The sequence below is a fragment of the Uloborus diversus genome, chromosome 6 (assembly GCF_026930045.1).
Source record: "Uloborus diversus isolate 005 chromosome 6, Udiv.v.3.1, whole genome shotgun sequence".
NCBI classification, from domain to species: domain Eukaryota; kingdom Metazoa; phylum Arthropoda; class Arachnida; order Araneae; family Uloboridae; genus Uloborus; species Uloborus diversus.
In genome coordinates, this window is record NC_072736.1 from 57,615,133 (window position 1) to 57,687,221 (window position 72,089).

The 72,089-nt window shown below is 31.6% G+C and overlaps 3 protein-coding genes across 3 annotated transcripts; 1 reads left to right on the forward strand and 2 right to left on the reverse strand.

Moving 5' to 3' along the window:
- Positions 1-3,407: 3,407 nt before the first annotated feature.
- LOC129224578 (tubulin-specific chaperone A-like) lies at positions 3,408-30,558 on the reverse strand. The gene is made up of 4 exons (XM_054859061.1): positions 30,343-30,558; positions 15,012-15,117; positions 13,784-13,870; positions 3,408-3,605 (listed from the first exon to the last, which is right to left on the reverse strand). The coding sequence occupies exons 1-4, from the start codon at positions 30,393-30,395 to the stop codon at positions 3,513-3,515; spliced, it is 339 nt and encodes a 112-aa protein (XP_054715036.1). The 5' UTR covers positions 30,396-30,558; the 3' UTR covers positions 3,408-3,512.
- Positions 30,559-31,270: 712 nt separating this feature from the next.
- On the forward strand, positions 31,271-55,465 carry LOC129224406 (histone acetyltransferase KAT7-like). Its single transcript, XM_054858855.1, has 2 exons — positions 31,271-31,421; positions 53,677-55,465. The coding sequence occupies exon 2, from the start codon at positions 53,696-53,698 to the stop codon at positions 55,463-55,465; it is 1,770 nt and encodes a 589-aa protein (XP_054714830.1). The 5' UTR covers positions 31,271-31,421; positions 53,677-53,695.
- Positions 55,466-65,342: 9,877 nt separating this feature from the next.
- On the reverse strand, positions 65,343-66,206 carry LOC129224769 (major antigen-like). Its single transcript, XM_054859317.1, has one exon. It carries the CDS (start codon positions 66,204-66,206, stop codon positions 65,343-65,345), a length of 864 nt encoding a protein of 287 aa, XP_054715292.1.
- Positions 66,207-72,089: the final 5,883 nt, after the last annotated feature.

Genomic DNA, 72,089 nt, shown 5'->3' on the forward strand with positions numbered 1-72,089 from the left:
AAAATTGGGAAAAGAAAAATTTTGGGGACACATTTGGAAAATTCCCTGACATTTTTTACTATGTCATTTTCCATGATAATTCCAAGTTTTCCCGGAGCGTACGAACCCTGAACCGAATAGAATGTTGTGGCAACCCATCTAAAACTTAAGGCAGTAGAAAGAAATGCGTTCCCCTCACTGACTCCATGCAAGAAAAACTTCGCTCTTTTGGCGCATTTTTCGTTGGGAAAAAAAAAAACGTTCATTTCTCGATCGCAGTTTTTAAGTGCCAGCGTCGGTTTAGATAAAAATTTACAATTTTTTTCGTGAAATCACAATAAAAACGAAGACTAGATCTCATGGTACTTAATTCCTTGAGAAAAAAAATGGAAAAAAATTTTTGGAGGACAAAATTTGAAAACTCCCTGACTTTTCCCTGACATTTTTGACAGTGTCATTTTCCCTGACAATTCCCGGTTTTCCCGGAATTCCCGGAGCGTACGAACCCTGTATTATCAATATTTTATTTTAAGTGAATTGAATACAGTTGGAATTTAACTTATACATGTATAAAATACATTTTTTAACTTACACAAGGGTTTTAAAATATCGGCTGATTGTTGTTTGAGAAACACAATTTGAAAGTAAAGATTTGACATCATTTGAGGTTTACAAAAGTTCTTGTAACTTTCAGTATTACCTCCTCTTTGCTCTTAAGTGCACCCACCACTTTGATTTTATAAAGTGGCTGATTTTATAAACCAGTGACTTTATTAGTGACGTGCACTGTAATAGTGACAAAAAATATCTTTTCTGTAAAATTTTAATAGAAAACATAATCTTAAAATACAATTTAGGAACATCCATGATTCTCTTTCACTAAGATTATCTAAGTATGGGCTGGGGAAATGTAAGCTTCAAACATTTTTTAACGCAAAAAAAAGAGTATTCAGTACACTATTCACTAGGCTACAGAGTGAGTATGTCTGCCTAGTTGGAAACTATGGGCCCGGCTGAAATTACAGTATTGTGCATAGGGTAAAATTAGAATAATGGGAGGGAGGACCAGCGACAAAGCTAACATGGTGCACGCCTTGCCTCTCGGCGGCCCTGGTTATACAAAACCATGCTTCATGGTTCTTCAGTTAAAAAAAAAAAAATAAACAAATAGGATGGCTTTATAGGGGCCGCCGAAACATTCCCACATGTAATTTTTTTGATGAGAAATATTGTCCTGAAAATCATTGCTAAGTGGAGAAAAATGCATGGGTCGGCAAAATATATTTGAAATAGATAGGGAAAAAAACAGTTTAATGCAAATAGAGATTCAAAGTATTCTGATGAATACTCACACCAGAAGTTCTAAATATTTGAAGGTAAAAATCGCAAGTAAATTAAAGCTTGATCAAGATATGCAAGAGGCACATTTGAAATAAAATGAAGAGGAATAAATAAGACCTAATGTACCACAGAAAATTATCATATCTGTTCAAAATGTTAAATGTTCTTTTCTGAGGCCGCAGACGCTTGTATTTCAAGAAAACAAAAATATTAGGCTGGAAATTGAAAATTTTACTATGGAAAATACAAGCAAATAATCACGTTTGACAAAAGCAAATTAGAACACAGTATTACCACAATATGTTTATCAACAATTAAAATTTAAAATGAAGATAGAGACGTAGCCATTAATGGTCGAATAAATTCTGTCTATCGGATGTTAATTTAAAAAAAACCCCATGAGTCATCCTGAAGTTCACCTCCTAATATTACCGAAGAACCTTAAAAATTTCATTGTGAAGGCTTCAACTCAGAAAAATTTTCGCAAGAGATCTCCCAAACTCCCTACCTCTCTAACACTATTGAAAAGCGCCTACGATTGCTTTAATCTCTCCACCAATAAACCTAACCAAAAATCTTCTAAAACTGCGTTTTCTGCAGATCAAAATTTTTTCGAGAGAATGCACCCCGCCCCCCCCAACATCCTCGAAAAGCGTCTTAAATCTCGCTTTTAGTGCTTCAATTACGAAACATTTCTGTGCTCGAGCCCCTTCAAAAATCCCTTCCTTTTCATCAAAGGTAGGTTTAAATTACGTTTTTGCAGCTTTAATTTCAAGGAACTGGCAGTGCACTCGATTTTAACAAAAAAGCCTATGATTGCGTTTTTAAGGCTTCAATTTCAAAAAAATTGCGGGGGGGAGGGGTTCCCGCATCTCTCTTCCCCTTAATATCACCAGAAATTGTCTAAAACTCTATTTTCGATGATTTTCCGGGCAAAATTTGAAAATAGTTAATACTATTTTCAAATTTTGCCCACGCAAAGAGAGCCCCGGCCCCGCCTTTCTTTACCTGTCACAATCAGAAATAATTCACAATTGCATGCTTGGAGTTTGAAATTTGAAAAATAATTGGGGATGACCTTGAGTCGCTTCCTTCCTTAACATCACCATGGATCATCTAAAACAGTTTTTCAAACAACAATCCTGAAAAATTCCCGGGGGAGAGACCCCCAAACCCCCTCTCTTGAACATACACTCCCTATTTCTGACTGAATATTATCTTTACAATTAAATTTATATTGCTAGTACAGTAAAATCCCTCTAATGCGGACACTAACGGGACAAATTTTTTTCTTCGCAATAGAGAGGTGTTCGCAAGACAGGGGTTTAATAATGTTAATTGCATTGGAACTGGGGAGTTAAAAATTGTCCGCATAAGAGGGGTGTCCATTAGGAGTGGTTTTACTGTACTAAGATCTAGTAATATGACTATTCCTGCTAAACCAGAAGCTAAATCTCTCTCTCTGCATATTGGAACATGTGTTTGAAACAATTAAGGGGCCGCCAAATGCGTACCCCCCCCCCCCCCCAGTTTTTTGACCTAGCAACGGCCCTGTGTGGCATCAGCTTATTTTAGCTATTTTGGATCGGAGCGATTGAATGAGTGGGTGTCTTTTCTGGCAAGTTATTGCGTTTGGAGATTTTTCACTGCAAGTAATTAATAGCAGCACATGAATTGTTCATTAAATAAATTATTTTTAGTCAGTTTGGCAAAATCTGAAACTCTGCTCTGGTAAACCTAGCTCCGCAACATTGAAAAATCTGATCCAAAATGGCTGAACTTAAGCTGAAGCACCAGCCTGTATATATAGCGGCTCTAGACAGTGATGGTGAAAGAAAACTTAAACTGATTGCATTGTAATGCTGTGATTAGGATCCACGTAGCCTTCACAATGCTGCCAGGTTAGGTTTGCTTCAACTACAGAATTAGCAAAGCAATTAAAATAATTTAATAGTTATGTAAGAAAAAATGGATTTTTGGAAAATTGATCTTTGCCAAACGAAAAATTTCAGTGCTAATTATTTTTAAATAATGCACGTAAAAAGAAACTCAAATAAAAGGAAAAGCTACACTTTAAACACAAAAAATGGCAACAGTAATTAATATATAATTACTTCAAAATAATGTACAAAAAATATTGGTAATCACAATATACAAGTAACATACATGAAATACAAAATACTAATGATGCTTCAATTAGATGCTTCAATAGTTTTAAATGTCTCTTTCAAAACTTCAGCAGCGGCTATATATTCTTCACTTTCAGCAAGTTCTAATTCATTATCCTAAAAAGGAATCATAAAATATATCGGTATGAAGAAGCACATATTTTTAGAAAAAATTACAAAATGATATTGAATAAAAATCAAGTCAGTAACTTGGAAGGTTTAAAACAACTGCTATTTTTTAGAATGTATTATGAATAAGGTAACATATAAGTCATTATTAGGGTTTCAAAGGTAAAAAAAAAGTCTCAACTAGAAAGGTTAATTTTTCCCGTTTAAATGTGCTAGTAGAGTGAAATTCCGTTACAGTAAATATCAATACAACAAAAAATTGGTTTCGATGAAATAAATTTTTAGTCCCAATTTAATTTCCATTACACTGCTTGAATTCCATTACAACAAAATTTCTGTTGCAATGAACAAAATTTGCAGTCCGTTGAAGTTCATTGCAATGGGATGTTACGGTATTTAAAATAATCTAAATAAATAAAACAGACTATATGAGTGTGTGTATGTTCCCCATACAAAACAAGTATACGTCGGATCTTGACCAAATTTGGATGGAGGTGCTTGAGCACCCGAGAAGGAACGTAGGGGGGGGGGGGGGGGGGGGGGGTCAAACGCCAAAAAAGAACCAAACCATTCAAATTTTAATTTTAGGACCTGAAAATTTCATTAAATGTCTCTTTCTACCCGAAATATTTATCCGATCAGTTCAATTTTAACATCATTCGAAAGCCTGTGAAAAATACCCAAAAAGTTCATCCACTTCCTTCAAATTAAAAAAAGGCTGTAAAAACACTGGGGGGGGGGGGGGATTTAGAAGTATAATTAAGCTTAATGGAACCCTATTTTCAGATCAGAAAATTGTCCTTTACGATAGAGATGAAACCGGAGAGCCCGAGCCTGGGTCTGAAATGGGCTTGCGCTCTAGAACTTGTAATATGTTTCGGGCTCGGGCTCATGGTAAAATATTTAATCTTCAATCTCCATACAAGTACTTTTGCTATTACAAATGGATTCTTTTTAAGCACTTTTATTATACTTGGCCTGATTGTCACGGAGAAATTCTGAGGCCTGGTTTTGCTTACATCTCTGCAACTAGACCGCTTAGAGACTTCGGGATTTCACTAAATGATTTGCTTAATCCAAAGGTACAACTTAGCGCTGAAAAATTCAAATTCTAAAATAAAATTTTAATTTCAGTTAGGATGGAAAATAGCAAATTTCAAGTGATTTCCCTATTAAATATAAAACCCACTGTTACAAATTTTGTTGCCTTGCAACAGTAATGTTAAAAGCGATCATAATGAAAATTTTGAATCAAGGCTTCTCTGAAGCAAGCATGAAATTAGCAAGCATAAATCCTAGAGAGGAACAAGGATTAAATTTTAGTGCCAACTGCTTGAAGTTTTAGACACATATATAGGTTTTTTCCCTTTTAGTACCAAGCATTTATATGAAAAAATAAGGTGAAGTTTCATAAGGGTAAAATTATTCTATTTCTGAAATACATATACACTAAAAAGAATAGAATAACAGAATTTTTTAAACAATACCAAGTACTTTTCATAATGCACTCAAAAGGACAAAATAACTTTTCTGGGTCAGAAAGGACATTTGAAGAATTCCTGTAGTTTTCGAAAATTCCAAGAAAATGACACCACAAACAAAGAAAAGTGCAGTTCTAGAAAATTTTAAATCAAACTTTCCCAATAAGAAAAATATGTGTTTCAGCACTTAATGTTATGATTGAAAGCTAGATAATGAAAATAAATTCGCTTCATGACTTAAACTGCACTTTTCTTCGTTTGCAGTGTCATTTCTTTGGAATGGGGCATGCTTGGGACAAACTTGGTCACTAGGTGGCGCAACATGTGCAATTGGTATTCTTTACTTTCGGTCATTCCATTAACGTGCTTGAGCGTATGCGAGGAAGAAATCTATTTTTTTCCAGTGCTAAATACGTGATTTTCCTTACGCGAGGAAGCAAAATCAATTTTGAATTTAATGTATAACAAATAAAGAGATTACTATTTCAACTTTGAGAGAAAAACTAAAAGTTATGGAGGTTAAAACAGAGGTCTAAATCTGAATGAAGTACCAGGAAAAATGGATAGTATTCAAATGATGGTTAAAACTATCAATTAAAAAAGTTGTGGTATTTCAATAATTCTGCGGCTAACATAAAATGTTCTCACATTTTAGTTAAATATTTTCCCATTGTAAAGAACAACCATTTAGTAATTATTTATTATTAAAAATATTTATATTTTTATTTCGATGTTCGAAACTGCAATATTTGACACTAGAATAAATTTTTATATGCTGCAGCTTAATTCTTTTGCAGAATGAACATTTCTCTAGTTGATGGTCAAAATGTAACGTGTAAGAAAACCTAAAATGTTACCGCTCTCATATTTTTCAAAAATTTCATCTTCTTTTTCTTTCTTTTTTTTTACATTCACACATCAAACTGTACAAAATTTCTTATTAATCGTTTTTATCTAAATTATAATTTTATTCTCCCATAAAGTGTGCAAAATTTGACAATGGAAGATAGAATGACAATTTTATTTTTATATCAGATTGAAAAAGAATTAGATATGAAAGCTATGTTAGATTTTTATACCTTATCAAAGACTCTTGTTTTTACTTTTAAAATTGGAAAAAAAAAAATATATATATATTCAAAGCAGTTATGCTAAAGAGTATCAAGCAAAGGGGTCACTCAACCGAAGCACATTCAAATTAAATACAAAGGTCACATGTTTAAAAAAAAAAAAGTATTAATAACGGTAGCTAAGTATAATAACATTGCAACCATTTTATAAGGATGAATTTCATATATTTTAGTTGAAACACAAAATATATTTAAAGGTTATGCAAACACTTATACAGATGTGAAATATGTACCAGTAGTACACTAACAATATAATACAAAAATACTTTTATGCACTGTAGCAGATATAAATTACTTTCGGGGGAAGGGGGGGGGGAGGTCTAACAGGCCTCATATGCACAGGAACAGGAAAAAAACTACCGTACTGGTATTGGCCATGTATGTTAAGATGAAACGCCCTGTGGGTTTGTCACCCCTCGGTGTGCAACTAATATTATGTACTTAAATACATTAAATTTTTTTTAAGTTTGGTGGAAAAGGATTTTTAGCACCCGCTCCCCAAGATGGCCAATTTATTCATTAATTTATAACTAAGACTATAAACTAAAGACGGATAAAAAGTAATTTCAACAGCTAAAAATCTATTGGTATTATTATGCATAAGATTTTGATTTCAGTTGATTAAGAAAAAGAACTTAATATGTACGTAACTAAAATTAACTTAATATGTACGTAACATTTTCAAATACTAATATAAGTGATAAATACATTCTTTAAAATTTAAATTTGAAATTAAGTAATACAAATATTCAGGTATTAATTCAAAATATTGATAAAAACAACTAGGCAAGACACCTTTATCTCCAAACTAAGTGATGTAAATGAAAAAAAAAAATTAAAATAGGCTACTAAGATTTCAAACATATGTACACTTCTGTTAGTGAGGTGCAGTATAAGTGGTATTGCTGTTCATTTCATCTGCATGTTGTAGACAGGGCTGCGGAGTCGGAAGGAAAATGGCCGACTCCGACTCCTGGATTTTGAAACGCCCGACTCCGACTCCAACTCCGACTCCGACTCCGGATTTTTTTTAATTTTTTTAATTGCATTTTTTCAACTCCCTCTCTCCATTCAAGGGAAGGGGGAAAACCTCTTAACAGAGATTGAAATATTAATTCCTTTTTATGAAAATTTCGCATTTTGTTTTTTATTGTAAACCCAAGACGTCATACAACGTTATAAATTCAATTTAAAAATCAAACTTTCCAATAGTTACGAGTTAAAAGTGAGATGACTAAAAAACCCCTTTTAAAAATTTTGAAAATGATTATCTGTAATTTGCCCCCCTTTAATGTTTAACAAATATATATTGATCAAATCGTGTGCTTTCAATTTTTGAAAGCTGTAGCTTGAGAGAGAAAAAAACTTTTTTTCTAAATACAAGTTCTTGAGAGGGAGTGGTTTGCCCCGGGTGATATCCATCTTGTAGATGACACCCAAAGTTAATTTCAGAGTTTATAAAAAATATAAATCCTTTAATTCTGAAAATTTTCGCGAATATATTTTAAATTATATTTCATCAATAAAATTTCAACGAAAATATAGGGCACATATACGTTAGGAGCTAGTTTAACACAAAACGCGGCGGTATACAAATTTGTACGAATAGCTTTTACTATACCTATATTTCTTCTTCGCTCAATTTTTAATTTAAATTTTATTGGCTGCTTTAGAATTAACCTAAGTATGAAGATTTTAAGATTAACTGCAATTCTTGAGTGTTGTAATCAAGAAATCATTTACACTTATTTTGTTCCATACTTTTTAGTGAGAACCAAGCTTACAGAAATAGTCTTAATAAAGAAAAAAAACATTAGATTATTTCATCGAATCTTTTGGATTCGTGCTTTCTAGCCAGAACTTCTTTGAATTTGCCGATTACACTTAAACGTTTCAACCTTAGCTACGGGCGTCGACTTACTAAATTGTTACGTTTCTTTTACTATTTTAAACTGAGATAGAACAAAACACTATATTTCTATTTTTATTTGAAAGTGATTACTTGAAAATGTTATTCAACAAAACCGTTTGCTGACAGTTGCTATTAGTTAAGTTAAAAAGCAAGCAAACTGGGGGACGGTTACAGAAAGTTCGGTAAGCATTCAAGCTAGCTGATTGCCATAATGGCAGTTATTTTCTCATTAGTATCTTTTTATACATGTAATCGAACCAATCGGTAATCAATTTTTTAAAAATGCAAGGAGAGTCAGTGAAAAGGAAAGAAAAAAAGAAGCCCGGAGTCGGAGTCGGCATGTTTTCTAACGACTCCGACTCCTTTATTCCAAAATCAGTCCGACTAAGACTCCACAGCCCTGGTTGTAGAAAACAATAATAACTCCCTTTAATGCTAACAATTTCGATTTACACTGAATAGAAAACTACAAAACAGAATGGACCTTGTAAGCAGTATGCCCTTACTATCATCATAATTATTAATAATCAGTTTTTACAGGGTTCATACTCTATTTGGATGAAAAAATTTCATGACTTTTCCAAGACTTTTTCATGACTTCAATGAAAATTTTCATGACCTCGCTACACGAAGAGAATAGCACTATTTAATCTCAAGCTTGGTTATATTTGGAAATGAGCATTAGCAAAATGTCCATATGAATGCCACAGCCTCATTGAAGCACTTACTCGTTATGGAAAAAATATAAGTGCACACTTAAAAAACTAAACTATTCTTATTTGTCTTCATCATATAAATTTAAGTAAAGTAAAAATGCAGTGAAGCAAATATGATGATGCTTAAATGTCTGATATTTTTCTTTAAAAACAGGCACAATGACATTGAATGGAACAAAGCTTGAATGAGTCATCACTAAGTTTCAATAAATTTGCCTTTTAGTGTCCAACAGTGCCTTTAATCATCCACGTAACTTGACAGTATTTTGATTCTTTAAAGTAAAGTCACATAGTTTAGTTCTTTATGTTTCTAAATCAGATCGTTTTTGAAAAAAAACCATTCAGTAATGAATCAATCTTCTGATTCAAAAGTATATTTGTTTTGTTAACAAATTTGCATATTTTCAAATGCATATAAATTAATAGGTTCAGAAATTCCAGAACACGTTTAATTCCCGACATTGAACCTAAAAGCAGTGGGCCGCATGGATTAGTTTTGCGTGCTGTATGTTGGGCACTACTGTTTTAGAGCATTAGAATTCTTCGTTTTCTGTATTCTATCGCCTGACGTAAGATCTTTATTTTCTAAAACATTCAACAAAATTAAGATAAACTCTGATAAATTTAATAATAAAGTCCTTACGAGTGATGGAATCGAACTTGCATGCAACTGAATTGCTTTTTTTTTTTTCAGTAGGCGTGGCAAAACTCAGAACGTGAAATTTTGCTACTACAGAATATGAAACATAAGAAGTGTTGAAAATAACAGAAAATTCAAAATAAGTTATGTCCAGGCAGTAAAATCACATCGCAAAAAATGGCAAGCGGCTGCAACAGAAGTGGATGCAATGAGATTTCAAAATTCAGATTTGATTCCTGGCTCGTTCAATTTTCCGCTTTTAATAACTTTTATGTGCTATGTATACTGTTAAATCACTCAAGATTTCTAATGCTCCTTTAGCTACTGTTCCTTTCTCTTTGTCCAGGACATTTTTCCATGACTTGAAATAAATTTCCATGACTTTCAATGAAAATTTCAATTTTCCATGACTTTTCCAGGTCTGAAATTCTGTTATTTTTTTTCCATGACTTTCCAGGATTTCCATGACCCGTACGAACCCTGTTTTTATTTTTGTTCGATGCATTTTTTTTCCTTAAAATGCTAAACATCGATGTTAATCTTTTTTAACCTGAATTTTTAACTTATTTCACCTCTAACAGCAAAAAACAACAGTGGGTATAAAATAAATAAGTTTCCTAATATGTATACATACTTATCTATACATAGAAAAATGCACATTTCTTCCAAAGTAGAAATCCTTATGCTATTCCTTATTTGTTTGGTAATAAGCAATTCACGCTCAAAGTTTATTGTACTTAGTGACACTTTCAACTATTTCAATCGGAATTGCGACAGGAAGGGTATTAAAAATTACGTCTATGGTAAAAATATATTGATGGTTTGAGAAAATATTCACATAAATCTTTCAGCGGAAAAACAAATCTCGTCGAAAATAATAATAATAAAAAAAAGAGCATAGTATCATTGAAGACGCATCGGAACTCCTCAGTTTCTACGGCAAGACGAATGTGGCGGGATAGCCGGAAGTAATTCATACCAACATCCGCCTGGGCGAGCTAGGAACTATGGGAGTTTTAGCATGCCCCATTTTCGAAAAGTACAGGAATTCTTAAATTGTCCTTTCTGATCCAGAAAAGTTATTTTGAGTCCTTTTGAGTGCATTATGAAAAGTGCTTGGTATTTTTAAAAAAAAATCTGTTATTTTAAATTTTACTTCGCTCTAGTGTAAAAGTGCATGAAACTTAAACCATTGGACAAAGTATTTCGTTTTAACATTTTTTTTTTCTTTTGCGAAATTATTTGATTTTTCACAAAATTAATTCAGTTTTCACAAAATTATTTGATTTTTCACAAAAAACCAACCCTGTGAAAGAACTTGGACAGACCCTTGCTAACTCCAGTGGATGAATCTTAAACTCCAGTAAACTCTTTTCGTTCCTTCATTCCTCTGAAATGATGCAGTCTTACCGGTAAAACAGTTAAGTTACCCGATCCAGTTCAGCTTTGTCACAATAAATCCTTTCCCTGCATGTTAAACATTACCAACACACATTATCAAATGATCATGCCGTTACCTGAGTTTCATTGTTGAAACATATGTTACTCAATCATCGGCTATTATTCATATCAGGATATTTTTACCCAGACAACAATACCTTTAAGCACCATTTTAATCATTTTTTCTAGTATTTTGGAAGTGATTGCAGGACAGACATAAGATTTTAATGGTTAGAGTAGAACATGAGGGTTGTTTTCTGGACCTCGATTAAAATTTTCAAAAGTATCTGGACACAAAGCAAAATTACTTGCTGACCTTTGTAGTTAGCCTTTCCAGTTATATATTCTAGTCCCATAGCAATATCACAAGTAAAAATCTATATGAAAAACAAAAAATGCATGAATGCTAAAATTGAAAACTATTTTTAACAGCACACTTTGCACAAAAAGATTTACCAGCTGCTGGGGCAATCAATCCTACTCTCTTTCAGCACAGGGATGAGGGTGTTTTTGTTCTTAGAGAATATTTCTGATCTGAAAGCTTTCTCCACAAGATAATACAAACATTTTCAATGAGTTTAAAGTCTGAAGAACATGCTGGTAATAGGGCAATTCCACCGTTACGGACGTAACAATCAGACTTTAAACACGCATAATTTCAATTTGGTTTCATAAAAAGCTGCAATTTTTTTTTTCTGTTGTATAGTTTGGTGTTATTAATGCTATCGAAAATTTGGGTGCAGATTGCTTTATCACAAAAAGTAACAAAAATTAAAAACTGCCTGTTACGGACGTAACTCAGAAAACAGCAAAATGTATATTGTCATACAATTGCCAATGTTCCTGTGAATTATTCATAGATTTGTAAAATTTTCTTTGAAAAGCTTGTTCTAGAGATTTCAAGCTTTCTAAAACCATAAAGTTTTCATGGATATGGTTTGTAAAATTTATGATAGAAATTTATATATTTGTTACGGACGTAACAAAAAAGTGTTACGGACGTAACATGTCTGATATGCTAATTGCCCAAAGCAAATAAAAGCTTATGTATACTAATAATTTTTGTTAAGAGAGTGCAATGGTCTAGATTAACACATTATTTTGACGCTTTAAGTTATACTTGAATAGTTTTTAAAGATTTGGGGAGGTAGGGAGCAGCCCCCGTGCATATACTGCCATGTAAATAAATATAAAATATAAATAGGTGCGTCAAAAACAGTAAAATTATCCAAGGGGAAATTAAGCAAAACAAAAGATGAATTATTCAGTTACAAACAAATTTTTCAAATTTTTATCATGAACATGGAGGGAGGCTGGGGGGGGGGGGCTTCTCCAAGGGAGTACTTGTACAGTTTGAGAATTTTCGATAATTTTCTCTATCTCTCAACAAACATATTAACTGCCAAATTTCTTTTAAAGTTTAACAGTTGCCTGTGATTTCGATCGCTTTTTAATAGAATTGGCACGTTTTTGCCAAAAGTGGAAAAAAACGGTCAAAACTGACATCAGAAAAATGCATTTTGACCAACATTTGCCTAAGTAATCTAAATCTTGCTTTAAAACTAAATGTCCTTTATCTGAGGATCAGATGTAGCTACTTTAATATTTAGTACTTTTAACTCGAATCTAACTATGCTTTTTAATTTAAGTTTTAAAACTATAAAATATTCAACGCATCAATGAAACAGTAATCTACATATTTTTTTGTGAAGGGTAAATAACGATAAAAAGTAACTCGGTAACTTTGGTTTAAACTATTAAACAGGACAAATTCTTATCTCTCTAAGTTAGTTTTTAAATAAGAAGTAATATCAATTTGGCTATGCTTTCAGAATTATAGAAGTTTAAAGAGAAAAACTATAATTAATATCTGTAATATAATTTTTTTTTGAAAAAAAATACTTTAATAATGAAAATTACGCACAAAATGCTTTGGATTTCATCTGGTTAAATGATCAAGTAATTTTCACAAAATTATTCATGGAATTGCCCAAACTTTGAAACATCTTCACTGTTAAAACAGTTTTGTTTGCTGACATGTTGAGTTTTCGTCTATGAAAACAAATTTGTCACCGACAGCACCAAAGAAAAGGCAAACATGAGGTAAGAGAACTTTATTAATGTAACATTAGCCGTATCATAGTTTGTTTCAAGCACATATAGTTGCATGGGGCTGTTGATCAATCTGCTGAGTCATACCATAATGCTTATTAAAAATTAAAACTTTCAAGTGGAGAAATTCATCTTCATGGTTTATATGTGAAGAATAAGTTGTGGTACATTGCAAATTGAAAAATGAGCAATGTAATTTTGATAACATAAACCTCTAGCACATCTCAAAAATCTAAAAGCATTTATTGGCTTCTTCTAACTTTGCCACTTTTACAACCACTGAAAAATTAATAATGTTATTTGATAACTTAAACCTCTAGCTAGTCTCAAAATTCTAAAAACCTTTTATGGTTTCTTCTCCCTTCCCACTTTTACAACCACTGAAAAATTAATAATGTTATTTGATAACTTAAACCTCTAGCTAGTCTCAAAATTCTAAAAACCTTTATTGGCTTGTTCTCCCTTCCCACTTTTACAACCACAGAAAAAGTAGCAATGTTATTTGATAACTTAAACCTCTAGCGCATCTCAAAATTATAAAAGCATTTATCGGCTTATTCTCCTTCCCCCACTTTTACAACCTATAAAATACATATTTTCCAAAATTTGAAACACATTTCAAACCCTAATCAAATGTGAATCTGATGATATATTAAGCTTTGATCTAAAATACACAACATGATTATGATGACAATAAAATAACAATAAACTGGTAACATAACAATGTATACATACAAGAATTTCCTTTAGTTCAGTATAAGCAATGTTGTAGCGTTTCACTGTATCAGGGATCATCATGATAGATTCTTTGACGACTTCTTCCTACAAGTACATAAAAAATATTTCAGTTTAAAGAACAATTAACAGGCTTTTTAAAGAGAAGAACATAATACATGTTTCAGATTCTTAAAACTAATAAAACAAATTTGAAAAAAAAAAAAAAGAAAAAAAAGAAAAAAATAGAACCAACTTCAAAATTGCTCTAAAAAGTGAAAAATAATTTTATTCTTTAAACAACATTGATAATATTTTTACACATAATTTTTGAAGTTGGCACAAAACCAAAAAGTAAAATCCAGTGTAACCATGTTTCGTTCATATTTTTTTCAGAAAATAATCCGAAGGGGGAAGGAACGTTATATCATTACTCAAATATGCATAAAGTATGTGGCAGTGAAGAAACTGGGCCTGGTTAAATTTAGTTGTAGTTGAGTTATGGCTGTGAATGATAATCATTTTTGCGTCAACTTCAAAAATTATGTTTAAAAGTATTATTGATAGTGCTTAAAGAATAAAATTATTTTTCACCTTTTAGAGCAATTTTGAAGTTGGTTCTATTTTTTTTTTCAAAATTTTTTTGTTTCATTCTTTTTAGTGTAAATGTATTTCAGAAATATTAAGAAGTCCATCACGGAACTTCACTTTATTTTTTTCATAAAAAGGCTCCATACTAAAAAAAAAAAAAACAAAACAATCAAGCCTAAAACTTTAAGCGATAGGCACTAAAAATTGATCTTCGTTCCTCTCTGGAACTCATTCGTGTGTTAATTTAATTATAACCATTTAAATATTACATTTTCTCTAACTAACTTACATTTCACAGCATACAAGTTGCTTGTGATGCAATCCTGTATCTGCTTACTTACAACTTTCTTGAGTTTTTAAAAACAAAATGTTAATTTATTTCATTCTTGGTGTAAGCTGTGGCAGAATCGGCAAATTTCCGTTTTTGAAGCAGAATGTAGCAGGATTTCAAAATGGGAGCAGTTTGGAGCAATTGAAGCAAATTTCCTACCCTTGTGCATTTAATCAAAAATTATAAAAAAAAATGAATCAGTCCTGAATAATTTAAAAAAAACAATAAAAATTTAAAGCAAATGTTTTGTGAAGAAACTCAAACAGAAAGAAAAAAAAAAGGTAAATAAATGTTACATTAAATCACTAAAAATACATCACACATTACCTGCTTTCTCACCAAATAACTATCTTCTCCTGTAGCTTGCATTTTTTCAAGCTTTGCTTTTTCTTTTTGGACTTCCTTTTCATACATTAATTTCTCTTTTGCAAGCCTAGACAAAAAATTGAAGGGAAATTTTAAAAAAGACCATCTAAGATGTTTTCAACATAGAGTTGAATGAATTAAATAACATGTCAGACATTGTTACTTTTTACTTCCTCTTACATAGCAAAGGACGTATTGTATTCGTGAAAATTTTTTTCACTCAAATATCAGCTTAAATTTCCATTTTACTCACCCCCGAATGAATGTTGAGTTATTTTCTAGGCCTGACTGCATGTGCATATGTACCTAAGAACGTATGGATGGCCAAAATATCCATTTGACTACCACGAGTTAACTACCACAAGTCTTCTCGGGATGTCTGTATGTACATATCTCAAATAACTCAAAAATGGCATGCCACAGAAAGTTGAAAATCAGTACATAGACTCGTGGTGGGGTCTAATTGTGCACCACCGTTTTGGTTGTATTTGGATATTCCTACATGGGTCTTTTACACCTTTTTGGGGAAAATCAGTGTTAAATTCAATGCAAACTCAAGTGATGTTATAATTTGGCAAACACTTGGTGATATATCCCCAAGCACTTGGTCGCCAAATTTGTGATATACAGTCAAGGTGCAGACACATTTGAGGGAAAAGAAAATTGTTACCAATCTGATTTCAATTTGGCGTTATTTAGAGAATTATCCATTACATCAAGTTAAAATTGTTGATTTTATAAAAAATAATCTTTGTAAAACGCTTTTTTCCATTTACAAACAAGGAATGAAAATATTTGAAGTGTTTCTTTGCGTACTCCAAGGCACTGTTAGGAAAAAGTAGCCATATTTTGTCTTTTCTCTTTCCTGTAATGAGTGCGCACAGTAGTGCATGAATCCATTTTTTTAAGTTGTTAAAAAACATGGATTATGTAATAGACGTTAAAAGAAGTAGTGTGGTGTCCACATCAGATTTTTATATTGCAGGGGTTGATTCAATGCCAAATTGGGGCCGCTTTGCGGCCCCTTCACAAAATTCCGCATGGCAAATGCGGCCCCATTCACAAAATTCCACATTGCAAAAGCGGCCCCATTCACAAAATTCCCCATCGCAAAAGCGGCACCATTCACAAAATTCCACATTGCAAAAGCGGCCCCATTCACAAAATTCCCCATCGCAAAAGCGGCACCATTCACAAAATTCTGCATCGTAAAAGCAGCTCCTTCACAAAAATGTATAAAAAGGCAGTCTTTTCACAATATATTTTAACCGCAAATGTGTACGCATCTATGCGAAAGCCTATCCCTCTTCCACCTTCCCCCATCTTATCTTTTTGCTTGCTGCGTGAGGTGTTTTTGCTTGAGAGCGTCAGAGGGGGGACGGGAGAGGAACGCTTGTGATTGGTGGCTTGTTTTCAGGAAAACCCTAAATTTTACTTTGATTACGAAATACATATTTAGTATTAATTTGTGTTGAGTTTCAAAATCCAATTCTAAAATAACTTTACCTAAAATAAAATTCTTTTATATGCTGTTTTTATATTTTTATTTCTTTTGAAGATCTTGATTTCCTTACATCCACCATGGTAAACGAATTTTTCGCATTTTTGATGTTTACTGTACCTTGTTAAGAGGCAAACAAATAAAATTTCTTACATATTTATTAACATCATTAAATTGCAAAGTTTTAAATGCAAATACCTACTCTGTAAGAACGTCAAAAGCCAAAAAATTAAACGCTGAATGCTGGTGCAGTATTATTTTGGGTTTTAATTACTTTTAAGTTTTTCAAACACATAGATGGAATCTTTAATGAATATTTCACTTCTGTGTTAAGAAATATGTGATATCTTTAAGTCTGTTCATATTGTATTTATTAGGAGTTATCATTACGTTCAACAGCATGTGCAATTATCATTGCTCTAAAAGTATTTCAGAGGGGCAAACAGGAAATCTGTTGTGAGACTTTCACCTTAAGAAAGTGTGCCTTGCATATGTATTAGAGACGTACCGAGTACTCGGTAACTACTCGGTACTCGGTCTACTCGGCCAATTTGCCGAGTACTCGGTACTCGGCCAAATTCTGATCAGATACTCGGCCAATACCGAGTAGTTGTAAAAAATTTAATATTGTCCAAGACAAATACTAAAATTTATAAAAAAAAAAGAGCAAACATTATATTCTGCAATCATTTACAATTAAAATTTATAAGTCAAATTAAAATTTTGAGAATAATGAAGTTTTTAATGCTTCAATGGAATAAATCTTTATTTTAATGTCCCCAAAGTTAATAAAACTTATTTATTAAAAATTATGCAAAAAAGGTAAATATAGAAAATATGGAGTTTTTATATTAAAAATGGATTTTTGCTACAAACAAAAATTAGTTATAAAAAATGTAAAAATACCTTTGCTTAAAAAATAAAAGGAAATAAAACAACGTTAAAAACACAGTGCAGGAACACTGCAGACACGTGTTTTGGCGTTACAAGGAATTCCTTTTTCAATGCACAAAATGGGAGCTGATAAATTTAAAGGCATCCGACGAAAGTTGGATTTTTTTGTCGAATGTCTTTACGTTCTTCAGCTCACATGTTATGCACTGAAAAAGACGTTCCTGGTAACGGGGGGGGGGGGGGGGGGGGGGGGCAGAAACACGTGTCTGCAGTGTTCCTCAGCCCCGGACTGGCCAGGTCGGCTAGTTGGCGACCGCCGAGGGCCCCCAAACGAGGAGGGCCCCTAAACGGGGAGGAAAATTTTTTGCGCGATCTCTTTTTTTTTTTTGCAACTATTTTGATCATATTCTTCACTTTTTTTTCCAAAATCGGTCTTGCTAGTTTCATATTTGTAGCACACAAGGTTCTGCCCTGTGGTTCCAGGTGGGACCGCGGGGCAAATATAACTTTTTAGGCCCCCTCCTCTTAGGACCCGATTAATATATCAGGGGACCCTAGGCCAAACGCTTTTTCGGGGGGCTCCTATGTATTGAAACCTTACAATTTCTGCATGAGCATAAAAAGTGTCAACCGTTTTGGGGTCCCTAAAGAGTGGCGGCCTTAGGACTTCGCCACGCCTAGTAAGTCTATTCAAAAATCAGTTTTGTCTCAACTGGGTTTCCATCTCTTTGAATTTGATTCGTAAACTTTTGTTTTTTTTTCCGAGGGTGGGGGAGTGCCCCCTGATACCTTAATAAGGCCCTGGTTTGGGGGCCCCTAGGACGCAGCCAATTCAGTAATCGGGAATCAGGTTCTAATAATTTGGTATGCTTTAGGAGAACAAAAGCATAAATTTTTCTCATAAACGAATAATTTTTAATTGAACATTTTCCATATCATAAGCTGTTGACTAATTTTTGCGTGTTACTCTCACCGATATGATTTTTACTTTGGTAAAACTAGATGTTTTTTTTTTTTTTCGGGACAGATATTTTGTCAAAAGTTCAGTGGCATGTTCTCTTCGATTTCGAAAAAAAAAACTTTTTTTTTTCATTTTTAAAATAAATGTTTGAGTAATGGATGTGCTGGGGGCCCCGTCAAGTGAAAACTCAATGTCAGCACACTGCGATGCACTACTTGTTTCATCCCTCGCGGCAGCGTTATTCACCGCTCATTCTGTTGCTCTGTCAGGCAAAGGTGGGAGTTAAAGCAAGGAGCGAAACAAGCGGCTATCATTATTTTAAACTTTTATCTTTCTCATTGAAGCATCGGCATGCGAGAACTACCTTCGGACGTGGGTCCCCAGGTGTTCTCTCTGGAGGGACTGTAAAAACCTTTCATCCGTTATCAGACGGAAATCGACTTTCATGTGGGGAGGGAGGTATGTTTTCCTCTCATTGTCAAATTGTTACTCTAAAACATGTGGACACCAGACGCTGGAAGCTTGGAAGCAGATCATATGAAAGAAGTTTCTGGAATTAGACATAGATTAGAACTAGAACTCGCCTTCTTGCTAAAAATTATCTTTTCTCTTTAGATTAACTCAACAATTTTATTCACTGCTATCTGACATTTTGAGACTAGCTACTCACTGGCAGGACACCAAATCTGTAGCTAAAATTTTAAAGCATTTGAATTGTTTCATATTACACAGTAGCGAGATGGAGATGTAAATATTAAATCTGGAGAAAGAATCTCCATCATGATGATCTTTTTTGAATACACGAAAGGGGTCAAGTATGTATAATTTTAAATTGTAATGTAAATCAATTTTCTATCCCTGAAAATATTTTAGCGATAGCAATATATATTTATGTATAAAAAATAACGTTAAGCAAATATAATTCTAATTTTTAACCCATTGATCCTGCGAAGTAACTTCTCTATTTAATTGTTGAATATTACTGTATTCAAACTCTTATGTTTTATACTGATTTTAAAAATAAATGCATCTGCAGTAAGTTCTTTTGGCTGACTTGCAGACCTGTTCGTTACTAATTGTACTTTGCAGTTTAATATCATTTTTTACAAGTTTCATACAATTTAGGTATTGTAAATACGGAATGAAAATTCGTTTTAATGAAGAGTAGGTGAAGCAAATTCTTAAAAATATATTTTTTATACATAAAATTGTACCTTATGTTCAGTAACTTTACAAGTCCCAAAATAGAGCAAAATGGCATTTCTGAACACCTAACTTTCAAAATTTTTAACCGGACCCCCCTTATGGGGCCCCTTTTCAGCACCTAGCCGACAACCCGAACAGGAGCCAGTCCGGGCATGGTGTTCCTGCACATTTGGTTTATCTGTTTTTAAAAATTATTTATGTTTGGCGGACTAGAACTATAATTGATTTGTATGCAGTGAAACTCCTCCTAACGGACACCCCTCTTATGCAGACAATTTTTAATTCCCCAGTTCCAATGCAAATAACATTATTAAACCTCTGTCCTGCGGACACCTCTATATTGCGGACAAAAAAAATTGTCCTGTTAATGTCCGCATTAGAGAGATTTTACTGTAATTTGTTTTAATTCCAACTTGATTAATCATACCTTTTATTTATTTATTTTTAATTTTAAAAACAATTTTTTTGTAAAATTTTTGACACAAACAAAATTGTATATATAATGCGTAATTAAATTTTAGCAGGAATTTAGTTATAAAAACTATTATATGGACAAGGAGGTCTATACTACTATTCCAATAAGTTCAAAATTCATCACATGTGTGTTGGTGGTTCTTCTTAAAACATAATTGGTACTTGGTAACTCGGCCGAGTAGTGAAAGGCCGAGTACTCGGTAACTCGGTACTCGGCCGAGTAGTGAAAGGCCGAGTACTCGGTAACAAGGTACTCGGCCGAGTAGTGAAAGGCCGAGTACTCGGTACTCGGCTACTCGGCCAAAGTGCTACTCGGTACGTCTCTAATATGTATATTTGTAAAAAAACAATAAATGTAATGTATGTGTCAAATTACGAATAAAATGTTAAGGGTCTTACTTCCCCCCTCCCCGCAGCGCATTTTCTCTTGACAGCTTTCAGGTATTCTTCAAGAACTTGCAATCACCCCTGAAACCTGTCTAGGGCTTTTCTGTAACGATACAACAGCTAAAATGCTTTAATATAATCTTTTCCAAGAAAAAAATCACAAGAAGGTCCTTTTTACAAAAATAAAGAAAATTCACAAAAATATTTTGTTTTTTCACCAAAATAACGAAATTTCACAAAAATATTTTGCTTTTTCACAAAATGGGGATCCAAAAAATAAAACCTGGATTGACCCCTGTATTGTTATAAAGTATCACCTGGTACTATTAAATGCACAATCGTTCCCGCAGTAAATTCCCCATGCTGGTCTAAACAGTCGCCGAAATTTAGTGTGCAACAAGTCTATTGCAATTGGTCCTACTTGTTGTGTGTGCGTGTCGGCATGGAAATTGCAAGCTATGTAGCAGTCAAACGGCGAATTTAGGAAACCCCTCGGAATTGAAGAATATGTAAGGGGAGGTGGGGCACGTTGGTCCGCTTTTTAACTTATCATTTTTTATCTCATCAAAAAATTTAATGCTCAGTTTAATTTTTTACAATAAGTTTCCCTTAACACTTTCAACACCATCAACCAAACGTTGAATTGATAAACATTTTCACTCCCTTTTACAAAAAAGGAAGTATTGTATTTGCAAAGAAATTTTCACCCAAAAGTCGACCTTAATTTCCATTTTGCTCACCCCCGAATAAATGTTGAGTTTTTTTTCTCGACTTGACCACTCCTGGATAATAGGGTGGAGCTTATTTGCACTGAAAAAATAAAGTTTTAATTTTTGTAGGTCTTACCCTCTTAATTTGTTCCTTTTGATGAAAAACCACTAAATATGAAGTTTGAATGAAAAATTTTGATATTTAGAGGTAGCTCAAAGAACTTGAAGTTTGTTACATAGAGAAAATTTCGACAAAAAGTGATGATTACACATTTATTTATATAGCACTTGTAAATCAATTGAGACATGAAAGAAGGTGGTTTCTGGGTTATAAAATGCACCTGGCATTGTTCTGGAAACAAGTTATTATTTTGAAACAGTCCCAGATAAAGTCACTTTCCTGCTGTCAGGGTATATTCTGCGGTGTTCCTCGATGACTTGCAGCAGAAACTGCAACTGCGTTTCATCATATGTTATCAGTCCACTGAACTCCTGAATGAGTGCCACTCCACGTTCAGCATGATCATTCACTACATTTAAAGCTTGAATAATTTTTTTGGCTTCTTTGTAGTCATCTCTTGTTTCCCACGATGCTGGATCAACAGAAAGATAATCTACGGGCAGGTTTAATGCCTGGAACAGTGACATAGACTTTGCTGTTACAAAATCATCCAAATTTTTGTTCTCAAATGTTTGAAGATCAATCTTCCTATGTTTAGAATTTTCTTTAGCTGGTTTTTTTCATAGCACTAACCATTTTTATTTTGGTAGATGCACTGACATGACTATAAAAAAAAAAAACCAACGAAACTAGTTCCTCTGTTAAGTACAATAAATGGTTGGAAAACTTATTTGCAGCTGCTTTCGAGATATTTGTATGAATAGCCGAATATTCAATCAAAGACTTCATTAGTAACAGGCCATTATATGGAGCACTTGCAGCTTCTGGTGCTGATATCCATGCTTTCATGTATACACGTGCAATGGAAATGCATACAGCTGTTAATCTCTTCTCTTCTTTAGATGTAAACTTGAATTGCGATCTAAACATCCAGATTTTAAGACTATAAATACATTTCGACATCCAACGGGCGTGATGCATGGCTCCAGGCGACATAAATTTAACACCTCTAACAGGGGCAGTTCCAAAGAAAATAAGCACAAGTTCAACTAATTCTTTATAATCACCTCTTAGTTGGTTATGTGACTCTCCCATGTATTTTTTTTCATAAGCAATTGTATCTTCTTTTATATCCTTTATCAGTTCATCAACTACGTGAACTGAAATTCCAGTTTCGTACTGGTTGGTGCCAATGAAGTTCCAAAATTCCTTGAAATGTTTGAATAATGGAATTTCAGGAGAAGATGTGGCTCCCATGCACACTTGAAACACTAAACCTATAATCAGTTCCAACACATGATGCCTGCACGCTAGGGACAAAAGTTCCTTTTCAAGCTTTTGTTCTAAAAGAACACATGCATTCGAGTTACTGACAGTGTTTGAACTGGTTGTGTCAAAACACATAGCACGTATGTTGTTTGATATTCCCCAGCTTTCAATAGCTTTAAAAAATGCTATAGCCTGTGCCTCACCTGTCCCAGATGCTAGCTTGGGAACTGCAAGTAGCTGGTGAATTCCTTTCCCAGTTACTAGTACAGGCAGGCGATCCACTTTATCTTTTGGAACTAAATCAGGAATTAATTTGCTATCCCAATGAATAACTAGAGGGACGTTAGGTTGAAACTTAGCCTTTATGTCTGCATATTTTTGAGCTCTTTCCTTCCTTCTTTGACGGCGAATTGAGTCCTTATTTAAAGAAAATTCATCGATATTGAATCCTAAGCCTTTTGCAGTTTCTGCTATGACATAGAAAGCCTTTCAGTCTGACACTTTTGTTCTGTCCGAAGCAGCAGCAAGTTGGGGAGTTGAAGCTTGTCTTACGGTTTTCTTCAATTCAAGATGATGATGCAAAAAATGTCCTTGAGCCATACGAAGGGTGGCAATTTTCCACCTTTTAATTCTGGAACTGACCCACCAAGAAAATACAAGTCACTTTGAGATCTTGTGGCTTTTGCAGTCATTTTGCTTTCAAAACTGAAGCAAAAATAAAATATTGAAAACAAACAAAGTGCTAAAATAACCAAATGTGTTTTGTGCAGCTAAAGATGTCACATCCTAAAACAAAATGGCTAAATCAGAGCTAGCGTGGCTTTTAGGTATTTGTGGTCTGCCTAGTGGTGCTATTTAGTAAGTTATATGTGAAGTTAAAATAAGTCCAAGGTTTATTTATAAAATAATGGAAAAGTAAGCAATTTTTGCTTTTCGAAAAAAAAAAAAAAAGATCCCGCAATGTTAAAAATTTCACAGTTGTTGAGCTACCTCTAAATAATCTTTAAATGTGCTAATATTTGGCCTGAATTTTTTTTTCATACAAAGGAACAAAATGAGAGGGTAAGAGATTAATATTTTCATAGTTGAAAAATAAGCTCCACCCTACTGGATAAGTGCCTAAGAACGCATAGACAAGCGAAATATCCATTTTGACTATTCCGGGGTTAATTACAATGCGTTTTCTCGTGACGTTTGTATGTAGCATAACTCAAGAAGGGTATGTCCTAGAAAGTTGAAATTTGGTACGTAGAATCCTGGGGGGAGGGGGGGTTAGTTGTATACCTCCCCTTTTGGTTGCATTCGGGTGTTTCTAAAGGGGTCTTTTGCCTTTTTTTTGGGGGGGGGGGATCACTGTTGATTTTGATGTAAACTCAAGTGGTGTTATAATTTGGTGGACACTTAGTAATATATCACCATTCTTTTGGTCGCCAAGTTTTGTTGCCAACACGGCGACAAATTCGGCGATTTTTTTTTTAAAATCCGGTTTCACTTGGCCACTGTTGGTGATATTTAGAGTGTAAACTATTGAATCACATTAAAATTGCCAATAATGGGGAAATGACAATAAATTGGAGTAAAAGGAAGTCATATGATGCACACATCAGCTTGTTTATATTAATTTTCTTAAAGAGCCTTGTAAAGTGGACCAACGTGCCCTGCGGGTGGGGTACGTTGGTCTGCCTGGTGGGGCACGTTGAACAGCATAACTCAAACAATATTTGTCATAATGTTAATGATAAATACTATCAAACGTTATAACTACCTCATTCTCTTTTGTGTGTAGGGTGAAAAAATATGGAGTTTGAAGATTAATATAACATATTAAATTGATTTTAATTGATAAATCTTAAATTAAAACCAGCAATAAGCATTCACCATTAGTACACAATTATTTTTTAAAAATAAAAAGAAAAATCAATCATTGAATATTCATGACACAATTTATGCAGATTAAAGTTAACTAAATATGCGTTAAATAATATTCGAGAGTATAAAACTGCTACTTCCAGAGTTTTGGAAGTAGCATTTTTATTGGACTGGGTTTTGGAAGGATAAGTCATATGTTAATTTTATGTAAAGTTACATTAATATTTGCTATGCAGGAAAAGCTCTTTTTTCTTCATTGCATTGCACAAAATAACTCCAAAAAGAAAATAATCCTGTTATACCATTATACTTCAAGGAAAATCTACAATTAAATTGACCGCTTAAAGTTCTAAAATCAAATGTAAAAAATGAAACTAGCTAATCTTAAGTAAAAGTATACTTTTTTATTCCTTCAATTAATTATGTTTTATTTTGTTTCTATGTAGAATGCTTGTTTAGCAAAAAATATTTGTTTAATACTGAAAATTTATTATATAGCATGTATTGCATATTTTACTCTTAGAAAATAATTGTCTGCAAAAATTTAGAAGTATATTTGAAAATATAAATGGTAAAAAAGTGCAGAGATATGAAATAAATCTAAAATTAATTTAGTATAATTTTTGTTAAACAATTGTAAAACTTATCTTTGCTTTTTTTGCCCTAAGTTTTTATTATTATTATTTCGAAACATGTGTAACATGAAATGAAATGAATGTATAATGTACAAACACTTAGAATATTGTTATAATTATTGAGATTTAAGGTAAAAAAAGTTTTTAAATTAAGTGGGGTAGGTTGGTCCGGTCCAACATGCCCTACAAAGAGTGGACCAATCTACCCGACGTTCTTGGTCTGAAAAGGTGATGGTTAAAATTTTTTTCTTTTTGACAAAAAATGAAGAAATTGCCAATTATATTGAACTAAAAGAACTTACTTTAAGAAAGGAGTTCAACTTTTTTCATGCAATCTTGATGAAAACCATTTAAAAAAAAAGTTTCTGAAAATTACTCAGGACTACTGAAATAACTTTCTGGAATGAAATTTGTTCAATATAACTGTACCATCTGATTTCATTATAGGAATAATAGGTCATAAAATAAAAAATATTAATAGTATTAAAAAAGTTGAGACTGGCCTAACGTAACCCCTCTACAGCATTTTCATAAACTTTTACAGCTGGTAAACATAATGTTATTGTGGGACCATGGCTCAACTCCATGTCACTAATAGACAAACAACACAGTTAGATTTTAATTTAATTACGTTTTGTTCAAAAGCATTCTGGCAACAGTCGATACTTAAAGTTGCATAAAGAAAGAAGTAGGTAAACAATGCAGCTAGTAGATAACTATTTCGAAAGATTGTGAACTGTTTAATTCTGACTTGCATTGAAACAATAGACATCAGAGCCAGGAAAAGAAGTAGAATTGTTATTCTTAATCAGCATACTTCTGTGACAGGGATATTGTTGCAGCAGTTGGAGTTCAAGGACTAGACAGTATCTCCAAAACAGAAGATTAAATGTAGATGCAAACACAAGACCACAACTTGAACAGACAAATTTTTTGTTCAAAATAATAAAATACATCTTTGCAAAAGAAGTATAGATCATCAAAGAGAATTATTATCTCACTGGTACGAACGTGGATTCATTAGCAATTCGACGAAGGCTTATTGAATCTGGAATATTTGCAAGAACTCTAATAAAAAAAAAAGTTATTAATACCTGCAATGAAGGGAAAATATTGAGACTGGGCAATGGGCAATGCAAATTATCAATCCTCGATTGTACAAGACTGGAAGAGGGTTCTATTCAGCGACAGAGCGCATTTCATTGTGCAAGGGTTTTGACCTAGATTTGTCATGCGATGTGCTAGAGAACCCATCGGGGAGCAATATCTAATTCAAGCAACTTAACACTCTCAGAAACGTATGTTTTGGGGTTATTTTACTTCTGAAGAACTTGGTAACTTAGTACCTACCGGTTGAAAGAATGATGAATTCTAAAAATTAGATTTCTATAATTAAAAGAAAAATTTTGCCTATGATGCAAGCATTCACGGGTAGGCTTTGGTATCTATCAACAAGTTTTTGCTCCATCCAATGCCACACTTCTAAGGTAACACAGAAATTCACAGTTTTGAATTGTCCAGGTAATTTTCCTGAATATAAATCCCATTGAAAATTTCTGGAGCATTCTAAAGAGACATCTGTCAAAAATGGACTGCTAAACAAAGAAAACAATGATTTAGAATGTTATAAAAGTTTGCTTTGACAATGACGAGGTCAAAAATTTATGTTCAAATTTAGTGAAATCCATGTCAAATCCTGTACAGCACATCATTCAAGCTAGAGGAGGATATTAAATTACTATACCATGTATATAAGTTTAAACAACATTTGAAAAATTTCGAGTTCGTCCTAATTAATTTTTTGCACACATACTGTATTTCTCTTAATTAAGACTCGCTGACTGAAATATTAAAAAAATATTTACAATATTTAACATCTGAGTGAATATTTTTGAACATTTAAAAAAAAATGTTTCTTAGTTTCTTGGTTATACTTAGTTTGGGACAGGGTTTGAAAATATCATGATATTTTGACATGTATCCGACATTTTCAATCAGTGCAAATTTAAGTCATGAAACCCTAACTGCTTCCTCAAATCACTGCTGTTTATTTTATATATTATAATGCATCAATTTTAAAATTTTTGTTTTTTTTCATTATTTACATTCATAAATATACATTTTATGTAAAAATTTAAGTACTTTGAATGACATTTAAATAAAAATGGTATTTACAATCATTTGTGAAATGTGATAATTTAATTTATTAGAAATAAATCGTAGCATAACTGATACATTTCTATTAATTTTAATTAAATTGCTTAAGCAAGAGATGTTTAACTCATTTTTGTTTGGTTAACTACTTGTACAAATTTTATATGCTTCAGAAATAATTTTAAAAAAATGCAGTAGTCAGTACATATCCATATAACATTTTTCATTCTGACCAATTAAAATAGTTACATTACAAATGATTTTCTGAATAGAAAATAAAAAGGAATATAATATTATTTACATTACATTAACATGTTACATGAATAGGGTCACCCGGGGTAAAATGGGTATAAAAAACAGCTTTTTTAATTTCAATGACGCATAGCAGAAATACTATGAAACATAATCATGCTTTTGTTCAACATTCTATACATTGTGTATCTTAGGTCTAATTTGAACATAGTTTGTGTTTACTTTTTGCTTTAAATTTAGAGTAAAGGGGTATACCCATTTTACCCCGATGTATACCCATTTTACCCCGATGCATACCCATTTTACCCCATACTTCGGGGTGAAATGGGTATACACCGGGGTAAAATGGGTATATACTGTTTAAAGTTGAACTACACTGATACTAATGGAGAAAATAAAAGAAAATTGAGTTGAATTGCATTGGAGCATAAAATTTTAATCCAAAACAACCACAAAAAATGTTTACTGAACTAAATTTATGAACAAAAGGTGTATTAGCAAAGACTTGTGATTTGGTTGAAGTAGTATTTTTACAACTTGTGATGCCTGCATATAATTAATGTCATCTTTCTTGCGGAGCATAGAGGATAATCCGGCAGATGATTTTGTAGCTAACTTCTCAGTATATTATTCACCTTTAGCTAAGATTTCAATGATTAAACCTATGAATTACTCGTAGTGAATCGACTTCTTCCACAAATTCAACAACAATCCATTCGCCAATGGCTGGGTTTAACTACTGGGAGAACCTCTTGTTTTCACGTCTACTTCATTGACTGTTTTATCAATTATTGTTAATGTCCTTTTTTATTAATCGTACATTTTTTTTTTAATTCTTTTTTGCTTTTTTTTGTGTTTCTTGCCGGTTTTGTATACAATCTTGCAGTCACCTGCTCTGTAGTAAAAACTTCTCCCACCTGTGTTTCCCTCCCAACTTGCATTTCTTTTGTAAATTTTTCATAGCCTTTGCAGTGCTTGAAAATGGCTGCGGACAAAGAGGTACACATTCATGCTAGAGGTACAGCAGGAGAATTTAGTTTTTTCAGTACAACTTTGCAATGAGACATAAGGATTCTGTTGTGATTGTGTGTGAGGTTGTACGTAGATTATGTTCTGGGCATGGTTGGTTTTAAAAGGAAATTAAAAAGACTTATATTTGCTATCAATACTTAATATGTCTTATAATGTAAATGTATATAATAGTAAAGCTACAGTAAATTACCAACCTACAGTAATCATTAACTATCAATAATAATCAAAAAATATAATGCCTTTAAGTACTAATTGGCATAAGTTATAGTAGTTAAAATAATAAATAGAACAAATAAATACAGGGTACTTATTAATAAAACTTTTACAAAACATACTTTTAGTTTAAAACATGAACAATATCTAACAGCTGTCTTGCAAAGATAATTTAAGCTTGTTAATCTTCATGCATTTAATGTCTCAAACTCGAAAACATTGGCTATACCCATTTTACCCCGCGCAACTAAAAGTACTATAAATTTTTGTTATTATTAAAATTTACTTATTTTTTGAGTCTTCTGTTAGATAAATTCTTCTTCTATCAAATCCAAATAAAAAATTTCCAGAACTCTTTCTGTAAATTTTTTCAGAAAGAACTTTATTACTCACTATGAATACATGTTTTGTGTTCTGAAAAATAAAATGTCTGTTAAATCTGGTATAAATGAGTTGCTAGATTTTTTTTCTCATGTCAAAATGTTGCCAGATATGTAAACATTTTCAACACAATTTTTTCTTTTCTAAAAATTTTGTCTTGTAGAATAAAAACAAGAAAAAGGCAACTATACCCTTTTTACCCCGGCTACCCATTTTACCCCGGGTCCCCCTATACTCTATTGCTTTTATTTAATTGATGATAAAAGAATAATATTAATATGATTAGAACATTTAATTTTTACATCGTAAATGTCGTACTTCAAAAAAATTAATATTGAAAATATCAAAATGTCATATTTTCAAAATAAATATCAGACATATATTGATTGATATGTATCGGCGAACCCTGGTTTTGGATCATGTACGTAAGTTTTTAGTTCCTTGGACAGCAGACCCCTAAATGGTGTGGCCTCCTTCTCCCCTTTTTCGGGGTCTGCGGGTACATAGATCCAAGCCTTACGTCAATAAACTTTGAAAAACTTGTTGCGCCATTACTTCCAGGATATAAGCCATCCTGCTAGGACGCATAAATCTCCAAAATCTTCATAAGCAAACAACCACTCAGTGTATTCAGTTGTTTCTTCAGTCACAGATTAATTAAATAATTTCAAATTAAAATAGTAGAAAATTCTGATGTTCTGCTTTTAAATCAAAGAGAGTACTTTATCTTTGGATACTAATAATGAATACTTATACCTTATATTTTTTTTAACACATCAATTTTTAACTGAATTTCGGGAAATCTGAACAAGCACCCATCCCAATTAATACGGATTAACGGAGTTCTAATGTATTCTTCAATGAATATCTTATAATAATAGCAATAAAATAGTGTGGAGCACAAACAATATTGCCGAATAAAACCAGTGTGGCAATATTCCCACGCTTGCAGTTGTTTGAAAAAAATCAGCTCCACATTTAGCTTAAAAAATTATAAATACTACATGCTATCATTTCTTTACAAGGAAATTTCTTCTGGAAGATTTTTGAATTAGAACTTGTGTAGTACAGAGTAATTTTAGGATTAAAAAAAAGGGGGGGGGGTTGCGGATAAGATCTCGGTTGTCAATTCCGTGCATAAAAAAGCTTTTAAAAAGGCATTTAAAACCAGAATATTGAAACATTGCAAAGAAACAATTAATTAAGCTCCGTTTTACAGCAGCGAATACTTACCTCTTGACAACACCTGTTTTTATTTTAATTTGTTTCACCCTAGGATCAGCCATAGTAGCATACAGTTTTATACAAAAAGACACTAATGCTTTGTTACAACTCGCTCAGAACGTAAAACTAATATAAAAATCCGTTGTTATCTTGAAAAGATTAAAAAGAAACCGAAAACACAAAACATGCAATTTCGCATAGCAACGGTTAAGTTGGGATAGCGCCGAACTACTGCAAAAGAAAAAAAAAATTAAAAGAGAAAAAAAATTTATCTGCGAGACACTTTCTAAGTTGAAATTTTTTGAGGCAATGAAAAAATGTTTTTTCTTCCTGTTTCAATGCTTACGTTTGACGACTTCGACCGGTCGCTATCCGTTGGTTGATCACGTGACATCTAATGATTACTTGCTCCAATCAACCAATTAACAGCTGAAAACGGTAACCGGTACATTAATCGGTTGATCATAGAATGCAGCGGTTACTACCGCTTTGTCACCAGTTGACTAGTTGAGTTCGTCGAACGCAAAAAATGGGTTTTGTTTGTATAGGGCAACCGGTAGGCCATAAGGTCGACCGAGTTACCGGTTACTAACCTGTCGGTGGCTAACCAGATGTATTCTAGGGTTGCCGTTAAAACAGGACACTCACTACGACGTCATCGAAACTAGTCAGCAACCGGTTGCTCGTATATTTTTCCTGCAACGAACCCTCTAAGCTTACGTTCGACGAGCACGACTGGTAGCTACCGGTTACTTAATCACGTGACAGCTAATGATCATGTGCTCCAATCAACTGCTTAGAATGGTAACCGATGCGGTAACCGGTTGATCATAGAATGCTGCGGTTAGTACCGGTTACTTACCGAACGACCGGTGAGTTTCGTAGAACGGAATGTAAAATTGTAACTGTCACTGATTCAACCGTCCTGCGAGAAAATTGTTTTGATTGGAAATTGTGATCCATGTTGATAAATTCCTTTCGTTGACCCGGAAGCGAAATTTCTTAATTTAAAACTCAAGGTTTCTGCTGTTTGATTGAAAAAGAAATAAATTCGACTAAATAAAACTCAAAGCTTTGGCAAGAAGTTGGTAAGAATTGAGATCTCTTCTATCCGTGGTAATTGTATAGGTATTAATAATTTTTTAATTATTCAATTTGTGTAGGCTACATGTAGCAAAAAAAAAAAAAAAATATCTGGCTATTTGGTTTCAACCCAATTTTAACTTAATCTCTTTAATTTCATTTTTCCATTTCTTTTGTGTAATTTTCAAACTGTTTATGGTATGCAGTTTAATTTAAGTGACAATAATTCACATTTCAACATTAATCAATATAGTTTTTTAAAAAATTTCGAAAAATCGATATTTATTTCGTTGAAGTTTAAATATTGTTCAACTTTATTGATAGTTAATACGTTATCAGTTTGTTATAGAATAACAGTTTTTTAAATGTGTCACACCCTTACTGTCAGATTCAAAATTCCTGCTGACCAATCTTTGTAATAAAGTTGGGCTCCATCTGTTCATTGATTGGAAAGCCTGGTATTCTAAAGGGTTGATAGAAGAAATTACATTCAGATTGTGCTGTGATCCAGTTAAACATAATGGTTGCTAAGTTATGTCAACTTGGAGGGATAGCTTAGTTAAAATCATACAAGATATCCAGCTGCAGTATGTTTTATTCATCTCTTTTTATCTAATTTCTGTTCATATTCTTTTTGATCTGGTAGATACTCATGGCTTGTCTTCTAGGTTTTCCCTATTTTCAGATGTACTAAGCGCTGCTTTGTTTATGAGAAAATTTTAAAATTACCAATGAAGTGGTTACAACAGATCATATTAGTGATGTTTTGGCTATCCGTATCCGAGGGAAAATAAAGATCTGTATCCGTTACTTTTTTGACAGATCTTAAACGGATCTTTTCTAGTCTAAAAATTCTTAAATATATTAAATATTTGAATAAAAGACTATTAAATTCCGTTTCAATTAGGTTTTATTCCCTATTTAAATTATAAGGCATCATTTCCGAGGCCAATTTGTACCTCTGTCGCAAAAAGGAAGGGATAATTTTAAGTTTTAAAAATGTATATGTGTGTCTATTTGTGGCATTGTAGCTCCTAAACAGATAAACAGATTTTGATAGTTCTTTTTTTCATTCAAAAGCTGACTTGATCGAAAGTGGGCTTAGATTAGCCTTGTTTTTGCAGCTCTTTAATTACCAGTGGAGTCGGAGATGTTAATTAAAAGCCAATTTAACTTTCTTCACGATTATGGTAGTAAAAACTTACCGTACGTTAAAAATATTGGAGCTAATTTAAAGAACCAAGTTTTCTACATTTTGTATTTATTTGGAACTTCCAAGTTATATACAGTAAGAGCTATAATCTTGTTAAGTAAATTCTAAATGCAATTCTAGGGCAGTTCTCTAAAGGTGGGAGCAAACACAGACCTCAACTTTAAAGCTTTAACACCAAATAACTTTCATTTCAATTAGAGTTAAATTGAGTTAAATCATAATACTGTATAGAGACAAGAATTGACATAAATTATGGAAAAAGTGCTCTTCAAATGCCCTTAAAAAATATTTTCTTTGCTAAAAGGCACAATTTTGGACATACCAAAACGATAACTGAGCAAATATACCATTAAAAAAAATTTTTTTTAATTATTTCCATACGTTTCAGAAAAAAATTAAAGGTATGAATCTTACACTGAATAATTTTTTGTTAATATTTTACACCAATAACAAAAGTAAAGACAGATTATTTACTTTGTAAACGATTTTAGAAAAAAGTAAGTTTGAAATTTGATGCATGTCCAAAAGTTACGATCTTTACAATGCTATATTTAAGGAGTTAGTATGTGATGTTTTCGTTTTAAAGGTATTTATCGATCCTCAGAATCAATTTTTAATTGTTTAAAAGTTTTCATAAGCTTTTATGCAGTATCTTAGAAGAAAAATGATTTTTCTTAATCATACATGTAAGATGTCCAAATGGCGTTGCGATCTTGACGCCGATAATTCTGTCCATTTATTCATAATTTTTGATGATTCACTGTCTTCTAATCTCAATAAAAAAGGTTATTATAATGTTATCTTCTTTAATCTATTGGTATTTTGCATAATTAATACGTTACACATTAAACAATACATAAATTACTGTAGAAGCATGGCTGGTTATGATCGTAACGAAAGCCATTTTGCGCTAAAATCGTCAAGCAAACCTCCACAGTATACGATAAGCTAAAGGTTACCAGAGAATTCCAGTTTCATAAATGTAGTTTATCATCAAAGTGCACCAGTTTTGGTGACTTTATCACCTGTGCTAGCATTTTTTTTTCCCTCCGCTTTTATTATTTTATGATTTTTTTTTCTCTCCTTTCTTTTGGAATCATAATTTAACGATCTCCAAATAGAAATACGAATTTCTTTTTTCGATAATTTTGTTTTAGACATCGTTTTAATTCTTATGACATAAGAAAAAATATTCATTATTAAAAATTATGTCACTTTTTACATTTGTATTATTTTTAATTTAAATAATTGTTTTAATTCTCGAATTTTTTAGAGTAAAAAAAAATCGTCTGCAGTTGATTTGTGAACAAATATCAGTTGGTAATTTTCATTCTATATTAAGATTTGAGCGATAGTAAATCTTTTGAATTAACAACATGTTTTGAAAAAGTGCTGTAATCAATTTAAGTTCTTTTATGGAATTTGTGTTGTATTTATATTGTTTTTGAAGTCATTATTGATTTTTAATACCTATTTGCAAAAGTATTTATTGCAAAGTTTAATGCTCACACAAGATTGTCTCCTAGAAATAGAACAAAAAATGAGGTTCTGGTAGAAGCACATTCTAAGTTTGAAAAATATCTGCAGAAAATGAAAGTTAATAATCCAGAGAAATACAAATGTTATTTAATGAAAGAAGCTACGAGTTTGTATAGTTATTTCCATGGAGCTTTTTTTTACCTTTCATCAACTTCTTCAAAATCATTCCAAAACTTTGTTATATGTAAAGAGCAGGATGTATAGCCATTCAAGTACTTCATTAATATCCTCTTTATTATTCAATTGCAAAATTCAAAAAGTAGTAAATAAAATTTTCATTGGAAAAGTTAAAAATCAGATTAACAATTGTCAAAAATGGTGAAACTTACATTATGATGATGTCCAAAATCCGTTACCTACAGGACACAAAATCTGTTACCTACAGACTGCTGATTTAATTTGCTAATCAGAGACGTAGGAACTTTGTAGAAGTAGGGGGAGCTGGGACACATTATGAAAAGTGTCTGGTATGTAAGGGGCAGAAGCAGTGCCCCCCTAAAATAATTGGTGGGGGGGGGGGGCTTTAATTTTTTTTTCTACATATGAAATTTGCTTCGAAGCTTTCATCTCTTTTTTATCTTGTATCAATTGTTTGTGGAGAGAATGAGGTGATAAAATTTCTGGTTTTGAAAGAAGGTCAGTCAGTACTCGATGATGAGCACGTAGAAATAGAGGAGTTTTGGGGATCCTCCCCCCGAAAATTTTCAGAATTCTTGTTCTAAAAACGAATTTTTAGGCGATCTTTGGTAATGTTAAGGGGAGAAAAGGTTTGAACACCTTCCCTGAAAATTTTTCGAAATTAATGTCTTAAAAACGCGATTGTATACCATGTTGACTTTAGTGAAAATATGACTCGAAGGATTGTCCTCGATCGATTTTTCAAATCGATTTACATCTCCCGCCCAATATTTCAATCTTGAAGTCTTAAACGTAATTGTAGACAACCTTCAATGATGTCTGAGGAAAAGACTGTACTAGGGCTCTAGTTTGGAAACTTTTAAACTTGAAGTCCTACTAGAGAGCGTTTTTCAGTGATGTTATCAGAAAAGGTTCAAAGGTTCCTTCTCGTTAATTTTTTTGAAATTGTAGTCTCTAAAACACGCGACTGTGGATCATATTTGTTGCCGTTAGGGGCCCAGCAATTTTTTTAAATTAAAGTCCCAAAAAACGCAACATTACATAATCTCCCATGTTGTTGGAGAGCAAGGTATCCAGGGACTCTCTTCCGGTAATTTTCAGGGAATCGGAGCATTGAAAACAAAATTTGAAGTGCTCTGTAATAATTTTGGAGGAAAGGGGAGGCTTCAACAGCGTAGCATTTAGAAGAATTTCTTATTTTCTGAGAACTAGAAAAAGGCGAATAGATGAAACAGGAGGGAGGAAAAACAGAATGTTGGAAATGTGTTAAAATGAAGTGTCCATTATGTATTATATTGTTCAGATAAGTTTTTGTAAAAGTCTTTGATAGAAACTATAAAATATTAGTATAATAATATTGTTAGGGTTTTTATCTGCAGTAGTAGATGAAAAGTAACAATTTTGTCATGAAAATATATCTGTAAGTGACGAATAAATCGTAACTTAGAAAGCAAAAAAACGAATAACTGTAACTAGGGGTCAGATAACTTAAAATGAGATAAGTTTTTGGAAAGTTGAAATTATTTGAACAAGTACAAACAACCTTAGCAATCTTTTTTAGTTATGTCTGGAGCACCCATGCTATTCATATTTAAATGCCAAACTGACTCATCACCCCCAGCTTGCTAGACACTTAATCTTTTGTTCCAGAATTATAAAGAAATTAGCCCAAAAATCAAAAATAGGATGTTTTTTCTAATTTGTGTGGTCTTAAAAATGTATTCTAGATGATCTTTGCAAATGCTTGGGTGGAAAAGTGGCCTGGGAGCGTTTTCCTCGGCCACTGTCTTCGCTCTCAGCTGCTATTCATTTCCAAAATTATTTGAGTGGCTATGTTTTTCCATAATGAAATTTTCAATTTCTAGCCTTATATTTTCAGGGGTCTGGCCAGAGAATATTTGGATGCGTTAACGGACCCTTCACAAAAATCCGATCAACCAAAACGGACCTTTCACAAAATCGCGATCAAACAAAACGGACCTTTCACAAAATCCGGATCAACCTAAACGGACCCTTCACACAATTTTGATAAACAAGAACGGATCTTTCACAAATTGTTTATTGAAAAAGCAAATCTGAAAGCAAAATAACCATATTAAACCCATAATTTTTGGAACATGTTTTAAAGTCAAATTAGAGGGATCAGCTTATACAAAATTTGCTAATTTTGCAAAGAAAAAAAAAATGGCACTCTTGTGATGCTCCTGCAAGTGATAAATTGCTACCACCAAATAAATATAATGCTTGTTTGTTTCTTGGAAAGAAATTAACAGCTGAAAATAAGTTTGGTTTTAGATAATTTTGTTTGTTTTATAACAGGTAATTAGCAGCGCAGTGTTATTGTAAACTTTCCATTTCTTCTGGCCATTTAGCATCTGGCGTTAAACCTTTATAATGATTTAATTAGAAAATATTCTCATCATTTTACCAGCTTGTCAATATTTGCATTTTTACAGTGCGGTGCTATGTTTAACTTATTTTGGGAGAAAATTATATGGGTTTGATTTTTCGATGCTAACAAGGATGTTTAACTTAAAATAAACTTTTACTTGCCCTTTTTTTTTTGTTAAGATGTCTACATTTTGAAAAATACAATCTTTTAACATCCGATATAAGAATCATATTTTGTTCTTCAAGCTAACTTCGCTTTATAAGAATGCAAATAAATGAAAAGTCTCTATTTTTGTTAGAACACGCACTTCAAGTTTTTAAAGCAAAATTCTATTTTCTTTTATGAGTCAAAAATTAAAATGCTGAATCAATGGTTTAATTTTATTTTTGCTTTAACTGTGTCCACAGATATTAATGATATGTTTATCATAGGACTCGAAAATGCAATTTAAAAATAATTTTATCAAAAAAATTTCTTTTACAAGCCGTTTTTATACCTTTGATGTCTTCACTTTGAGAATTGCGATCTCTTTGCATCCACTATGGGTTTCCGATTTTTTTAATTTTTGATTTTTAGTACGCTTTGTTAAGAAGTAAACAAATAAAATCTCTTTTTATTTTTGTTAAAATCACGGAATTTATAAGTTTTAAACGAAATTCTGTGCTTTTTTAAGAGTGTCTTGGGTCAAAAAGTTAAATGCTGAACCACCCCTCGTCTGAATTTTATTTATTTATTTATTTTTTGTTACAATTATTTTAAATGCTGTGCAGAAATATTTCTAGTATAATTTAACATAATGTAGAATGGTAGATAAATATTGCTACTTGAGGGAGCGATGCCGCCGCCCCCCCCCCCCCCCGCTAAATACTAGAAAAACACCCCAGAATGATATTCTCAACATAGAAGAGGAAATCACTCTACTTTAAGTTTAAATGACGCAGTTTGTGCCCGCTCTAAATTCTAAAATTTCGATTTAACAAAAAAAAAATTTTTTTTTTTTTTTGCGAAACTATTTTTATTTTTCACAAAATTAATTCATTTTTCACAAAATTTTTTTTTTTTTCACAAAAAACGGACCTTGTGAAAAACCTTGGACATACCCCTGATTTTTATTTGTTTAAAATACATGCGTTTGCGGACCCCGTTAAAAAAAAAAAAAAACTTTTAACATTTTGAATTTTTTGGTAGTTCAGACTTATCTTAGTTTTTACAATTTCTTTTGTTTTAGATGTCATGTCTCGAGAACATCGCTGTAAAATTTTTGTTTAATTTTCCCTTTTGTATTTAAACACTTAGAACTAGAACCTAGCAGTGGTGTGACTAGTCATGACATTTTTAAATCTCGCCTTACTCTGTTTCAACTTTTTCTCTAATTAAAATGTATTTTGGTGGCACATATATTTTTCTCTACTTAATCACTATTTTCATGATGATATTTTTACAAAAAAAGAAAAAAAAAAAAAAGAAATTTAAAAATGCCGCAGCCTCTATGAAGTTATGTTTATTTATGTATTCATTTTTTACTTGACTGACGCTTGTCATAGATTTTTACTAAACACTGAATACTTTCTTTTCGTTAAAAAATGTTCGAAACGTTCGTTTCAGCGCTCCTCAGAGGTAAATCATAATGCATAACCTTGCTTGGATGTTTCTAAATAATATTCCAAGATTGCATTTGCTTTCAAATTTCGCATAAAAAACTCTTTTTGACACTTTTATTCTATTTGTTCACTTATCATTTCTATTACATGTTCTGGGCAATTCCATGATAAGGTTAACCAGATGATCAAATTTTCAAAATTAAAATATGTAAACAAATGAGGTGTCATTTTAAAGGTAAAGAGTTGTATATTTTGAAATGCCTGTCTAAAATTTGATCACTTCAGTTATAAATAAGTTACAGCAGGCTAAACCAAGGTCAACATCTTGAGTATTTTCAAACCATATTTGGAGACTCTCGAAGAAATTCTGTTTTTTCCAAAACATTCGTGCTAATATTATGAATTGAGATGAATAACCACTTTAAGATACAGAGTGTTGCTGGTGATGTTGCAAAAATGTGTCAAAATATAATTAATTTTAATTTGTAAAAGAATTCCTCTGGGGTACATTAAGTGTTTTACGTCCGACACCAAAATGGGCAGTTAATTATGCTGAGCCAATAATTTTAAAGCTACATACATGCATTTTTGGGTACAAAGTAAGAATTTCAATTTCTTTGATGTAACCAATTTTCATTTTGTAACAAGTGAATATTTTTTACTAAAATCTAGGTGTCGGACGTAAAAAAATTTTTACGTCCGACACTCTTACATTCCTTTAAATAACATATGTTTTCAACTGTGTTTCTCCTTTTTTTGCCTTTAATTTCAAAGTTAAAGTGAAACATGCATAAAAAACAACTTAGTGAATTTATTGTATATACATTTAGGGTTGATAGGGGTAAGTAGGACCCCTTTTGAGAAAAGGTGTGTTGAATGAACGTAATACAGTTGATTAAGATCAATTTTGACAAATTTGCCAAAACTATAAGTGTAAAAAGAAATTAGGAACACTAAATGTCTGCGTCTATGTAAAGTTGGCTAAGGAAGAACCATTATCAACATTCAACCCATATAAATCTTGATGGTTTTCTTTCATGTAAGTTTCACAAATGACTAATCACCAGCTTTTGTAGCTGAACTATCAATTTCTACTAAGTCATCATAATTGTCGTGTATTTCAGTAATACAAATATTTCATCAATGTTGCTTTTGATTTTCAAATCCTCACTGTTAGGGGGCGGGGGAACTACTTAACCCATAGTGTGGGGACGTCTTATAGCAAAATTTTACGAAGTAAGTGGGGCCCCTCCTCTGAAACAGTTTTTAATAATATTTCACTCAAAAATTCTAACTGCAGTATGCACTTTATGTTAAACTGTACATGAATGTTTAATGATCATAAAAAAATTAATGCTAACCGGGAAGCACTTCTTTGAAAAATGCTACTTAAACTCGCCAAAAAATATTGTTCAGATTTTTTTTTTTTTTTTGACTAAGTTCTCTGACCTAGAAAAAAATTCCACTTAACCCAAATATATGCAAAACTAATCACTATGATGAACCATGACATGATCAATGTAAAAAAGTATAAAAATCATTTGGATACCTCAGTTTTTGTGGGGTGACCCACTTACCCCAGTGTCCCACTTCCCCCAATCAACCCTACTTCTGAATCTATTTGGTAAATTTTGTTTCAGTATATATAACCTATAATTTACATATTTATAACTGTAATCATTGTTATGTATTTACATTTAAGAGCAATAGTTTACGTCCAATATGAACAATTTATGTCCGACACCGAAAATTTACTTCCGACACCAAGCTAAAAATATTTTTTTAAATAATTTTATTCCTTATAATATCATTTGAAAACTGTAATATATGCTTCAATCATAAGTGTACTTTAGAATTATGCTGTTTTTAAAATTAAAATGTAAGCCAATTCACAGACTTTTAATCATTTTTAAGTGAACCATCAATTTTACTATTTGTGCGTTTATGTCCGACACCAACTCTTTAAATTTTTTTAATTTATATTTTAGGGATCTATTTTGGAAAACTATCATGATTTTTTATTCAGTGGGATGTAGTGAGTATCTTGTAAATAAGTTTGATCATTTTGGAACAGTTTATATTTGGTAAATGAAAATAAAACTGAGAAATTTTTCTTCATTTTTTACGTCCGACACCATGGAATTGCCCTTCTTAAGATCGCAAAGGTTTCCTTTCTGCTTTTTTTTTTCATTACTAATATGAAATTGGTGACGCCATTTCTGAAAAACTGGGCGGGGGTAGCAAAACCCTTCTTGGTAATGGCTCTGGTGCCCCCCCCCCCAAAAAAAAAATGTTTGGTTATGCTACGCCTCTGACTGGTACTGATTTTGCAAGCCGCGAAGTAGAGTCCACTTTCCTGCATTTCGGCAATCAAGAGTGTTTAAACAGTGAAAAAAAAGGTGAAAATGAATTCAAGTGCACTGACCACTCCGTCTGCTCACTGCTTTTGTTGCTCATTGAGTAGAAATTCCGAAATTTCCAAAAAAGGCAGCACACATTTTTGAAATCAGGTTGAGGTAAACATTGTACGGCAAAAAGCAGCAGTGCAAGAATTTTCCGGGGGAGCCAAGCCGGTCTGAAATATTCCAGGGGAAGCTCAAGCTCCCTCAGCTCCCCCGGTTCCGACGCCTATGTTGCTAATTAACAATTTTTTCAAATACCTGCTGTCTTTTCATGTTCATATATTGTATTCTAGGTATGCATACTATAGAATACTAGCAAAAATACCCGGCGTTGCCTGGGTCAGTAATAATTATGAGAAACAATCGTTACTTGCCCTTGTTTTCTGTTTTAAGCGAAAGAATTTAAAACGAACCTTTTTGACATGATTAAAAATCGAGCTTCTTCCTTACTCATTAAACTAAAATAGCAATTAGTATAAAGAACAAAATAGCATTCAATTAGAAACGAAAGCACGACATTTAAGCATATACAAAATTGAAGAATTTCTGAAATATGAAATTAAACTTTGCATGTTTAAAAAGATTTATCTGTTAGTACTTTTTTTTTTTAAATCTAAAACCTTCTCTGTATGGCTATTGATGTACGAACTGTTTTAAAAAATGTATCCGCCCGTGTTCCCCTTACACTTGCTTTAGTTATTTTGGGAAATTTCAATTTTTGTGAACACTTGGTGCGGTTTAAAATCTTACCAAATTTGCGAGAATCATTTTGGGACACTTTCAATAATACTCCCCCTCCTTACTAATTTTTATTGTAGAAATATTGTTGCCAGATGCTGAGATTCCTTTGGTCAAAAAAAAAAAAAATGGCGCTAAACGGTTTCATCCGAAATGTTTCCAAAATAAGTAGTAAAATTTGGCGATTGTTTGAAATCGTGCAAAAAGAAAAATTAATGGAAGTTTTTGTGCGGTTTATGGATTTTCCTAATTTAGCTATTGAATTATTTTACACAGTATTATTATTTTTTTTTTTTTAAGTATCTGTGATTGGCGATATTTTGTTTATATGGTGAAAGCTGAGAAACATTATTACATAGTCTTTGGGCTCAAAAACAGCGACAGTGGAAAAAACTGCCAAATGCATCAGCTACTGAAATCTTTCTGAAAAAATTCTGGTGAGCAAGTGTCTAATCAGCATAAATAATAATAATAAACCATTAATTACATAAGTTCCGTTTAAAAGTAAAATGATCAGCCAAATCCATTTATTTTCAGCCAATCTTGTGGAAAAACGTTACTTTAAGATTTGACTTGAGAAAAGCCTCAAAAAGTCAGACGAAACGCAAAAATATTCAACAATACAACAATTCTTGGGAGTTGAGATGACACACTAAGTAATGACTTGGATTGATGAAAGCCTTCGAACAGGGAACAAAAAAGCTCATAACTCAATTTTTATTCAACTTAGAAACTTCAAACAGATGCTATCTTCAGTAGAAAAATTGGCGCTTTCGATGGACATATAATGTTAATATGTGCACGTTTTTTTCCACCCCCATATTGGGGCATTTATGCGGAAATTGGGACTAAAATTGGAATGAAAAGGGAACTATCAATCGGATTTTTTTCGAACTGGTCTATAAACCTTCTCAGTACCAAACTGAACAAACGGTGAAAGTTTCAGCCAAATCTACGGGGTAGTTTCTGAGATCTTAGGGAACAAATTTACCAAACTCTATTTTTATATAGAAAAGCAAAATTGATGTCAAATTTGAAAATTTTTAAAATTGCTCAAAGTTAACTTTTTTGTTCCCAGCTTTTGAGAACTGCCCTCTAAGCCTTTTGCATGATTAGTAGAGATTTCATCGTCTGAAAACAAAACAAAAAAGCTCCATGATTTAAAATTTCTATCTGCTGTCAGTTCATATTTGTTAACAATGTCTTTTGTCAGATGTCTTTTCATTCATAAGATCATTACTTTTTGCATTGAAAAAGGCGTTGCCTGTAACGCCGAAACACGTGTCTGCTGTTATTGGCAAATTTGTGCTTTTTTTAATGTTGTTTTTCTTACTTAAATGTGTGTTCTGACTCGCGAAATTCATCTTCATATAAGGTCGGCCCTCAGGGACATGTTTTTTTTTATTTTAATTTCATATTGGTTTTTGTTATGTATTTGGGGTTTGTGTTATTCTTCATTTTGGTTTTTCTCGACATCCTTCAAAAAAAGTGATACTAAATTCTCTATTTACTGATTGTAAAGGTGTTTCCGACTCTGTTATTTTGTTGGTCGGGATGAGTTAATTGGAATGGGTCAGCGCTGCATTTATGCTGAAATAAAATGCAAAAAAATATTTCTAGCATGTTCAGAAGCAGCTTTACACTCTTGCTCCTGTATCCTATCTCTAACGAGCAAGCTAAAAATAATTTATCATATTCTGTTTAAGCATTAATGCAAAGCTGACCCATTCCTTCCAACTCTTCTTCAATTTTAACGGAGATTTCTTTAAAGAGTAAATCATAGTCTTGGTTATATTTTCGCTTTAGATGACATTTTTTGAAGAAACTGCCATTACCCTGATGGGAATACCTTCCCTAGCAAATTTTACACTCGGGTAAAAAAAATTTGAGATCCGTATCTGCGAATCTACTTTTTTAACGATCCGGCACATCACTAGATCATACAATGTTTTTATATATTATTATTATTTATTTGTTTTATAATTTTTATGTTTCACTGCATTTTGGAGAAAATACTTTAATTTAGAAAGAACGGAAACAAATTAATGATTATGTTTCAAAAGCGATTGGAAATGTATCCAACTTTCAATCTTGTGCATGAAAAGGTTTTATTTTTGCAATCCTGAACTTCATATTGTCCACATGGACCTTTTCATCATTCACTGGTAGTACAATTCAGCTGTGAAGAGCGGAAATAGGTCGTGACTTATTAGAATTACTAAATACAATATTTCCGAAAAGAAAGAAAACTTTTTTAAAAAGGTTTTTTGAACAATATTTTCTGAATATAGTTAATGCTTCTATCTTAAATGGTCATGTTTTAGAAAAAAGAATTTTGATAATATTTCATATAAATATTAAACTGTTTTCTTTTTTTTTTTTCTTCAATTTTGACATTTTTTACTCTTTTGGAGTAAAAATAGATGCATGATTCAATATTCAATGAAAGTAAAATTATCAAAGTAGTAGTTAGGTAAAACCTATAAATAGAGATCGAAAATAAAATGATTCTTGAAAAAGCCTAGGTTTTTCATTAAAAACCTAGGTGGATTGAGTTTTTTAAACCCTAGTTCAGACTGCTGCTAAAATCAAGCAAAATCTCTAAGTGTGCCGTGAAGTAAAAAGGGTTGAGAAACACTGCCTCAGGCCATATGATCTTTTACATTAAGAGTGAAAGTTACTCAATTTAGGGGTGTAAAGTGAACATATTTGACCCTTTGTTTCTTGTAAAAGAAAGCTAGGTTGGCAAGGTTTTGGACACTAGGATAAAAACCCTGGGTTTTACTACAGACGTACCAAGCAGGGTTGGTAAAAAAAACGGTTTTTTATCAAAAAAACGTTTTTTTTTTTGGTTTAAACCAGGTTTTTTGGTTACCGGGTTTTTTTGGTTTAAATACTATTTGCGAGAAAAACAATTAATTTTCGGAAGGTAATTAAGGTTCCATGTAATTAACAGTTATTCAATAGTCACATTATACCTAATTTCTTGATTAATTAAAGAGATAAGAACAAAATCTTGTAACTAAATTAAATAATTAAAATAGCTTTCTGCGGGGAAATATTGATTGAAATGTTTGACTTGATTTACATATAAGTATGCATGTATATATAGACCCTTTATGATACAAAATACTTCAAGAAGTGGTTGTGATGCGGGTTAAGATAAAATATAATGAAGATCCAAGAAAAAAACTTTATAAAACCAACATAATATGAATAATTATCAAATAAAGGTAAAAGTTATATTTTTAAGCATAATCTTTTCAAAAGAACAATTTTCATATTTTTTCTTTCTGATCTTACATAATGCTAATGTGATTTTTATATACACAATGTCGCAAGTATTGAAGTAAAGCAAAATGTGCAACAATACATGATTGAACAGTCAAAAAAATCGATTGCTGTTGTACTGACAAAGTTTTAAAAATAAGTGCTGCTCTATATTTGACTCCGTTCTTATTTTGGAAAGACTTGGAAAAGATATCGACTATCGCTAAAACAAAGAACCAAATCAAAAATACAAAAATTGGTGTAACATGGCTTAAATTACAGCTTATTTACTGGCATACATGTTGCATCCAGCATTGAACTTTAAAAAATATTAAATGCAAACACTTTAGAACAAGGGCAATTCCATGAAAAGTGAAACCAGTAGGTCAAAATTTCATATTGCAGTTATTTTGCTATATTATACATCATTGTAAAGTTTGCAATGTGTATTTTCAGAATATTGCATTGCTTTTTTAATAAAAATTAAATAATAAATTTTTTTCCTAGTTGGAAATATGATAGTCAGGTCTTCAAAACAATCAGAAAAAAATACCCCATTTTCAAACGCTTATTTCTAATAGCAAAATAAAAATAAACAAAATTAATTGCAGTACAGCTTAAATTATTAACATAATACTATAATAACATGCATTTATTTTTATTTTTTTACAAAATGAAATTAGGCAATTAAAATTTTTAAAAAATGAAGTTCAATGTTACGTCCGTAACAAAAATTTAGCAAAAGTTGTTGTTGCTTCCTAAAAAATCAAAATTAAAAGAAATCCTTTTTTGTCCTTTTAGCAATTCATCAGAATAATTGTTTACCATAGTTTAAAACATTAGAATTTCTTTAGTTTTTAAAAAAATGGCGTTACAGACGTAACATTTTTTGTTACGGACGTAACAAAAAGCAGTATGTTACGTCCGTAACACATGTATATTTTCAATTAAAAAGAAAAAAAATACAGGATAGGCAATGAAAATATAGGGTATGACATGTAATATGATATGACAAAACTTCTGATACTGTGATTTTCAAAATTTTATAAATATTAGTGGATATTTAATTTCATTTTTTAAAATTATTGAAATACACATCGTCGCCTCAGAGCAAAATTAAGACATCTAATCCTAGGAATAAGACAAGATATCCTACTGTTGCTCTAAAGTGTTCCTCTCAATGTAAGATTTTTTTTTGTCCTCCAAATCCTAATTCAATTGGTGTTAATAATTCTAGATTAGCAATTAATGCTTAATAACATGCATCAAAATATTCTAGAGGGTTCCTTAATTTCTTAAACTTTGCTTCATCAATGCACTATGACACAAAAAAAAAATAGTGTTCTCCCAGTAGATTTTTGTGAAAATTCCTTGATCATTTAACACGATGAAATCCAAAGCATTTTGTGCGTAATTTTTATCAATAAAGTTTTTTTTTAAATTTATATTATAGATATTAATTATAGTTTTTCTCTTCAAACTTCTATCATTCTGAAAGCATAGCCAAATTGATATTACTTCTTATTTAAAAACTAACTTAGAGATAAGAATTTGTCCTGTTTAATAGTTTAAACCAAAGTTACTGAGTTACTTTTTATTGTTATTTACTCTCCACAAAAAAATAATATTTAGATTACTGTTTCATTGATGCGTTGAATATTTTATAGTTTTAAAACTTAAATTAAAAAGCATAATTAGATTAGAGTTAAAAATACTAAATATTAAACTAGCTACATCTGATCCTCAGATAAGGCAAATTTAGTTTTGAAGCAAGATTTAGATTACTTAGGCAAATGTTGGCCAAAATGCATTTTTCCAATGTCAGTTTCGACAGTTTTTTTTCCACCTTTGGCAAAAACGTGCCAATTCTATTAAAAAGCGATCGAAATCAAAGGCAACCGTTAAACTTTAAAAGAAATTTGGCAGTTAATGTATTTGTTGAGAGATAGAGAAAATCATCGAAAATTCTTAAACTGTAAAAGTTCTTCCTTGTAGAAGACCCCCCCCCCCCCCCGCACTCCCTCCATGTTCATGTTAAAAATTTGAAAAATTTATTTGTAACTGAATAATTCCACTTTTGTTTTGCTTAATTTCCCCTTGGATAATTTCACTTTTTATGACGCACCAATTTATATTTTATATTTATTTACATGGTGGTATATGGACGGGGGCTGCTCCCTACCTCCCCAAATCTTTAAAAACTATTAAAGTGTAACTTAAATGGTCAAAATAATGTGTTAATCTAGACCAATGCACTTTCTTAACAAAAATTATTAGTATACATAAGCTTTTATTCGCTTTGTGCAATTAGTATATCAGACATGTTACGTCCGTAACACTTTTTTGTTACGTCCGTAACAAATATATAAATTTCTATCATAAATTTTACAAACAGTATCCATGAAAACTTTATGGTTTTAGAAAGCTTAAAATCTCTAGAACAAGTATTTCAAAGAAAATTTTAGAAATCTATGAATAATTCACAGGGATATTGGCAATTGTATGACAATGTATACATTTTGCTGTTTTTTGAGTTACGTCCGTAACAGGCAGTTTTTAATTTTTGTTACTTTTTCTAATAAAGCAATCTGCACCCAAATTTTTGATAGCATTAATAACACCCAACTATACAACAGAAAAAAAATGTAGCTTTTTATGAAACCAAATTGAAATTATGAGTGTTTAAAGTCTGTGATTGTTACGTCCGTAACGGTGGAATTGCCCACAAATAAATGTGTAGCAAATTCTATTTCAAGACATTTTTTTTGCCAAAAACGTTATATACGTGAAGTATAAACTTTTTTTTTTAATTTGATTCAAAAAATATTATTTGTGTTCACCTGCAGAACAAATCTTAATTTTTAGATGCAAACAATTAAGTTGGACTGTTGATTACCTTAAGTCAAAGTTAAAATTCCAGGAAAGTGCAAATAAATGGGCAAAAATGTCACACCCTGCAACAGGAGTGAGCAATATAATGGATTGCATCTACAATAAAAGATTCAATCCTTAGTAAATCTTAACTAATCATGCAAATTAAGCATAATGATGGAAGTTGACTGAAATCTGCTTTATGGCACATATATGAAATAAAAAATATATTAATATTTTCTTTTCGATTAAAGCTTGTAATACATTTTGAAGGAGCAACTTTGCAATTTTAGTATGTATCTCTGCAACTTTGCTAGGAACTTAGCATAAATGGAATTTTACATTTTTCAATATGTGTGTATGTGTGGGGAAATCAATGTAAAACTGTAAAATGGATTTTTTTTTTTGGGCTTTTTTTAAAAAAAAAAAACATTTTAAAAAAAAAACCGCATGTTTTTTTTAAAAAAACCAATTGGTTTAAACCATGGTTTAAACCAACGTGGTTTAAACCAAATAACCCTGGTACCAAGTACTTGGTACTCGGCCAGTTTGCCGAGTAGAGTCGAGTCCCGACTTACGCGAGAGATGTGTTCCAAGACTCCTCACGTAAGTCGAAATTTCGCTATGTGGAATAATGTATGCATAAACATTTTTTAGAAACATACCAAATTTTTTAGACATTTGTAAGCACCCTTCAAACTGCTTTCAAGCATTCTTCCACTATACATTACAGTTTCTTACATAAAAAACTCAACTTTTACTGTATTTAAAAAATAAAAAAGCTGTTTTATTCAACATAAAATAGTTAAAATGCACAAAAAGAATGATTGATAAAATAAAACAACACGGTATGTACAGTATGTATTAATAATAAAATGCTGCACTATAATAGTACTGTACAGTAGATACAGTAATAATATTTATGAGTTAAAAAATGAAGATGATGAAGATTTATGCTGCATAATCATATCGTTATTTTTTATTAAATACATTTTAAAATACGGTTGCTTCACCTTTTCTTTTATAACGTTTCCATCTATGGCAACAAGCCCCTCTTCCCAATCTCTTGAATCCACAATGCAAGATCAGCTTCTATTTTCATATACTTTACTCAGACTCTGCAAACTTTAACATTGAACTAAGTTCTGAACTTATACGGATATCATTTTGTTTTGACTTTTAGCTTTATGAATGGAAGATTCATTCATACTTATTGCGTTGCTACTGTCAACGTTTGGTAGTTGTCCAAGCATATCGAGAATCTTAATCTTCTTTTTATTGTCAGAAACTTTATTTTTTCCCCCATCTTCATAAACTTTAGATGAAACAGCTCACTAAGGTGCCATTATATTTCATCAACTTTAATGTTTAGAATGTAGAAAAAGAAAGCTGCCGAGTGGTTTTTTTATGCACTAACAACATGATGCCTAGACTAGTTTGATGTGGGAACTTTCGATGGTCAGTGTGATGTAATAACATTCAAAAAATATATATTTAGTTGTCAATAACGAAGCCGCTACTTCCTTCTAAAGAAATTCGTGTTGTGGATGAGGAATTCACTCGCGTCAGCTCTAAAATTTGTTACTTGTAGAAAATTTGCTTTATAGCCATTTCGCGCATGTTGAATCGCGTTGTAGCGGGAGTCGACTGCACTTGGTACTCGGCCAATACCGAGTAGTTGTAAAACATTGAATATTGTTCACAGCAGATTTCACAATTAATAAAAAAGTGCAAGCATATAATATACTGCAATCATTTACAAGTCAAATTCAAATTTTGAGAATAATGAAGTTTGTTATGCTTCAATGGGGGTAAATTTTATATTTTAATGCCCCAAAGATAATGAAACTTATTTATTAAAAATGGGGCAAAAAAGGTAAATACCAAAAATGTGAAATTTTTATATTATTAAATGGATTTTTGCCACAAACAAAATTGTTTACAAGAAGCATAAAAATTCCTTTTCTTAAAAAAATAAAACTATGTTAAATGCACAAATGTGCAGGAACACTGCAAACATGCATTTTGGCATTACAGGAAATGCTTTTTTCAATGCAAAAATTGTGAACTTATGGATTTAAAAATACTTATTGGATTTTTTTACATTCATTAGCTCACATTTTATGCACTGAAAAAGATGTTCATTATAAAGCAGAAGCACGTGTCTGCAATGCTTCTGCACATTTGTTTTTTTAACGTTGTTTCATTTGCTTTTAAAAATTATTTATCTTTGGTGGACTAAAAGTATATAGATTGATATAATTTGTTTTAATTTCAACTTGATTAATCCTACCTTTTATTTATTTATTTATTTTTAATTTAAAAAATAACTTATTTGTAAAATTATTGACATAAAACAAAATCTTTTAAGTAATGCGAAATTAAATTTCAGCTGGAATTTTGTTTCAAAAATTATTATTTGGATATGGAGGTCTATACTACTATTCCAATGAGTTCAAAATTCGTCATTTGTCTGTCGGTGGTTCTTCTTAAAACATAATTGGAACTCGGTACTCGGCCAAATAGTGAAAGGCCAAGTACTTGGTTGATACTCGGCTACTCGGCCAAAGTGCTACTCGGTACATCTCTAGTTTTTACCGTCCTGTCCTAAACCCTTGTGTCCAGAAGTGTCCAAAACCATATTTTTTATAAAAATTGTATTCTGTGACAAAACACCAAAAACATAATAAAATGTATCATGGTAATGTTTTATGGTAATGTTAAACATTTATTTAATGAGAACATTCAACTTATTTAATGCAGCTGATTTTAATCCAGTTACATAAAAGTTGAATGCTTGTTTAAAATTTCAACTTGAATGCATGAGTTTTTTTTTGATAATAGAGTAACCAAATTTCCCTATGTTTATGCATGTGTGTAAATGAAAGCTGGGTTGGTAAGGTGTTTATGGCCCCGTTCAAAACCCTTGTGCCTGAAAGTGTCCAAAACTATTTTGTGAGAAAGTATCAAAAACAGGACAAAATGTGTCAAAACTATTTTTTGACTATTTAATGTATGTATTCAATGTGAACATTAAGTATAAATATATATTTAACTTATGCAGCTGATTTTAATTTAATTATGTAAAAATTAAGTTCTTCATTAAAAAATTCAATTTTTTTTCCATAAGCCAAATTTTTGACATTTATGCATTCGTGCAAAAGAAAGTATTCAAAATGTAGTGCAATAATTGAGTTAAATGCAATAAATTATAGAAGTTACAGAATATATTATATTGAACTAAATGTATATTAATATGAACTAAAAAAAGAATATTTCAAGTTTTTATAATATAAGTGTTTAATCATCAATTTCTTGTTCTTTAATCTATGATTTAAAAAATAATTTTCGTTAAAACATCATGTTTTAAATGGTCTCCAAAAACCATTTAAAAAATTAAGCATTTTTTTTTCTATTTTGCACCTAAATATTGCACATTTAGTAACATTCTTTTGGGTTATGGAACTGAAATTAGTTGTCTTGGCAGTGTTGTGAATATCCTTTCATAACTCTACCAACGGTTACATAAGGAAGTTTTTATGTAATAGTTATTGGCAATTCTTTTAAGTAAAATATTTTTTTAATGAAAATTTTGGAGAAAAATATTATCAAATACTCTTTATATTTAAAGTTTAATTATGTTTATAATTCTGCATTACAAATAGTTTGGATAGTTTAAAACAGTTTCGGACAGTTTTGGACGGTAAAAACCACCTATCCTGTCTTAAACCAGTTTTGGACAGTCCAAAACCCAACCCTGAAAGAAAGGCTTAGAGCGTTCATTTAATTGAAAATCCATAATATTTTCCACCTTTGCTTCTTGAAAAACGTAGGTAAAGGTTGGCATGATTTAAATCAGTTGATTTTTTTTTTTTTTTTTTGGAAAAATCATCGACTTAAATCAATTTTTAGTTTGGACTTAATTTTTAAAAATTAGAACAAAACATTACTCCATGTATTGCATGTGTCAATGGAAAATTTTGAGTAAAAATTTTAAAAAAGTGTAGGATAAGAGTCAAATAGGTAAAAAGATATGAACAAGCAATTTATGCATGCCATTGTGGAGGAGTTTTATTAAGCTAAAATCAAGCCTTAATTTATTCAATATTTTTTTTCTTAAATTAAGTTTTATTAAGTCTTAAATTGAAATGAAATTTCAATTAGTGTGAATGAAAATAATCAAGGTTTAGAATTTATTAAAGAAATATGTCCACGCAGGGTTGTTTGGTTTAAACCACGTTGGTTTAAACCAATTGTTTTTTTTTAAAAAAACCACGCGGTTTTTTTAAAAAATGGTTTAAAAAAAAAAAAAGCCAAAAAAAAAAAATCTATTTTACAGGTTTACATTGATTTCCCCACACATATTGAAAAATGTAAAATTCCATTTATGCTAAGTTCCTAGCTAAGTTGCAGAGATAAATACTAAAATGCAAAGTTGCTTCTTCAAAATGTATTACAAGCTTTAATCAAAAAAAAAAAAAATATTAATATATTTTTTATTTCATGTATGTGCCATAAAGCAGATTTCAGTCAACTTCCATCATTATGCTTAATTTGCATGATTAGTTAAGATTTACTAAGGATTGAATCTTTTATTGTAGATGCAATCCATTATATTGCTCACTCCTGTTGCAGGGGTGTGACATTTTTGCCCATTTCTTTGCACTTTCCTGGAATTTTAACTTTGACTTGTAAGGCAATCAACAGTCTAACTTAATTGTTTGCACCTAAAAATTAAGATTTGTTCTGCAGGTGAACACAAATAATATTTTTTGAATCAAATTTAAAAAAAAAAACAGTTTATATGTCACGTATATAACGTTTTTGGCAAAAAAAAATTTCTTGAAATAGAATTTGCTACACATTTATTTGTTCTAAAGAGTTTGTATTTAATATTTTTTAAACTTCAATGCTGGATGCAACATGTATGCCAGTAAATAAGCTGTAATTTAAGCCATGTTACACCAATTTTTGTATTTTTGATTTGGTTCTTTGTTTTAGCGATAGTCGATATCTTTTCCAAGTCTTTCCAAAATAAGAACGGAGTCAAATATAGAGCAGCACTTATTTTTAAAACTTTGTCAGTACAACAGAAATCGATTTTTTGACTGTTCAATTATGTACTGTTGTACATTTTGCTTTACTTCAATATTTGTGACATTGTGTATATAAAAATTAGCATTGTGTAAGATCAGAAAGAAAAAATATGAAAATTGTTCTTTTGAAAAGATTATGCTTAAAAATATAACTTTTAACTTTATTTGATAATTATTCATATTATGTTGGTTTTATAAAGTTTTTTTCTTGGATCTTCATTATATTTTATCTTAACCCGCATCACAACCACTTCTTGAAGTATTTTGTATCATAAAGGGTCTATATATACATGCATACTTATATGTAAATCAAGTCAAACATTTCAATCAATATTTCCCCGCAGAAAGCTATTTTAATTATTTAATTTAGTTACAAGATTTTGTTCTTATCTCTTTAATTAATCAAGAAATTAGGTATAATGTGACTATTGAATAACTGTTAATTACATGGAACCTTAATTACCTTCCGAAAATTAATTGTTTTTCTCGCAAATAGTATTTAAACCAAAAAAAAAAAAAATGGTTTTTTTACCAACCCTGTGTCCAAGCCTTGTCAGCATTGTAGCCAATTTCCAAATAAGAAGTGGCTCATTTAAAAAATCAGCATTCATTGAAAAAAATGTAACAGATACAATAACCCATTAATTTAATTGGTAATGGAAAATGTTTGTGTCACATGCAAATTGTAAAATTCATTTTTAATTTTAAGAAATTTGCTTGAAATTGATTGACAATGGCATTATTCTATTTTTTTTCTCTCTGTTCTCCAGACCTTGCTAAAAAAGAGACAAAATTTTAAGCCCTAATTTAAAAAGTAAAAAAAAAAAATTAAATTAAAACTTGAATAAGAATTTTAATGGCCAAAATAGCTGGTATTTTACAAAAATATGTATATTTTTTTTTAATTTCAGTCACATTTAATGAAGAAAAATGGTAATATATTATTTTTGTTAGATGTTACCTGCTTTAATTCTGTACAGTTATTTTCTTCTCATTTCAGCTCCAAGACTTGATTTTGTATGAATGATCGAATGTTTTCCGAGACGGGCTCCGAAAGTGAAATCACACATACTTCCAAGAAGCGTAAAAGAGGTAGGAGAAAAACTAAAATAGCCGATAAGCCTACTGAGGAATCTGACAGTGAGTTTAATGATGAAGATCAGCACAAAGTGTACCCTACAAGACAAGCTTTGCAGTCGCAGAGAGTTCAAGGCTCTAGCAAAAAGAAGGAATCAAGTGCAGATACTGGTAGTGAAGATTCGACAGGTGTGTCGAAACCAAATTCAGCTAAGTATAAATCTAGAAAGCACTTTAAGTCTTATAAAGAGGACAAACCTGATGTGTCGGACGATGGGTCAGGTCGGAAGAATGAGGGCAAAATGAATGGCTCAAAATGGAAAAAGGAAAAAGATCTCACAAGCGATTCTGCAAGTGACACTCAAGGATCTTCAAAAGGCAAAAGAACGAGGGGATGCAAAAAACGTGGTCGTGGCAGAGGCGCTGTGGAAGGCAAATCTCCAACCGAGAATACAGAGACAAAAGATGATAAAGAACCTAAGTGTCCTGTTCCGGGATGCAGTTCTGAGGGCCACTTGAGCGGCAGGTTTCCAATGCATTTTACCATCGCCACATGCCCAATTTACCACAACACTAACCTCAATTCTTGTGAAAATCTTTATAAACTTCGAGTGCAGAGAAGGACCGAGAGACAGATAAATGCAGAACAGAGCGCTCTTAATAAATTTGGGCTGAGGAAAGTTGGACCAACAACAGAGCAAAAAGATCAATACAAGGATATTCAGGAGCAAAGGAGAAAATCATTTAGTCCAAAAATGAAACAAAATGGCATGTTTTCTGATGCAAAAGAAGTGAGGAACATTGATGATAAGAGCAAAGAACCTCCTCTCGATAACTTGGCACCAGTTTACGACATTGAACTCTTTAAGGAGGCTCAAGCCTGTGCTGCTGAAGAGTTAGAGGAAATGCTTCAAATGCATAAGAATAAACATGGTAGAATACACACACTTGAAATGGGTAAATACGAGATGGATGTCTGGTACACTGCACCGTATCCAGAAGAATATCAAATGTTACCAAAATTGTATTTGTGTGAATTCTGCTTGAAGTACATGAGCAGTTCCACAGTATTACGCCGACATCTTGCTAAATGCATATGGCGCTACCCACCTGGTGATGAGATATACAGGAAAGGAAACATTTCATTCTTTGAAGTTGATGGTCAAAAAAATAAAACATACTGTCAGAACCTTTGCTTACTAGCAAAGTTATTTTTAGATCACAAAACTTTATACTTTGATGTTGAACCGTTCTTATTTTACGTAATGACAGAGGCGGATAATGAAGGAGCACATATAATCGGATATTTCTCAAAAGAGAAGAACTCTTTCCTGAATTATAATGTTTCTTGCATATTGACTCTACCCCCTTATCAGAGACAAGGATATGGTCGCATGCTGATTGACTTTAGCTATTTATTGAGCAAAGTTGAGGAGAAAGTTGGATCTCCAGAGAAACCTTTGTCCGATTTAGGCCTGATATCTTATCGTAGCTATTGGAAAAGCATTTTATTGGAGTACTTAAGCACATATGAAGGAAAAGGAATTTCCATTAAAGACCTTAGTCAAGAAACTGCCATTACTGCTTATGATATTGTTAGTACTTTGCAGGCACTTGGTTTATTAAAGTATTGGAAAGGCAAGCACATCGTCTTAAAACGGCGTGAAATAATTAATGATTACACTGCAAAGGCAAAAAAAACGACGGCCTGATAAAATCATTGATAGAGAGTTTTTGAAGTGGACACCTCATATGCCCAAGACCAGTTCAACTGATCACTAGATTCCATTCCTCACATTATTTTTATTATTTCGTGAAGTTTTATAATGTAGGTTGTGTATATATTGTAAATGGTCATCATTTTCCAAAAAATATTAAAATTCATGCTAATTTTCAGAAATTAAAACAATACAATAGTAGATGCATTCTGAAATGAAATGAATATTCCAAATGTTTAAATATATTATTGAATTCTAATAATTCCGAATCATATTCTGTAGTTGATTGCAGATAACTTGGGAATTAATAAAAGGATTCTTTATTAATTCCGAATATTCTGTATTAAAAAAATCTCTATTTATTTTCTTAGATGAGATTTGTTTAACACGTTAGTGCCCAACCTTTTTTTACATGTGAGTCACATCTCACATTAATGAATCTCGCGGGTGAGAGCAAATATAAAATTTAATGCATTTCATTTTTTCCCCCAGATGACATAGGGAAAAGAAAGAAAAATTATGAACCGAGAATTATAGCAATACAATGAAACTTCTCTGGAGCGACCGCTCTCCGTTCCTGAAAAAAGTGGTCGTTAATTAAGGTTGGTCGCTCTTGGAGGACATTTTCTAACATGTAAATACAGCACCATAGTTGTTATTTACCTTCTTCCTGCAGCATAGTAACCAAGAACATTATCATAAATAAGAATGTATTTCAATAAAGAAGCTTTTTTTTTTTAATTTTAAATGTAAAATATACTTTTTACATGATTTTTCTATTTAAAAACTAATAGCTTTAAAATTCGCCTGCTTCAGATTCTTTGTTTTTCCTAAAACAACTTTAGTTTCTAGTTTATTTTTCCGCTGCAAAAATAAATTGATAATGTGTCCTTATTTTTACTGCAAGATAAGATTATCTATTTCTGTTAGAGTTTGTTGTGCTGGCAGCTTTTTTTTTACTGCTATTTTCCTTTCTGATTTTCTTTTCTTGTGTAAGTTCAAGACTTTAGCACGTTTCTCGAGCGTGAGATTTCTCGGTTTTTCGAAATTCTGACTGCAATGTATGGTATGGTGATGAAAAGCAGAATGCAAATTCACTAAAACCAACTCTTGACCTTTCAAAGGCCCTAAAAATAGATTTTGTCCACTCTGATGAAGTACGAATGCTCCCTTCTAACCCCCCTCTCCCATAAGCAACCAAGAAATTCCAAGAAACAACCTTTTAACAAAGTTCTATTCTTCTCAACCTCCCTCAATGAAAGGTGCACACTTGACTTGCCTTGAGGTTTGCATGTGCCACCTTAGCTTCCCTAGAGTCCGAAAAACAACGCCCTCCTTTTTATGACTTTAACGAGGTTCCAAGCAGAGAGAGCAAGAAAGAAACACGTTTGGACCCATTGGAGAATAGATTTTAAGCCCTTATTCTGGTTTCTTTCCACCTTTGTTAATATGAGAAAACTGTCCTGTGTCCATATGAACTTTATTTTCTATTGCTTTTCTTCTGTTCTCTCTCTCTTTTTGAGTTTTCTCTAACAAAAATTCCGGCATTTTTTAATACTGAGGTTTTCGACTTGCGGGTTGTTGTGAGAGTTTTCGATGGTCTTCCCCAGAGGTATTTTAACATTAATCATATACGGGAGAAATTCGGTGCCTCAGAAAAGTGGTCGTTAATGGAGGTGGTCGCTCATAGAAGTTTCACTGTACCAAGTTTCCTTTTGTCTTTCAAAAACGAATCCCTGACCTGCTCTGAATTTCCAACATTGATTCTTAGTATCAAATAAAGATGGTCTGTTGTTTTGCAAAATTTCAAAACATATTTTTCATTTATGACATTTAGACAGAACAATAAGCCACGTTTATTAGCTTTGTTTGTCAAGGTTGCCGCGGGCCGTAGGTTGTTAATCTCTTATTACTGAACATTTATTTATTTTTAGAAAATATTTGAAGCATTACTTTTTTTAATTGCTTACAAAATTAATTGGTAACGTTGATGCTCTGTGAAGTGCTTTATCTCTGCCCGATTTTGTACTTTTTATTGACACCCAAGCAGTTTCAGAAATTTTTCGTACCAAAACCGGTGGTTTGTTCATGGGGGGGGGGAGGGGTGTCATTCCTCTGGATGATCCTAAAATGGTAGTCTGTATCTGTCCCTGGTCACATAACTATATGAAAGGCAGAGAAGTGTAAATTTGAATAGTGTTATATGTAATCTGTGTATAAATCACTCATACTGTCAACAAAGTGCATCTATTGTCATGAATAATTATTTGAACATATAACTAAAAAAGCGAGAAAGATGCTAAAACATGATGATCATTTAAATTTCTCTGTGAGGGAATTCCCTTCTTGAAAATTTCCAAGGAGGTATCTGGCCGTGTGGAGTTGACACCTGTGTATTTATTATGCTATTCAGTTGTTAAGCATTAAATCACAAAGTGATATAAAATGTATTATATACTGTATAGATATTTATAATTTCTGCAAAAGATATGTTTTTGTTTTGAAAATTATGAATTAGCAAATTTTATTGAAATGAAAGAAATGCATTCAACTCTATAAATTTTTGGAAATGGATTATTACAACTTTGCAAAATTTTAACAATTTTAAAGGTTTTTCAAAAAATTATTTTATGAGGTTCCAACATCCAAAAGAAGTTCAACCACACACACAAAAAAAAAAAAAAAAAAAAAAAAAAAAAAAAAAAAAAAAAAAGTGAAATCATTCTTTAGCCAGTTAAAAGCAACAGTATAAAATGGTTTGCGCAGAAAAGAAAATCCCATTTGAAATTGGATAGAGATAGGATTGGCACATTTTTGCAAAAGGTGGAAAAAAAGGGTAAAAAACGTTCTTCAGATACACTTTATTAACTAGGATCGAATGTAAGTGTAATTTCAACTCTGATTTAATAATTTTTTTTGTCTTTAAGCTTAAAATATTTAAAACCATTGAAACTTATCTAAATGTTACATTTCTGCTATTATAGCAAAATGCCTTTTTAATTAATACAATAAATGTACAGCTTAAGAAAGTGGAGGTTAATAACAATAAAATAATGCACTGAATAAAAAATTCTTTTTGTTTAGAAAATAAAGTTTTTATCTATTTAAAACCTCTTTCGAGTTTTGTTTAACACATATTTTTAATTATTATCATAATTATAAAGCTTGATTTGACTTGTTTAAAATATGCAGGGTTTTTATAAAATTCCTGCTCTGAGAAAGAAAAACATTTAAAAAAAAAAAAACTACTTAAGTTTTAAACAAAATTCTAGTTTTATAGATACATTTTGATCCCTTTCTAAAAAAAAATTTGGGAAGAAAAACTCTATATGATAAGGATCAAAATGTAAAAAAAAGTTATGCATAAATCTTAAGTTAATTTTATGAATGCATTTTCTTTGTTAGTGCAAGACTTTATAAACACCCTGCATAATTTACAGCATTGTAAGCTATTAATTATTTAGTACTGAAAAGCTAGACTGAATTATGAAGACCCGAGTTTCAACTTTGAGTACTTCGCTTTTGTAATTGGCGGTGCCTTCAGTGACGACTACCACAGCATGTACTTGACACCTCAGCGCAGTTTCAGCTATGGTCACATTTTTCTCAAAATGCAAAAACACTATCTCAATAGTGAAAATAAGTAATGCATTTTTGTTTTTTGCTCAAATAAAAAATAAATAAATTTAAAAAAAGGAAAAATGTATGATCCTAGAGAGGAAGCATCCATGGCGATAATGAACTTGATTGTTTTTAAATCTTAGCTAAGATGTTTAAACTACTATTAAGTTCAATAACACTTAGTGTTATACGGCATTATGTCCCCCCTATAACTGCTTTATTGAGAGGAGAAAATAATACATGAAAAATATGTGTAGATTTTTGGTAAATTTTTGACAATGTAAGACGATATTCTGCCTATGTTTAAATGTTTTCATGTAACATTTTAAAGAAAAGATTTGTTATTCACAGACATAATAAACTGGATTTTATAATGTTTTAATGTGTTTTATTTTTTCCCCCTTTAGTAGTTTTTTCCCAAAATAGTGTATCAAAAAATTTAAATTTGTATCATTAAGGAAAAGAGATAGGACATTTTGAAAAGTTTTACATCATCTCTATTTTTAATGAAAAGAAGAATCTGTGTCTAGATCTGAAACAGTGGTTCCCAACCTTTTTTTGAACCCATCACCCCCCCTCCCCCCTCCTTTTTCTTCCTTGAAAAAACCATAAGTTGGCATTATAGATAAGATTTTAGATAGATAGATAGATTTATTAACAAAACAAAATACACATACATAACAGTAAGCAAAATAAAATAAAGTAAAGTTAAAAAACTTACAAATTATAAAACATAAATTACAAACGTCATAATAAAACATTAAGAAAATCTTGACTATAGTTCAACATGAGTTAGTAGTAAATTCAACACTAAAGAGCGCTAAAGGCACTGTCCGCAGTGTTTTTTAATTGGTTTAGTATGGAGTACAAACACAAATATGTATTAACAGTAATATTTACAAATTAATTTTACACAAGTAGTAAAAATTTTACACAGAACAATTATTGGACTGTTTGACTCCAGAAAAAAACTAGTATGTTGTGGCCATCACAAAACTTTCTTCTATATTTTTCCTTTTTCTGATCCCTCCTCATGCTTGACGAGGAAGCAATATTCCTAACAAAAACAAAATTACACATGCAAAAACTTGACGACCATCCCAATGTCTGAATTATTGTAAAAACAAAACAAAGAGCGAAAATTGAAAGTTACTTTAAAAGCCTTACTTCAATTAATTACAAATATTTTATTTATTAACAAACATAAGATGGCAACAGTTAAAAATTTTAAATCATTGAGATAATATTTCCGATCATTTCCATACAATTAAAATCACGAGAAATACGCAGACGACAATCTATTACGATTTATCTTTCTTATTGTTGCATTAATAAAACTATTTTTATTCGCAAAAAAAAAAAAAAAAAATCAACACCTCTTGGAGCGATTGGAGTAAAATTGAACCAAAGCCTGTTTACGTATGGATTCACATATATTCCAAATTTCAACCAGAACGTAGCATTACTTCTTGAGATAGGGCACTCACAATGGAAAAAAAGAACGGGCGATTGCGCTACCCCCCTTTTAGCTGTTGACACCAAAATATAATCAGCTCTTATACCCACTAAGGGCTACTTGTCAAAAAAATTTTGTTTGATTCCATTCGTTATTTCTTGAGATACAGCAGTCACAATTGACGATAAAAAACGTTCTATAACTCAATCCCCGTTTGAGCTATTGACACCAAAATTGAATCAGCACCTGCTCCTGTTAGGGGCAACATATGGACCAAATTTTGTTTGATTCCGCCAGTTACTTCCTGAGGAATAGCAAGCACGCGTAACTCAAAAAACGTCCCATTGCTCCACCCCCCTTGGAGGAATTCGCGCCAAAAACTAATGGGCACAAGTTCACATAGGGGCACATATGTGTACCAAATTTCGGTCAATTTCATGCGGCAGTTTTTGCTGTAGAGCGGCCACAAAAAACTGGTCACACACAGACGTGACACACACACATACATACACACACACAGACAGACAGACATTTTCCAAAAATAGTCGAAATGGACTCAGCACACCTCAAAACGTTCGAATCCTTCGAAATTCGAAAATTTGCACGAATCCAATACTTTCTTCTATATATTAGATATAGAAGAAAGTAACTAGTATGTTGTGGCCATCACGAAACTTTCTTCTATATTTTTCTTTTTCTTTTTTTTTTCTGATCCCTCCCCATGCTTGATGAGGAAGCAATATTCCCAACAAAAACAAAATTTCACATGAAAAAACTTGACGACCATTCCAATGTCTGAACTATTGCAAAAGCAAAGCAAAAAGCGAAAAATGAAAGTTATTTTAAAAGCCTTGCTTAAATTAATCACAAATATTTTATTTATTAACAAACATAAGGTGGCAACAGTTAAAAATTTTAAATCATTGAGATAATATTTCCGATCATTTCCATACAATTAAAATCACGAGAAATACGCAGACGACAATCTATTACGATTTATCTTTCTTATTGTTGCATTAATAAAGCTATTTTTATTCGCAAAAAAAAAAAAAAAAAAAAAAAAAAAAAATCAACACCTCTTGGAGCGATTGGCGTCCAAATTGAACCAAAGCCTGTTTACATATGGATTCACATATTTTCCAAATTTCAACCAGAACGCAGCATTACTTCTTGAGATAGGGCACTCACAATGGAAAGAAAGAACGGGTGATTGCGCTACCCCCTTTTTAGCAGTTGACACCAAAATAAAATCAGCTCTTATACCCACTAAGGGCTACTTGCCGATAAATTTTTCTTTCATTCCGTTCATTATTTCTTGAGATACAGCAGTCACAATTGACGACAAAAAACGTTCTATAGCTCAACCTCCATTTGAGTTATTGACACCAAAATTGAATCAGCACCTATTTCTGTTAATAGCAACATATGGACCAAATTTTGTTTGATTCCGCCAGTTACTTCCTGAGGAATAGCAAGCATGCGTAACTTAAAAAAACGTCCCATTGCTCCACCCCCCTTGGAGGGATTCGCGCCAAAAACCAATGGGCACAAGTTCACATAGCGGCACATATGTGTACCAAATTTTGTTCGATTTCATGCGGTAGTTTTTGCTGTAGAGCGGCCACAAAAAACTGGTCACACACAGACAGACAGACATTTTCCAAAAACAGTCGAAATGGACTCAGCACACCTCAAAACGTTCGAACCCGTCAAATTTAGAAATTCGAAAATTTGCACGAATCCAATACTTTCTTCTATATATTAGATATAGAAGAAAGTAAAAACACAATAACTCTCATTGAAACATTCAATGGTATAAAAAATACAATACAAAATCCCCCCCCCCCTCCCGGTTGGCAAGTCAGTATATTTTATCAGCTAAAAGTTAATTATTGATAGAATGTCGTTATTTTCTATATATTCATTGACCCCTTGTTTATATTTTTTGAAGTTCTTCTCATTCCTAACATCTTCCATTAGTTCATTAAACAGCTGCTTTACCAAGTAAAAGAATTGCTTTTTAATAATCGTTTTATTTGGTTTTATAACTTTATATTGTTTATCTGAAATTCGAGTATTATATTGTTTTTCATTAATTTCAAAACCAGTTAATGTTGTTATGCGAAAAATACAATACTCTCTGTGCATATATTTCTCTGACATTATAGATTTTCTCTGACTTTTGTAAAATAGTATCGTTTTTATTAAGTTCTTGTTTAGATCCATAAATTATTTTCAAAATTTTTGCATAAGTTCTATTTAAATTGGTAAGATTTGTTTCATAATCACCTCCCCATGCACAAATACCATACGTATTTATTGAGTTTATCCAAGCATAAAATAAACATCTAAGAAACTTTTTCCCAACTATATTTCTCAATAGATAAAGCCAATGTATTCTACCTCTTAATTTCTTCACAAGTTTATCAGTATGGCATTTCCATTTTAAATTTTCACTAAAAGTTATATCTAAATAATTTATATTTTCGACTCTTTCTATGGTAGGTCAGTTACAGTTATTTGTGCAGTCACATGTTGGTTCGTGATATTTTATCCTTAAATCAATTTTATTAATTCCTTTTTTTAAAATCAAACTGTATATATTTTGTTTTATTTATATTAAGAGATAACATATTGTCAGTTAACCATTTATTTATAGCAGTTAAATCAAGTTCTATTTGGTTTTTTATATCATTAATGCTCCTTGCAGAATATGTTAATGCTGTATCATCTGCATATAGAGTAATTGTACCATATAATTTAATGTATGACATGTCATTAATATATATAAAAAAAAGTAAAGGACCTAAAATTGATGCCTTGAGGGACTCCCGTTTTTGTTGTTTTATATTTGCTTATACAATTATTTAGTTTTGTTGCTTGTTTTCTGTCCATGAGATAGGATAATATTCATTTGTAAGGTATTCCTCTTATTCCAACATTGTATAACTTTTTTATCAAAATCTTTATGCTTACACTGTCAAATGCTTTGCGTAAATCCAAGAATACTGCTGAAGTTTCATAGTTTTCGTTAATGTTCGCATAAATTTCACCTGTTAATTTTAATATAGCTTTTTCAGTATTTCTGTTTTGCCTAAATCCGTATTGTGCGTTATGGAAAAAATCATATTTTTCTAAGAAATTCATCAACTGAGAGCTATAACATTTTTCCAGTTATTTTGAGAATATTGGTAGAACTGAGATAGGTCTGAAATTATTACAGTCATCTTTAGCACCTGATTTGTGTATCGGTGTAATTAATTGCTTTTTTAGATCTTCTATGAACTCACCTCTTTGTAGACTAATATTGATGATTTTTGTCACAATTTCTATATGATAATTAGCAATTATCTTAAGTGCATTACTTGTAATTCCATCATGTCCCGGTGTTTTGTCATTTTGCATATTATCAATAATATTTTTAACCTTACTTATTTCCATTGGGTAAATATACATAGAATTTGTGTAGTGTGTTATGTTATTATCCTAGTTTGATGCTTTATCGCCGTTTATTTCCATACAACAATTTATAAAAAAGTCATTAAATTTTTCAACTAGTTCATTGTTATTATCTACATCGATGGAATTCTTATTCTTAACCCCTGTAATATCTTTAATAATATTCCATTGTTTTCTTCCATCTTTTCCAGCATGGACAAATTTTTTATGAAAAAAATCCTCTTTTTCTTTTTGAATCAACTTTTTTAATTGTTTATTGTATTCTTTATAATTATTTTTATATTCCTTATTATAAGGAAATTGTTTTGTTTTTTTTATATAATTTTTCTTTTTTATTGATCATATTTACTAACTCTTGTGTAATCCATTGTTTTTTTAATTTATTAGCTTTTTTTATCCTCTTGTTTTTTTCCATGAATTCCTTAATTTTACTGATAAAAGTGTTATAAATCTCATTTATCTCCATGTTATCATCTATTAAGCTAGAGAAATTAATTTCTTTAATATCCTGTTCTATAATCGATGCACGTTTTAATTATTTGCTCGCTACTCCGATTACGTTTCAAATGTTTTTCTAATAATTTTTTGTTATCAATTTTTACTAGTAATGCATAGTGATCGGTTATTGTTGTTTTATGTACTGCAGCTGTTACTGCTCTATCTATTCTGTAATTACATTTATAAAAGACATGATCAATACAGGATGAGCTTAGGTCATTACACCTAGTTGGTATATCAACATATTGCTTGAAACCCATAGTGTACATAGTATTAATATAATCATTTGTTGTCGTGTTATTCTGTAAAGTATCAATGTTTATGTCACCAATATACAAAATGTTTTTACATACAATTCCTTTTACCTTTTGTTCAAGTTCTAATATATAATCATTTATACTACATTCAATAGCCCTGTAAATAAAAACTATAAAAAAATCAAGTTCCTTATTATACAAGTATAATGCCTCAGCAGTATTCATTAAAATACTCTGATCAGAAAAGTAGTATTTCTCTTTAATATAAGCTATGACTCCCCCTCATCTATTTCTTTCTCTTGTATTATAAAGTTTGTTATACCCCTTAGGATTATAATTATCAATTTCACATTCCTTAATCCATATTTCACTCAATAACAAAATATCTATATCCATACTTTCAATTGTTATCAAGAGTTCATCTAAATTTTGCCTTATGCTCCTTATGTTCAGATGATAAATGTTTAACACTGCTGTATTGTCTTTTATCAGAAATGTCTCTGCTTCGTCCACGTTATTTAGTTCAGTGATTTTTTCAATTGAATCATAATCCATGAACACCCGTTCACCTCTCTTAATATCATGGTCTTCCATCGCACAAAAACTGGTCCGAATTATTTCTCAATTTATCCAAGTCCTCTTTCCTCCTTACCTGTATTACTCTATCATTCTCACTTTTTCGAAGAAAGACCTTTCCTCCTTTCATCCAAACAAATTTATAATCATTTTCACTCTTGAATTTTCTGGCTATAAAATGTAATTCCTTAACCTTTCCTGTAACATGTTCATTGATGAAAATCTTTTGTTCTTCAAATTTATTGTTAATCATGGTCGTAGTTAAATTTTTATTATCTTTGGTAGCTCTGAGCCATGTATTACGTGTAAGAATATCCTTAAATCTCACTATAATAGGTTTTATTTTATTTTTACTTTGCGTTGGAACTCGGTGCATGTTAATTATTTCACCTTTTTCTTCTAGATGCAACTCAGTAGCCATCTTTCCAATTATATCATTCAGATTCTCTCCTTTTTCCTCAGGAGAGTTGTTAATTTCAATGTTGTTTTCTTTCGATCGAAGTTCGATTGCATCTAATTCCCGTTCGATGCTTTCTATCTTATCGTTCAATGTTCTATTTTCCAGCACCAATTTTCTATTTTCTTCTCTAACTCGTTTTATTTCATCGACTATGCCGATAAGTTTACTGTTCATTTCTTCAGACGATTTATTGCAGAAATCCAGGGATTTTTTTAGTTCACCAATTTCTTCTTTAATAGGCTTCAGTTCTCGTAAAAATTGCCCTTCGAAACTACGGTAACAACTCTTGATTTCATCTCTAATCATTTCTATAGTTAAAGGAGTTTCAGCATTTGTGTCAGCACTTGCTGCCCTTTCACTGTCGCTACAATCTTCACATTTCCATTTCGATTTTCTGTCCCTAGACATTTTTCTATAATTTTCTTCCCTAATATTTATACATTTCGGGTGAAATAAATTTTTACATTTACTGCAACAAAACACCTCACTTTTATCAAAAATCTCAGAAACACAAATTTCACACTTGTCAGACATCTTACGTAGTTAATTTTTTAATGAATTCTTGTTAATCTCAACACTCAGAAGATGGCGCCACTCACTTTAAGAAGACACATAACGTTGAAGAAAAAATACAAGCGTTAGGCCTACGGATTTTTCTTTTCCTTCAAATTTAAGCTGATATACTCATTACATACATGGATTGTTAGCTTACCTCATTGGTAATGTATTCCAGTTGATTAGTGAGCATTGATATCATAAAAAGTATGCATGCCTTTTTAGGGGGTAAAATTGTTTGGAAGGACAAAAATTCTGACTTTAACTGACCAAAATTTATAAAATACTGACCAAATTTTTTTAATTTAATAAACTTTGACGTAACAGAAAAGAGTATCATACTTAGTGAAATAGATGCCAGTTTTTGTAACTAGTGGTATCTGCACAGTTTTGCCCATAGTAGAAAATTAAAAGGTCTTTTTTTTTGCTTGTATTTACAAGTAATGTATGATGAATTTCTTGTCAACTGGCTTGCCCATGTTACGGTTCCACGGATTTAGGGGAGGGCAGGCGGGGCTACTGCCTCGGGGCCTCCACAACAAAGGGCCTCCACAATAAAATTTTTACAAAATATCCTAACTTTCACGGTCAGCACAGTAGGTGCCGCTTAATGTGATCACTTTGGGACAAATACAATTTGATAACAATAACCGAAAAGAATCCAGGAGACACAAAATAATGATTTTTTTTCAATTAAGGTGCATTTATTTTGGCAACCTACAATTAAAATCACAATGACTCGACTGAACGCAGTTTTAAATTATAAATTATTAAAGTAACAGAATGGAAATATCTAAATTATAAAAAGTTAAAACTAAATTATGCAATTTTTAATCACATAGTAATAGGTGATGTAAAATATGACTGATTTCCCCTACATTCGTAAACCAGTTTCAAAGCACATTCAGCTTTTCTATCTTCTCCAGCATGGTTTTGCTTGTTTAAATTTTAATTTAACTTCGCTTTGGTTTCAATCTCAACACAATTCTTTTATAGCTTACAAAATAATGGCAACAATGGAGGTCCTACATCAATGCCTGCAACATGTCCTTTTTTTAGATGCAAAGAAAGTTATCTTAGGGGGAGTCTGTTGTCATGGGAGGAGAACTTTCTGTAGCTTCATTCCTAGAAAAATTTTGAATTGCTATTGAAAACCACAAAATGCTTCACAGGGTTAGCCTATGTATTTCTGTTAATTGAGGAACAAAAACGGGGAAAAAATTGAAAGTTTATGAAAAAGTGATAACAATAAACGAAGACACATTACAATATCCAACTTTTTTAACACGTGTTAACATAATAGTGTTCCGGGATTTCGTGATGCTGATAACCTTAAAAGAATAACATTGAACGTGATCACATTAAGCGGCGCCTACTATAATAAAAAAATAAATAAATAGCAGTTACTTCAGGATGTATTTACTTTTAAAGTGCAGATGAAAATATCGGATATATACATATATATTAAAATATTTGGATATACATCAAAGTATCAGATATTTTCAAAAATATGATGACCTTTTCGAACCCTGATTAGGGGCTTCCACTCCTTCGTTGCCCCGGGGCCTCCACACTTCGAAATCCGGCCCTGGTTCCATGTTATGATAACTTGGTAATTTACTCGTCCATCTTAAGATAATTTTGCTTGGGAAAATCTTTTTAAAATTGGAATAGAAAAAGAATAAAATTGAATTTTCGAAAAATCGCTTAGAGGTGCATACCTCCATGCTACAAACTAGTTCTGTGCCAAATTTCATGAAAATCGGCCGAACGGTCTAGGCGCTATGCGCGTCACAGAGAGAGATCCAGACAGAGATTTTCAGCTTTATTATTAGTAAAGATGTGCAGCAACGTAATGTAAAGCAAGAATATCCACAGATTAAACACTCCTGAAAAAGCTATAAGCAAAATTTTTTACCTTAATATGTATAAATACACAATTTTACTTGCAGTAACTCTTTTGGCATTTGTATGAATAAAATTGTTCATTGTAAACTGCATTTGATATGTTTCGACTTCATTTTCTCTTACATGCACAATTTGTAGTACTTTTGAGGGTATCCTGTAGGTTAAAAAGTTTGACGTGAAAGACCAAAACTGCGATTATTTTTGGATCCAGAGGCCAAAAGTTAGTTGAAAACAAGTCACGGGAATTTTTCAAATCCTGATCATAAGAATGATGAATTTTTACTGCAACCAGAAAAATACATTAATTCAAAACATTGTTCAAATGTTGAAAATTTTACTGAATTAAGAAGTTTTTTATCATCAACCACATTACTTTTTCTTTTACAGCTACTGCAAAATTACTTTAAAAAATTCTGAAATCAAGAACAAGAGACAGAAGGTCAAGTGTCTATAAATTGTACATTCAACACTTTTTTTTTTTTTAAATTCAAAACAAGAAGCTCCGTCCAGAACTAAACAAGCCTACTTTCCCGTATACTAATATCAACTTCCTTCTATCTGATCAATATTCTCAAAATTAGCTAAAATCGAAAATTATTTCAAAAATAATTTTGTAATGTTTTTAACTGATATCTAGAAATAAAATATGCTTCGCTCATCTACAGAATTAAATAAAGCATAAAAATAAATATAGCATAAAAATAAATAAACAAACAAATGAAGTAGCAGCACCTTTTAAAGTAGCTAAGGGGGCCATTGATTAATTACCCAAGGAGGGTTTTGGAAATTTTTGACACCCCCTGCCCTATGTAAGGGTAAGAAAGATTTTTCAAACCGCTCCCCCCTATTCTTATATAAGATTCTATTTCATTTTTGAAAGTAATAAAATAATGAATCTTACATCACTAGAGTAATTATTGAATTCCCCACTATTAAATTATTTTTAAAAACCTTTTTGCATATACAAGGGTAGAAGTGGTTAACTTGCAACATATAGGACATTTTCCACGAAAATTATAGGACATGTTTTATGAATAATTTTGTTTGAAAAAATAAACAATACATAGTTTATATTATTTAGTTATTCTTGCACTATATTATCAAGGATTTCAATAAATCATACTGCATACATCAAAAAAAAAAAAAAAAATAATAATAATAATAATAAATAAAATAAAAATTACAACATACCTAGAACGAGCTTCCCGAGTTCTTGAAAGAATAGCTTATAAAAAAAACTTATGTGTTGCACCCCTCATTAAAGAAATCTCAAGCCCCTTTCAGGCTCTGGCCCAAGCCAACAGGTGTCCCTCCTCCCCCCCTAAAGTAAGGGTAAGTAGATTTTTCCAACCCCCTCCCGTCGCGACCCTTACGTAATTAATGAATGGCCCCTAATACAATTCTTTCCATTAAAAAAAATCTTTATCCGCTTTCAAAAAGAAAAAAATAAAAATTAATTTAATTTAATTTAAAAAAGAAAAAAAGCTTTAAACAGATGCCTACTCTCTGTAAATATTTGCAACAAAAAATTTGTTTTGGCATAGGTAATTTCTTAAATAAAAGATTTAAATCGGTACTAATGTTAAAACATTTTAAATTTCTCAAAAATACCCTTAAAATAGCCAAATTTGAGAATTTTTTTTTTTTTTTTGCATGCCAAACTCTCTTTAAATAAGTTTGTTCAAAACAAATCTCCTTTATAGTTTGAGATTTATGTCTTTCTTTCAATTTTTGCACAGGTGCTTAGATTTTATTTTTGAACCATTGGAGAAAAATGGAATGAAGCACCTTCTCCTACATTTTTTGAACAAAAAATGTTTTTTCAATGGTGGGAGGGGGGGGGGGGGCGATCCAAAAGACTAACATACACACATTTCCCCACCTCAGTGCCTTACTTTCAAAATTTTTATTTTTAACATTTATTTATATGATAATTATTTCTTTTTAAGAATTTTTTTCACAATATACTAACAATATATTTTTATTCTTATAAAGTAATGCAAACTTTACCAGGTTGATAAAATTAGGTTGCAGTATTGGCAATCTCACTTTTTTGGCATTTTATAAAGTTTATAAGGCAAATAGAAAAATATCACTGTCAATATTTTTCTTAAAATGAATTTGTTGGCAAATTTGCAAAAAAATACTGACTTGATTGACTAAATTTTGAAAACACTGACAAGTACTGACCAAGATGAAGAATACTGACTTTTACTGACCAGTTTTATGCCCTGCTTATTCTAATTTGAAGTTAAGTTCAAATGTTGCCATTCCGCAGTTTCTGCTAAAATGAAATAAAAGAAATGAAATTAACAATTGAAATACATTACAAATACAGATGAGATTCTGCCCTATATATTACTAGAGATTATCATTACTTGGAAGGGCACCTCAAACTCATTTATTTTTTCAATGGCTTGTCTTGTATTAGGCGAATTTCAGTTAAAGCTTGAATGTAAGGTTGTTCCTCAGATTTAAGCACAGATCCCTTTTAGCATATCTCCAACCTGTTTGTGACGAGCAGTAAGACGGAACAAATTCCTTTTTCAACTAATGTTGATGGGGAAAATTTTCAGATTTTTTGTACTGCTTTAATTGTGCTAACTAGTCATCATAATGCTTAAAATAATGTTTAACTGCTGTCTGCATAATGTTATTCTGTATATCCAGTTTCATAAGATCAAATAAGGAAAATAAATCGAAGACCCAATCTGAAATTTCTAACTTGGCCAACTCTTCAAATCTTGATTCCATGTCAGTTTTAAGAGGTCAAGGAGATCAGCAAACATTATGATTGTGTCTTCATGAATTTAAGGAATCTCATTATCTGCTACTGAACTTTTTTAAAGGTAAGAAACTCAGGGTTCATACTCTATTCGGATGAAAAATTTCCATGACTTTTCCAAGACTTTTTCATGACTTCATAAAAAAATTCATGACCCTATTATACAAAGAGTATCGAACTATTTACTACCAAGCTCGCTAATTTTAAGAAATGAGCATTCAAAAGTTCTATGTCAATGCTTCTACCTCATTAAAGTACTTACTTGTAATTGAAAAAATATCAGTGTACACAGCAAAAACTAAGCTATTTTTATACTTCTTCGCTATTTTTATACTTCTTCATCATATAAATTTTAATAAAGTAAAGATATAGTAAATGCAATGTACTGATGAAATGTATAATAAATATTTAATACACGGAGCAAAATGATAATGAATGTGGCACAAAAAGTTGAATGAGCCATTACTAAGTTTCAACAAATTTGCTTCAAAAAAGAAAAATTGCCTTTTTATGTCAACAGTGCATCTGATAATCTATCTAACTTGACAGTATTTTGGTTCTTAAAAGCAAAGCCAGTCTTCAGTAAATTCATTCATATTTATAATAATGAAACATCGTTCAGTAATGAATAAATCTTCTGACTCAAATGTATTTGATTACTTACTTACATATTTTCAAATGCATATAAATGAAAAGGTTTTGGAAAATCCAGGAAAATGTTCGATTCCTGACATTGAACATAACATAGGGCAGCAGTTTTGTCCACCATATGTTGGGTACTACTGTTTTAAAATACTAGGATTCTCATATTTCTGTATTATATTACCTGTTTAATTGCATTCTAAAACCTTCAGCAAATTAAGATAAACTCTGATAAATTCGATAATCAAGTTTTTAGAAGTAGTTGAAACGAACTCGGATGCAATCGAATTGTGATTTTTGAGTGGGTGTGAGAAATTAAGAATGTGCAAGTCTGCTACCACAGAATAGAAAATAAAAGAAATGATGAAAATAATAGTAAACTCAAATTTAGTGATGTCGAA

Bases quoted from the DNA above. Each gene is read 5' to 3' on its own strand.
- LOC129224578 (XM_054859061.1), bottom strand. From the start codon at position 30,395: ATGGCTGATCCTAGGGTGAAACAAATTAAAATAAAAACAGGTGTTGTC. The intron at 15,118-30,342 runs GTAAGTATTCGC...TTTTTTGTCTAG, and splicing joins AAAACAGGTGTTGTCAAGAG to GCTTGCAAAAGAGAAATTAA. The intron at 3,606-13,783 runs GTATGTATACAT...ATTCCTTTTTAG, and splicing joins CTGAACTAAAGGAAATTCTT to GATAATGAATTAGAACTTGC.
- LOC129224406 (XM_054858855.1), top strand. From the start codon at position 53,696: ATGAATGATCGAATGTTTTCCGAGACGGGCTCCGAAAGTGAAATCACA.
- LOC129224769 (XM_054859317.1), bottom strand. From the start codon at position 66,206: ATGTCTAGGGACAGAAAATCGAAATGGAAATGTGAAGATTGTAGCGAC.